Source organism: Pteropus medius, unplaced genomic scaffold (assembly GCF_902729225.1).
Source record: "Pteropus medius unplaced genomic scaffold, Ma_sr-lr_union100, whole genome shotgun sequence".
In the NCBI taxonomy this organism is placed as follows: Eukaryota; Metazoa; Chordata; class Mammalia; order Chiroptera; family Pteropodidae; genus Pteropus; species Pteropus medius.
The window spans coordinates 1,613,670-1,678,964 of NW_024347867.1; the positions used below are offsets into that span (position 1 = coordinate 1,613,670).

The window sequence follows — 65,295 nt, forward strand, 5'->3', positions numbered from 1 at the left end:
TCAAGTATTATTCTTTCTCTGCATACCTACAAAATTTGAAAATAGAACTTTCTGAACTATTTTTTTAAAGCTTTCAAAAAGATTCAATGTAGTTCTGACCCATTTGCTTAAAATATATAAAAATACAACACCTTGCAAGTACTTGCAAGAATAACTGATAATAGGGCATACGTTAATTTACTAGCTAATTGCATTAAAGGCTTTTGTCTAATTTGTGATGATTTAGTTATCTACTCTAATTCTTGCAGCAAAGAGGAGCGAATGGAGGTGTCTTTCCACTCCACTGTCTTTTCATTATTAGACACCTTTTGATAAAGCAGAGTTCGTCTCTCAATTGGAAGATAATTTTGCTTTTACATTGAATAATTTTTTTCTTTTTTTTTCTCCCAAACCATACATTTTTCTTTACTGTTCTCTGACACCAGACAGATATAAGCAATGTGGGATATGACCACAACTGATCATATTGTTTATTTCCAAATAGGAGGCTTTGGCCACAACTGTGTGAATACTTTTCTCTCTGGGACTCCATGTTGCTACAGAATTTGCCTTTAGAAACAAAGAACTAGCCAGCATTCAGTTAAAATTGAACACAGACCCAGGGACTCAGATTTTAGAATTTCTCGTGTGTTAAGCACTTAAAAGAAAAAATATTAAAACTGAAATTTCATTAAATCATCACAAGAAAATAAGAATTGTAACATACTCAAAACTACACACACACCCTTTTGGAATTAAGGAAAGAAATAAAAAATTACATTGACGTATTTTATTATGTCTTTTATTTATAATGGTAACAGGGGCCAACCCAGTAGATAATCCAGAAACTGCTTTGGTTTCTAGATAAATTGTTTCTTTATCACCTTTCTTCTGGAGAATCATGCCTTCAGGTTGCAGCTGTAATGAATGTTAAACCTTCTGACTTATAGGCTGTCCTGATTACTGCCCCACTTACCTACAACTTTCCTCCAAACCTGATATCACATTCCAGCTGAGTACTGGGAAGAAGAGAATAAAATATTTCAGGATTATGTTTATCTGAGAATAACAAGGACCACTCCTTTCTCTCCCTCCCACATATAAAAAAGTGCCTTAAAAAATAGAAGCATCATTCTTGTGTGTAAAATAAGTCCTGGAGTGATGTTAACTATAGAATCAGTCATCGGGGAACCAGTATTTCTGCAAGGTTCTGTTCCAACATATTTAGTGGGGTGGTCTTTATTCTTATGTTTCAGGATGGCTGCTGGAGCTCAACTATTACATCAACAGGATGGAGAGAGGGCAAAATATGGCTTTTTAATCTTTAAGGAGAACTCCTAGAATGTTGCACAATATTTCCACTTATGCCATGTGAGCCAAATTAATCACATAGTTAGCTGTAGCTGAAAGTGAGATTGAGCATATATAATTTTTGCTACACTCTAAGCAAATACATGGGTTTCTTATTACTGAAGGAGGGGAAAATAAATATTGAAAGAAAACTATCAGTCTCTGTCATATCTCTCATTTCTCCCTTTAATTATTTTATATTTTATAAAAATAGAAAAGACCATCTCAATTATGTAAAGGTGATGCTTTTGTACTATGGAATCTAATTCCTTTTGTTCTATTTCCTAAATGTTTAAGTTATTGGCCCAGAAATTAAACTCTAGAAGCTTAGACTTCCATGACAGTGAATTTTTAATGTGAGTCATATCTTTGCTCCAATCCAAAGGCCACTGATCCCTCCAATCATTTTGTTTATTGAGTCCACTCCTATCTTATTATTAGTAGCCAAAGAAACTGGATAATCCCATATATAGTTAGATTCTCAACATGCACTCAGAAGTCTGGAATTCTCAGTAGTGCTGTTCAAAGTGTAAATTATTATCCTTTAAAAAATGAATGAAGTAGTCAGAAACATGGTAGAGTGAGAGATGTCCCCAAATCTCTCCCCTTGAAACAATAAGCTAAACATCTAAAACTCAACAAAAAAAAACACCCAACCTGCACACAAGCATATCTGAACAAGGGATCTGCACATAAGAGCTACCACAGGTCAGAACCCCGGGAGTCAGGCAGAAGACTGAAAGAAACAAAGAAGCTGCCTCTTGCAGCTGGATCTCTCAGCAGGAGGAGTGGGAGAGAAGAAGATATGGTGGCTTCTCTGAACAGCCCTGCCTGGAGAGCTGTGACCTCCATGCAGCAGCAGTGCCCAGGGATCAGGGCAGAAAGTAGAAAAGTGCGGACAGCAGAGAAGTAGAGATGGTAGAGAAGCAACAGTTGATTATTACCAGCCGCAGCTGCAAAACTTGAAGCTGAGCCACAGTCCTCACCCTCCAACGCAGAGGGCCCCACCCCTCATATCTTCCAAGACCAAATACTGTGAGGCCCAAGGGAAATCTGAGCACCCGCTTCCAAAACTGTCACTAATCCTGACAGGGACTGAGACTGAGGGTAGTGAGCATGATTGAATATCTATAAGGAAAAAAAAAGGCATTATAAATACTTTATATAAAGCAGGGATTCAAGAGGCTTAGATGCCATCTACTGGAAACCAAGAGAAAAACACCATTTTAGCAACAAGCTAGAGAGAGACCTTTATATAATAAATCTTCTTTCTGGACAAAAGGCAGAATACACTTTCATTAATGCCCAGGTGGAGAAATTGTCTATTAAATAACATGTATAGCCAAAGTGACAAGGCAGCTCAAAAAGAAAGAGAAAAATCTCCAGAAAATAAGCTTTGTTTATGGCCATGCTACCCTGAACAAACCCAGTCTTGTCTGATCTCGGAAGCTAAGCAGAGTCGGGCCTGGTTAGTACTTGGATGGGAGACCACCTAGGAAGACCAGGTGCTGTAGGCATAAAAAAATAAAAAATAAATAATAAGGGATTGTAAGCAGACAAGGTCCTTGCAATCTGTGAGGTCAACCAAGGGTTGCCTCGCCTAAAAAAAAAAAAAAAGTAAAGAAAATAAGCTTAAAGACATAGAAATGTGTGACTTAAATGAAAGAGAATTCAGGATAGTACTTCTGAAAAACCTCAATGAGATTCCAAGTAATTCATATCAACAATTCCAGGAACTGAAAAAAACAACTAAACGAGCAGAATCAGTATTTTAGCAAGGATATTGAACCTTCAAAAAGAATAAAATAGAATTTCTGGAGATGAAGAACACACAGAAAGAGATGAAAAATGAAATAGCAAGCTTGGGAAATAGAATCGACCAAATGGAGGAAAGGATCAGTGATATCGAAGACAGAGATTTAGAAATAAATCAGAAGGAAGAAAGAACAAACTGAAGGATGTAAAACAGTGAAAGAGAAGTACAAGAACTAGCTGATACCATCAGGAAAGGAAACATAAGAATAATGGACATTCTTGAAGGGGAGGAAAAGGAACAGGGATTAAAAAGTATTTTCAGGCAAATAATTGAGGAGAATTTTCCAAATCTAAAGAATGAATTGGAATTTGGAATTCAAGAAGTCAACAGAATACCTAATTATCTCAACCCAAAAAGGCCTTTTCCAAGACACACTGTATTAAAATCATCAAAAATCAATGAAAAGAAAGAATTCTCAGAGCAGCCAGAGAAAAGAAGACAGTAACCTATGAAGGGAAACCCATCAGATTATCGTTGGACTTCTCAGCACAAACCTTACAAGCCAGAAAGGAGTGAAATCAACTATTCAAACTATTAAATGAAAGGAACTGCCAGCTAAGAATAATGTATCCAGCAAAGCTCTCCTTTAGATATGAAGGGGAAATAAAGACCTTTCCAGACATATAAAAATTGAGGGAATTCACCAATACAAGGCCTGCACTATAGGAAATACTGAAAGGGGTCAGCTCACCTAAACCAAAATGACAAAAAAATACATAACTATGAGTAAGGCGACTAGCAAGCAGATAAAAGTGGAGGAGTGCCACCCTTATTAAGAACAGGGTATTATAAGCTTAAACAATAAAAGGGGTTTGTTATTGCAAGATAGTAATGAATATTTAGCATACATAGGGACAAATCGAGAAAACAATAAAAAAGGGGAGGATTCAAAGATCCAAATTTGCAAAGGGAAATGGAAATGAAGTACATGCAGAAGAAAATAGACTAGTACATGTATATAACTATCTTCTACATATTCATAGTGGTAACCACATGCCAAAGATAAAGAACTGATGTATATAACATAAAACAAGGAGGACCAGAGGAAAATCCATGAAACCCAACCAAAATGGAAAACAAAAACAAAAACAAAAACAGACAAAGAAGCAATGGAAACACCAAGCTACCAGAAAGCAAAAGATAAAATGGCTATAGGAAAACTTCATATTACAATGATTACCCTAAATGTAAATGGACTGAACTCACCAATAAAAAAGGCACAGAGTTGCAGAATGGATCAAAAAACAAAACCCAACCACATGCTGCCTCCAGGAAACACATCTCAATTCCAAAGACAAATATAGACTCAAAGTGAAAGGGTGGAAAACGATATTTTAAGCAAATGACATTCAGAGAAAAGTGGGAGTAGTGGTACTAATATCAGAAGAAATAGACTTCAAAATAAAAAAAGGTAAAGAAAAATACTGAGGGACACTTCAGAATGATAAAGGGAATCATACACCAGAAAGACATAACACTTATTAATACCTATGCTCCCAATCAGGAAGCCCCCAAATTACTAATAGAACTAAAGGGAAAAACAGACCAAAACACTATTGTATTAGGGGACCTAAATATCCCGCTGTTGGATATGGACAGATCATCCAAACATAAAATCAATAAGGAAATAACATTCTTAAATGACACATTAGACCAGCTGGACATAACTGACATTTACAGAGCCTTCTATCCCAAAACAGCTGCTTATACATTCTTCTCTAGTGTACATGGAACATTCTCAAGGATTGACCACATGCTGAGACATGGAGATAGCCTCAACAAATATAAGAAGGTTGAAATCATACCAACCATATTCTTTGATCATAATGCTGTGAAGCTGGAGATCAAGTGCAAAAAGAAATCAGGAAGAATCACAAATACATGGAGACTAAACAACATGCTACTGAAGAATGACAGGGTCAGGGAATAAGTAAAAAGAGAGATCAAAAGATACATAGAAATGAATGATAATGATAGTATAACATATCAAAATTTTGGGGACACGGCAAAAGTGGTCATAAGAGGAAAGTTCATATCATTACAAGCCTATCTCAACAAAAGCAAGAATGAGCCCAAATAAACAACCTAACACTTCATCTTAATAAACTAGAAAATGAAGAACAAATGAAGCCTAAAGTCAGCAGAAGGAAAGAAATTATCAAAATTAGATCAGAAATAAATGAAATTGAAAACAAAACAAAACAAAAAGCAATAAAAACAATAAATGCAACAAGGAGCTGGTTCTTTGAGAAGATTAATAAAATTGACAAACCCCTGGCTAGACTCACTAAAGAAAAAAGAGAAAGGACACAAACAAAATCAGGGATGAAAGAGGAGAAATAACGACAGACACCATGGAAGTACAGAGAATCATACAAGAATACTATGAAAAAGTATATAACACCAAATTTAATTACTTAGAAAAAATGGACAAGGACTTAGAAAGATACAACTTCCTAGTTGGAATCAAGAACTGGAAAATTTAAATAGACCGATCAGCAGTATGGAAATTGAAACGATCATCAAAAATCTACCAAAAAGTAAAAGTCCCAGACCAGATGGCTTCACCAGTGAATTCTATCAAACATTCAAAGATTTAATACCTATTCTCCTCAAACTCTTCCAAAATATCAAAGAGGAGGCAATACTTCCCAACTCATTTTATGAGATCTATATTACCCTGATACCAAAACCTGGCAAAGATAACACAAAAAAAAGAAAACTACAGACCAATATCTCTCATGAACATAGATGCAAAAAGTCCTAAATAAGATACTAGTGACCTGAATACAACAACATATTAAAAATATACACCATGATCAAGTGAGCTTCATCCCAGGGGCACAGGGATGGTTTGACATATGCAAATCGATTATTTTGATACATCACATAAACAAATTAAAAAATAAGAATCACTATCGCCACTCTTATTCAATATAACATTGGAGGTCCTAGTGAGTGCAATCAGGCAAAAGAGAACGATGTAAAAGGCATCCATATAGGAAATGAAGAAGTCAAACTGTCACTATTTGCAAATGACATGATTTTATATATAGAAAATCTAAAGACACCACAAGAACACTACTAGAGCAAATACAGTAAAATTTCTGGATACAAAATCAATTTTCAAAAATTCATAGCATTCCTATACTCTAATAATAAATCGTCAGGAAAAGAAGTGGATAAAATAATTCCTTTTGCAATTGCAACAAAAAGAATGAAATACCTAGGAATAAATATAGCGAAACATGTAAAGAACCTACATAATGAAAACTATAAGACCTTATTAAAATAAATTGAAGAAGATACAAAGAAATGGAAAGATATTCTGTGTTCTTGGATTGGAAGAATCAACATAGTGAAAATGACCTTATTATCTAAAGCATTATACAGATTTAATGCAAACCCCATCAAAATCCCATCAGCATTTTTAAAAGAAATAGAACAAAAAATCATCAGATTTGTATGGAAGCACAAGAGACCCCAAAGCGCCAAAGCCATCCTGAGAAAAAAGAATGAGGCTGGAGGCATCACTCTGCCCCACTTCAAATTATACTACAAAGTGACAATAATTAAAACGGCATGGTATTTGCAGAAAAACAGACTCACAGACCAGTGGAGCAGAATCGAGAGTTCAGAACTAAATCTATGTATATATGGGCAAATAATTTTTGACAAAATAGCCTGGAACATACAGTGGAGAAAGGAAAGCCTCTTCAATAAATGGTGATGGGAAAACTGGAAAGCCACCTGCAAAAGGATGAAACTAGACTGTTGTCTATCACCACACACCATAATTAACTCAAAATGGATTAAGGACCTGACTACAAGACCTGAAACAATAAATCACATAGAAGAAAACATAGGAACTAAACTCATAGACCTTGGACTTAAAGAGGATTTTATGAATTTGACCTCAAAGGCAAGGGAAGTAAAAGCAAAAATAAATGAATGGGACTACATCAAACTAAAAAGCTTCTGCTCAGCAAAAGAAATCGTCAACATGGTAAAGAGACAACCATCCGAATGGGAGAATATATTTGCGAGCAATGCCTCTGATAACGGCCTAATATCCAAAATATACAAAGAACTCATACAACTCAATAACAACAACAAGAACAAAAACAATCCATCAAAAAATGGGCAGGGGACCTGAACAGACACTTCTCCCTAGAAGACATACAAATGGCCAACAAATATTTGAAAAGATGCTCAACATTGCTAGCTATTAAGGAAATGTAAATCAAAACCACAATGAGATATCATCTCACACCTGTTAGGATAGCTATAATCAACAGAACAAGTAATAACAAATGTTGGAGAGGATGTGGAGAAAAAGGGAACCCTAATACACTACTGGTGGGACTGCAAATTGGTATAGCAACTATCGAAAATGGTATGGAGTTTCCTCAGAAAACTAAGAATTGATCTACCATGTGATCTAGCAATCCCTCTACTGGATACTTATCCCCAAAACTTGAAAACATATATCCAAAAAGATATCTGCACACTGATGTTCACAGCAACATTATTTATGGTGGCCAGGACATGGAAGCAACCAAAGTGTCCTACAATAGATGATTAGCTAAAGAAGCTGTGCTACATATATACAATAGAATATTACTCAGCCATAAGAAGAGATGAAATACTGCCATTTGCGACAATATAGATGGAACTTGAGATAATCATGTTAAGCGAAATAAGCCAGACAGAAAAGTTGAAAATCACATGATAGCACTTCTATGCGGGATATAAACCTAAAAGCAACAAACGAACAAGACAAACGAACAGAGACTCATGGATATGGACAATAGACTAGTGATTAGCAGAGGGTAGGGGGTGGAGGGCCAAGGGGGTGGTAGATGGGCTAAAAAAGGTCAAATATATGGTGGCAGAAAGAAATCTAACTATGGACGGTGAACACACAATGCAATATATATATATACCTTACTACTAAAGAAGAAAAAAAGAAATGTAGTTATAGGGCCCACACCACCAAGTGTCCCAACATTTCCAAATTTATAGCTATTAAAACATTGTGAGATCTCAACTACTTGATAATTGACCAATTATCTCTTTATATGAATATTTAGCCTCATTTTAAAATATAATATTTTCTTCCAGTCAAATTCAAAATTTTGGAAAAATCATCTTGGTGTTTCAGGTTCTTCCATAAAATTTTTAAAGTTATTTAGACTGTCTGCCATTTCTCATTTGATACTTATTAAATCTACTTCTTTATTTTGGTTAATGTTCTAATTTATCTTCTTAGTATTTTTAGCATTACCTTAAAATCATTGGTCTTCTCAAAAGTTCTCAAGATTTCTAGAACAATTCTTGATAATAGAGGCCACCTATGCACGAATAAACATATCACTTCTGTTTCAATCCTCACGAAAAGATCTTTGTGCCAGGATGAGATAGAAAGAGCATGGTAATTTCTAGGAAATCCCAGTTCTAGGCTGTATTCAAGTTGTTTCCTTCACTTGTGGTTTGTTCACAGCATTCTGATGTGGCCACCTGATCAAACAAAGGTACAGTGCTCCATGCACAGTCTTTGCAAGATATTTTCTAAAATTCACATTGTAGTTTTTAAAATGGAGGAGTTAAAATTAATTTATGATGCTTCTATAAAATTTGTTGATACCTGTCGACTGGTCCTCATGGATTTTCTGATTTATTCCTCATCAATTAAAGGTGTCATTATTATTCCTTTGGTGTTACTCTTGTGCTTTTCTCTTTTCTGTTCCATTTATTTTAATACATATTCTCTTGTCAAAGGAAGAATAATACAGCAAGAAAGAGAGCTAAAGGCACACAGGGAATGAGACAAAAATGACAGAGGTTATAGGGCTGTTGTATGACATTAGTTAGGCAATTAAATTAGTCAAAATCATTATCTCCATTCATTATTTTACGAACTCACTGGGTATATCTTGCTGGAACCTGAAGGGTGAACTTCCTCTGGGTCAATCAGCTGGGTTATTGCTACTTAGAGCATGGAAAAGCATTAAATAGGTATTATGGTGGGAAATACCAGTGGGAGAAGGGGACTAGAGAGTTTACAGATGGGCAGTAAAGACTAGAAGTAGGCCAGAACTGTACCAGAACCAAACAACTGAAGTAGAGTGATGTTAAACCTCATGTCCAAGAAATGACAGCCAACACCAAGATGTGTGACAGTTGTAAATCTTGAGGGGTCAGGGCTAAAGACTATGGCAAAGAAAGGAAATTGTGCTCATCACATGCAGGCAGAGGGGTAGGTGGGATGGACAGAGCATTAGAGGCATTCATAAGGACCCCCTACTCTTGCCCTGTGGTTCTTCAAGGATGCTGATTTCTCTGAATCTGGGAGCTGTGCAGAACTGATCTGGAGCCCTGGAGTGTGTGTGGAATATAGGGGCCCATCAAAGAAAAGACTACTTCCCTATCTTTGGGGAAAACAAAACAAAACAAAACAAAACAAACAAACAAATGAAAAAAACCACCTTCTGTTTCTATTTAAATTGATGCAATTATTTAGAAAACTCTATTCAGAAGGTCCATTTTTATTTTTTTATGGTTGATATTTTAATATCCCAAACTCCTATTGCAGATGTCTCTTTCAAAGGGGCACTTGCTGTTATAGTGCCTGGCAACAAATTTGAAGTGAGACCATAAAGACAGCAGTAGAAGACATGAGATGATATCTTTTCAATAGTTATGTTTTTACAGCTTGGGTTTACATAAATATTATGCACTGCAACAGTAGCCACGGGAACAGAAATTTCTACAAAAGATTCTAAGTGATGTCAGTTTTGGATCACATTTTGAGAGTAATGGTTCCATCCAAGGATGATTAGATGTTGCTATTCTGCCATGTTTTTAAAAGCTTTAAATACATATCACAAGAAAGACAGATAGGAACATACTGTGGCTACCAAGCAAGGCTCATGGGAACGGTATTAAAGCACAAACTTTTGGCCTTAAGGTCTTTTGTCTTGATCTAATACACTGTGCGAATGACTAACTGCGTAGTTTAGTAATTGAAGTCTGCACAAAAACAAAGAAAGAAACATTGTGACTAAAGGCACGGGGAATATTTATGACGAAAATTAAATAATGGGTAATAATGGTAGCTTAATGGAGATTTGTAAAATATGAATAAACTAGACTTCCTCCTAAAAACCATGTTGAAACACACAACCTTTGAAAGGAAGTAGTTTCAGACTTAGCTTCTCAATGTATGTTGAGAAGGAGCAGTAAAGGAAGTATACTGATCTTATGACAAAAGGAAAACAAACACATTAAATATGAATAATAATATACAGACACTATTTAACTCTCATTTTTGCATGCTTATGTTAACCAAACATAAAATTTCAAGCCTAATGACTTGACCACAGTATGAAAACACTATGAAAAAAGACTCAGAAAAATAAAAATTTAAAAGATTTCCCTTCTGTTAAATCAGAAGAAAATCTTCCCCCAAATTTCAGAAAAAGAGAAAGCAGAAGATTTATACAATTTAATGATACATTAAATTTTTGTTGAATTTTAATAGATATAATAGATATCAAAATAAACCACTTTTAGAAATAAAACCTATAATATCTTCCCTTATTAAATAGAGGTGATAATAATACCTACATCATCAGGAGATACACCTAGTCCTGATATGAGGAAATCGCTCAATATTTTCAAAGACAATAATCAAAATGTAACTATAAATATTCCTCCTGATCACTTAGGACAAAATAAATTTCAATGGGAATATAATTATTTTTCACTTTTAGATCAAAAGTAGAGAACTGAAGTACAGATAGAGAAATCTTTAGAAAATTACTTCCTGCACTCCATCTATTCTCACACGATGATGCTATTGGACTTGGCAACAGTGACTAATATAATACCCTAGACACTATTTTGTTACTTTGATGTCTATAATTAACAATTAGATATTTAAGAGTTAAGGTAGCTCTTAAAAATTTCTTCCTTTTTACAGAATTACAAAATAATTAAGGGTAAAACAACAACAACAAAGGAAATATAACTTAAAGACATTTCATGGGAAACTAATCATGTAATATAAAACACCTGTCTATAATTATAGATTTCAATTCTAGCTACACACAAGCACTACGTGCCCCGGAGACATTTCTTTGCTGGCAAAATGGAGATGATACCTGCTGTAAGATTAAAATAGTGCATCTAGAACATTCAGCTCACTGCTCGTCTTGCAGTATGCATCCTTTATTCATTCCTTTAGCAAATATTTGATGAGTTTTTACACTATGCCTGGCAATATGTTAACAGTGAAAAAATAGACATCAGTGAAAAGATAGACATCATTCTGGATCTCCAGCTCAACAGTTTGACAGAAGAGGTAGATGTTAAAAATGACACAAATAATGGTAAAAGTTAATTCTGACTAAAAATTCCCTTTCTCTTCTCTTCATTTGTAATAAATATTCCTTCTTTCTCTTATGAGAATTAAATAAATTATCGGACGTGAATCCATTTTGGAAATTCTAAAGCTCTCTACAAAAATCCATTGCTATATTTGTAACACATTTAAGCATGTGTTAATTGCAAGGTTAAGGAAAGTATAAAATTTCTGCCTGCCCCTGCCGAGGGACAGTAGGACAAGTGGGTGCTATGAGCTGTAATTCCAAGCAGAAGGTACTTTTGAGAAGATGTTTTGAGAGAGGCAGTGAAAGTAATTGGATATTTAGGGCGGGGGGGCAGAGACAGGCTCAGGTGGGAGTGCCTAGGAAGACTTTATGGAGCAGGCTTATTAGAACTGGCCCTTTCAGATAGGAGGCATTTGGACTTAAGGAGATCAGGAATCAATAAGCAAAAGCACAGAAATGGGAGAACAAGGGGTGACAAAGAAACAGTATATGGTCATTTTGATTAAATTGAAGGAGGCATTAATGGCAGTATTTGGCAATAAGAGTTTGGACAAGTATTTTGAGGTCAGATCATAAAGAACTGTGAATGCAAAGCTAGAGAGTGTGACTTGTGTTTTTGACAGCTGCAAGCCATTTAAGGTATTTGAACAAGACAATACACAATTGGGGCTATGAGTCAGGAGGCGTACTCATCCTACAACAGTGTGTCAAGTAGATCATTATGACTATTGATATAATTTTAATGAAAGGTATTGAGAGAGCTTTTAAAGTTTTGTATTTTGGTCATCTTGAAATCCAGGGTCCTGAAGCTGTCAGAATTGGAGTGGTCTTGGGAATTTGAAGTATTTTTGTATTTGGTGATACTGAGACATGTAGAAAATAAACTTCTTTCTTTGAATAATGTGAAACTCATAATATAGATCCAAAGAACGTATTTCTTTGGTGAAAATAAAGCACTCTTTGCAACCACATCTCTCATGTGCTTTAGCATGGGCAAGAGATTACCTATAATCTCATATTATAGAAATAGGAAAGAGAGACACCAGGAGATAAAAACAATTTTTCAAAAAACTAAGCAGCTATGACTCATCGTTCTCAAAGGTACACACCAGACTCTCTCAGGGCTATAACCAGCATTCGGTAATAGCTGATCAGAGCAGCTTAACGAAGTATCTCTGCTTCTGGAACTCCCATGGGCTGTGTGCACAGAACAAGCTGACCCTGATCCCCTCCCTCCACACCCATGAGCCTCTCAGAGCCAAACCAGCTGTGGGAAGGGACGTGTGGCTGGTCAGCCAATCAACGAGCAGCTGAGAGATGACAGGCTCCATTCGTGACTCTACAGAGGAAGCCAAATTGCCCTGCACAGTTGGATTCAGAAACTCTCAACAGAAAGCAAATAACAGATGTCTATTAAAAAACCCAAGACATAATTTACCACACAAATACATGCCAGAGAATATTTGAAGAATAAGAACATTTTTTTTTTTTTTTTTTTTGCCAGCCCTCACAGGGCGTCTGGAAGACAGACAGAGAGAAAGGTCTACATACTTCTCATCTCTGTCACATTTCCATGATGAACTCCAGAGTATGAGACACCGTCCTGGTATGCTCCACAGAGGAGTTCTCAGGGCTTGTGCTGCGTTTGTTTAGAGCCAGGGACAAATACGAGACCGGGTTTCCTATTCCCAAGGCAAGGAGAACTAATTATGTAGGAGCAAGATAGGTAGCTGAAGATTTTGTCCTATTACTTCATGTAAAAGTCATCATATTAAATAAACACATTTGACATGAATTTACCAACGTAGAGGAAAATGACACTAAGCCATCCAGATAAGCTTTTAAAGAATGCAAAGTCCAGAATTTAAAGTTTTCTTCATTCAAATAAGCAACCAGTAACTAGGGTTGGGCCCTCAGCCATGAACAGATTATGTAATAAAGGGAGGCAGCCAGAGGTTAAGCCCTTCCTCCTAATGATGAGCAAGTAAGTGAAAAGCTCCCATGGACGAGAAAGCTACCTAAGGGCCTGTTCTTTAAATCCTTTACCTTGCTGCCTTGGCCCAAAGGTCAGAGTAATTGGGCCAAGGTGTGACATGAGCTCTGTAAAGGACAAGGAAGGTGCCAAAAAGGTCTTGAAAGGCTGTTGGGTTGGTCTTTGAGCTCCAGTCTACATTTGTGGCCGTCTTATCTGAAACTGCCTCCAAAGTCTTCCTAGCTCAATTCCGAGAAGACCTAAACCTTCACCTCAGTACCAGGATTTCCTGACCACCCAAATATCCCCTAGGGCATTACTCTATAATTAAGGAAGGACCAAACTGGCTTCCAGTATACAGACATTGTGCCTGCCAAGGACCATCTTCTCTTGGTCATTCACCGTCAAGGTGAAACCTTGGGGTAGAGATGAATTTACTTTAAGAATCTTAGGTGATACCTGTAAGGATTATGGGAGTAGAAATGGACTCTAATAGGCACTCAGGCTGATATACTGGATCCCAAAACACTAGAAGTAGATCAAAGGGCCAAGTCAGGTTTCATAAAGCAGAAATCACAGGCAGAGCTAGGACAGATCTAAGTGAGGAGTAAATACCCAAGTCTAGGTATGTTGAATCACTTAAAACTATGATCCACAGTCACCCATGATTGTTTTCAGTGACTGACATCCAAGGGGATGCTTCCCACCTTGCACAAACTGTTTTCAGTATGATTAATTAATGGAATTATCTTAGATTTATAAAGATGCTTCTTGACACAACAGGCTTAAACTTTTCCTTTTATGTTGACATACATCTGCTATTTCTGCTGTGAATTTGTGTAAGATAGGAAAATTTGAGTAATTTTTAAAAAATTATTAATATGACGTATCTTATTTTACACGTTTGTTTTCAGATTGTTTTCAGGAACTTTCTTTGACAATACAAGAAGTCTTTATTATTCAATAGAAATTTATCCTGAGAGAAGTCCACCAAAGTTAATCCATCTGAACAGGCACTAAATATCACAGCAAATAATTTAAAGCTTGTTTGCAACGTTATCTTGAAATTAGAGAAAAATGTGAAGTTTATTTAATTTTAGATTTAACAGATTGAGTTGTAATTGGAAATGTGCACTAAATTCATAGGATGACCAAAGAGAGACACAACTGTTGATTTGGGAGAGAGTAAAATTTTCCCAACAAAATTGCATAACATGACCTAGTACCCATCACTTCACAGTGGGACTATTACATCACAGTCCCAATAAAGATCACATTTTTAAGTTTATTCAATGGCTTTTCAATGGCTTTATTGATTTTCTGAAAGACTTATTTTAACCTGTTGATATGTAAATAATTTTTATTTGAAGTATCAATCATTTTTTCATTATTATTGATTTTCTCTTCTGCCAGTTTATTTTTTAATAAGGTGCTAATTGATGAGCAAAGTTGCTACGTTTGAGAACTAACTTTGTTAGGGTATAGTCCACTATTTTTGTGTTATGATGACACATGGTTCCTACTTTGTGCCTTTGGATGACATCTCTGATAGCAGGTATTTCATGTAAATTTTTCTTTTCTCAAAAGGAAGCCAGGGCAGTTATTGCATCAATTCATACATAGTAATTATAGAAACCATAGATTCCCAGAAACTTCAAGGCTAAACATTCACCTTGGTTAGCCACTTACCTGATGCTTAAATTCTCTACTAAAGAATCCCTATTTTAATGTCTTCTCCAACAGGGAGCTTACTGCCTCCCCAGGCATCTCTCTTTATTCTGAACAGTTCTGATACTTATAACATTTTCTTTATAGTAGTAAGCTCAAATGTTATCTGAGCATATGAAAACACAGCTGTGAGGATGCTAGAAAAAAAACAGTGAGGAAAAGGGAGGAGAAAAAATCAACTGGGTTGTTTTTTCCATTGAGGTAAATTGAGTTTGAATAGTTGGGTGAACATTTAACTGGCTGTATTACTATTAAAAATATGTGAAAGAAATTGGTTCTTTTAAACTTGTCAGATTGTCACACTCTGAATATCTGTAGAACAATTAGTTTCAAATCTTTAAGTGCTTGTGACATTTCAATAAACTGGGTGAATATTATTCATTTACGCATGATAAAATATTTGTTTTTCAAAAATCACTTTAAAAATTACTTCCGGCTTTCAAATACCGTTTTATGCTATATTTCTATTTAAAATCACTCACTCGTACAGAAATCTTGATAATTTAGACATAATAGCTCACCACGAATAGGCGTATGTGGGTCATGTTTTAACATCCATCTAGTTTGAGACAACATTAAATTAAAAATAAAATTAGAGGCACAACTTTTTAAAAATAAATTACTTGATTTCTAAATGTAATTAAAACCACAATCTTCTTCCTGCCGGCTTTTTTTTTTTTTTTTTTTTTTTTTTTTTTTAAGTTTTAAATATAGCCAAGTTAATTTAGGTCCAACCTGGTAAAAACAAATTCTTTCCATCTTATTCCAAGTTTATACTCAGGAAAAAATTTTATAACCAAGTTGTTAAAAGCCTTAATTAATGGAATCACTGCTTTTCAATTTATAAATTATGCAATTGTGCTGCTCTTTAATTGAAAGCAGAGCCTCTGGGGCTCTGCTTTCCCTTCATATATGGGCGTGTTCACTATTCGATATAGCCTGTGGGGTGTGTCTTGGGTGTTTCATAGTTCCAGTGCGTTTTATGTAGCTCACATTCAAACCATCAAGTAGTTTTCTCCTGAAGACCATGGCCTTGAGAAAGCACATTCCCCCTTGCTCCTCTAAGACTTCTACATCACACTCATCTCTGTTAGTTAGAGCTCAAAATCTTTTCAGAACTAAATCTTAGGGTGCCAAGCTCCACTCAGGAATTATATTGCAGGCATACATTCCCATTAGTCCTTTCAGTTTGATACAACTTTACACCATCACCAGATTTCCAGGTTTCCATGGTTATTGCTGGGATTGGTGTCTATTTACCAACTCACTTCTAGGCCAAGAGAGCCTTGGGTTTTCTCTTGGAAGTTATCTGCTCTCTGTTGAGGAATTTGCAGCAGGAATGAAACACTGGTTTTTTAGGAGAGTTAAGTGATGACCATTTGGGAGATGGGTTGGAGAGGATGAGTCTGGTGGTGAGAAGACTATTTAGAAGACTCTTCCAGCCACAGAGGTGAGAATCAAAAGGAGACACAAAATATAAACCCTGTTCTGGCTTCTGATTTCATGACAGATCAGCACGAAATACTTAATAGGTGAATCTCCTTTCAATGTTTAATCGTTATCTTTGTATTTGGTATTTAGCACATCTATCTGTCCCTTTAGCTCCTTCCCATGTTTTTTCATTAGCCTTAGGCTAAAAGTGAATTTATGACACTCTTGTGCAGACACCATTTCCCCCACCGTTAGCTGAGTGTCAGCTTTGTGGTAGGCACATTTCATATGTAAACAAAACAAAACAAAACAAAACAAAAAACCATTCGCAATTTAATTTATAGAAACACAAAATAGAATAATAATTACTATTCTGTTAATTACTCTGTTAAGAAAGGGAAGAATAGGGAGTTATTGTTTCATAGGTACAGAGTTTCAATTTGGGAAGGTGAAAAAGTTCTGATGATGGACTGTGGTGATGATTGCACAACAATGTGAATGCACTTGATGTTGCTGAAATACACTCAAAAGCCATTAAAATGCTTTATTATGTATATTTAACCACAATAAACAAACAAGCAAACAAAAAGATTGGAAACTTCTGGACAAAATCAGAAGCTTGCTCCTCTTTGGGACATTTTATTTGTGTGAGCTGACAAACTCCTCGTTGTTTGTAGTAGTTAGCTGTGGATTTTCTGTGATTTGAATCATGAAGCATGCTAATAAAATTATCATTAGAAAAAGAAATTAACCCTATTATTTACATAAAAAATAACCGTTCACATTTTTATAGATGAGGTTCAGGGAAGTTAACAGCTTGCCTAAGTCACACAACCGAGCAACAAATATAGGATTCCAATATAAGGTTTGTTTGACTGCAAATTTTGTGCTGCCTCTTCATAGGCAAAACAAATCCTATCCAACGAATAAATGAAATCTTCAAATATGGGACTGGATTTTTTTTTTCCAATTTAAGTTGTTCCTCTCAGTTTTGATGTAGTTACTTACTAACATTTATTTGTACTGCCCCTGAATTTTCCCAGTAGTTAATGCTAAGGCTTCTGCCAAAATCCACCATCACAAATTATTTGTAAAGGGTCCACATGCCTTTATTTTCCATACTTAACTTTTAAATAAAAATAATAATAAAAACTTTGGAATGCTACCTGTTAACATATTTAGAACGAATTCTGCTTTGAACTTTTTAACTCACTTTGAAGTCCACATTGTATTTGATCTTTATTCTGGAATTTTTGCAACAGACTTTGATTAAAAGTATTTAAGTTCTAACAACGTAGTTTTAAAACAGAGCTTTCTGAGATGTAATTACAAACTAACACTTTTTTTTTAAAAAAAAAAGAAAAAACAGCAGAGCTCAAATTAATATCAACTTCAAAGCAGACATCTTGGGAAACTAGACAGTGATGTTTCAGTTATTCGAACACATAGTAAGTACTTATTCTATACCAGACACTCAGAGAATTTTTGCAATTCCTTTTTTCATATTTCCTCCAAAGCCAGTTAATGAACCATGTGGGAAATATTACTATGCAGTCATCTATTATTTTGACCTTGGCCAGAATTCTCCAATTTGATCATCTACCTCATTCAACAGATTTGGCTCCTAGAGACTTTAGACTATGGTTAAAACTGAACTCTAATTTTAAAGGTTGAAGAATTGATAAAAGCTAAGGTATGCCAAAGTTTCTTTCCATGCAGCCTATAACTACAAAGACAAGGCCAGCCCTTGGTAATATCCGATTATCCCACCTTAGACAGTGCGTTTTTCCTTCATCTGCTATTAATTTTTCCTGCATTGTTTTTTCTTTAGGGTACTATCTCTCACTAATAGAATGTAAGTTAGATGAGAGCACAAGCTTTTATATGTTGCTGTATTCCCAACACTGGAGTAATGCCTAACACGTAACAGGTGCTCCATAAACAGTCAGAATAAATAAATGATTAAATGAAGATTTATCATTCTTTACACAAAATGCTTTGCCTCAATTTCATAATTCCATAATTCAGTGCAAGTATAAGTTTTAATTCTGATGATTTATCATGCTATGTCTTCTGTTGCTACTATTATTATCTAATAAATAGAGATTAAGTGACCTTTTAGTGCCAGTAAGAGTAGATTTTCTTTTCCTCTGTTTTTCCTTTTTTAAAGTGATAAGTCATATTTGGGCTTGCTTCTGTGGTTTTGCCATCTCTCCTTTTAACTGTATTTTATTGGTATAGACATAAGTTTTGTACCTTAACTATATGCAGGGCGCCAAGAAGGATGCAAAATAAATGTAAGGTTACCCCATACTTTCAGTGGCTTAAAGATCTCAGAATAACAAGAACCCATATTTGAAGTACCAAATGATCTGAAGAGTGATGCTCTACAGAATATCGTCTCAGAGAAAGGGGAGTAGTTCATGTTGGAGCTTCTGGGAAAACCCTGCAGAAGAGATAGTACAGGGCCCAGATGCTGATGAATGAACTGAATGCATATATGTGTGGTAAGGACCTATGAAGAAAGAGTCAGAGGTCACAGGTGATTCAAGTTGTGGGCAAGAGAAAACCACCATGTGTTCTTGCCTTTCTCCCACCATACCAGCTGCTACTCTTCCACATCCTTTACTCTTCTTTTCATCTTCTAAACGTTGTTTGCCAGGTCAGACTATCTTCACTCTTACTCAGTCCTTTAGTGATTTCTTCCAGTCTCATGTTTTAACTAGCCTTCCAAATTTATCATTCCAACCCCAGTTCTCCTTGAAGCCCAGACTCATGTACCAAGAGTCTGCTCAATCTCTGTATGAGAATGTCTAACAGGATTTTCAAACAACACATTTGTCTCTGCCCCGAACTACTCCTATCAGCTCTATCTTTAAGACGTATACCAAAGAAGTGATTTTCTACACTTAAACTGCTACTGGCACCCTGATTCAAGCTATCACACTATTCACTTGACTGGTACCTTATCTCTTTACTCATCTCCCTGCTGCTATTCTTGCCCCCATATTCTATTCTCCATGTAGCACCCATAGCGATTCCTTTAACTCATATTTCAGGTCTTGCCATATCCTTGCCTAAACTCTTTCAACATCTCTCTTCTGGGACACACTTGTGAAGCAATGCCTGCTTCGAGGCCTGTGTACATGCTGTTTCCACTACTTAGAGTGTTCTTCCCCTCTCCCAATACTTGAGTGACTTGCTTCATTAGCTTCACTGAGGACCATCATCCTTGACCCCTATCTAAAATGGCCTCCTTCCCTTCATCACCTTTTACTTCTTTCCCTTTTAAAAAAATCTCTCCCAAGCATGTATCTGGGTATACTTATACTTACTTATTTATATTCTTGTTTCTTGTTTTCTATCACTGGAATATAAACTTCGTGAGGTCAGGAGCTCATTCATTGCTATATCCCTAGTGACTAGAACAATGCCTGACATTGAATAAATATTTGCGGAATGAATGAATTGGCATCCTGCTGGTAAATGCCTCCTTATGTAAAGTGATATTCTGAGTGATGCAATCAAAACCTGGAATGAAGGGTCAATCCAGAGAAACAACAACTGAAAGAAAAGACAATTCTAGCAGGGCAGGTACAAAAGACAGAGCCAAGATAGAGACAGGTAAATGAGGATGAAAGGACAGTCGGTCATTCTCACTCATCTTGCCAGACAGAGTATTTTGGACTCCTGTAGACTCTAGTGGACTCTAGAGCCAAGGGAACATACCAAGCAAGACTTTTCAGGTGCCATATGTGGCTGCCATGGGAAGCCTCTTTCTGCATAAAGCCTGCTCCAACAAAGAGGCAACGTCTCCGATAGGAATGGACCCTGAGCATTTTTGGCTGCAGCCATAGTCAGCACTGACTTTTTACAGGAAAAGAAAGTTGGCTGTACTTTTGCAGAGAGCACAATTGACTAATGTTTGTTTATCCTTTTCAGTGGACTGTGAGCTTCTTAGGGGGAAGCTCTGGTTCTCTATCATTTCTGGGACAAAGTCTGCATTCTTGGAGAACTTTTGAGAGAAACAAAAAAGCAATTGGATCAGGACTCTTCTTGGCTATATTTAAGGGCACGAAGAGCAGCATAATCAGATTTTCCCCTTCGAATCTGATCGATGTAAATCTTTTGTATGTATTAAATGGCCAGTGGTTAAGACCTTGAACCCAGTACTGTCCACCTCTTCCCAGCCTAAAACTAACTTCTCAAACAGCAAATTGATATGCCCACAAACTTACACTACTTGCACACAATGGCAACCAATAAAAATCTGAACTTTAAATCACTGATGTCAAAAATTTTTAATGAGTCATTAGGTCATTTACATAGCTCTTTAATCTCTGCTAGGGTAGGATCCTTCGATTTGCTCTAATTAGGAGTTTGACGCTTTCTTAATTAAATAACTTTCCTCCTAGGGAAAAAAAAAGTGCTTCTAAGTTTCCTCAAGTTTATTACAATAAACTCTAAAGTAATTAAAAATAAATAAATAACCTGTTCTTTTCAATAGTTTTGGCCACTATCCTATCAGGTAACTTTGATTTTTAATTTATTTTTAAATTATACATATCTTTCAACTTTAGATTAAACATTTGACCTTGTTGACATTTCAGAGACAATTTCAGAGTGTTTCTTTTGGGGGATTCCCCTTTCTCAGAGTTTCTCCGGCTGCAGCAGCATCCGGAGTTGACAGTCACTGTGGGCTTTTCCCTTGACCTTACTGTTTATTTCTTTAGTTTGTCCTACTCTGTGAATACTGAGAAAGAGAATTCTTTTTTATTCTGAAGGACATAAGTGTGGCTTAAGACTGAACATTGATCAAAGTCTGCAAGTGGAAAGGAAAGATCTTTAGCATCATCCTCATTGTGAAAATTGTTTGTCTCTGCCACAAAGGTGTGATAAAATGGCTCTGCTATTTTTCCTGCTGGGGGTACAGGTTATCACAGAACGGGCAAGGCGTTTTCCCTCCAGGACCACCATAAAGACCTCTTTCTTTTTGTCCTTGTTTCTCTTAAGCAAGTGATTTTTTCTCCTCTTTCTTTTTGTCCTTGTTTCTCTTAAGCAAGTGATTTTTTCAGGCAATAGAAAAATGTTTTTAATCCAGTACAGTAACATCCACCAAGTGTTACTCTGTGCAAGGAAACCAACTACATGTGACACAAACCATGATTTTTCCAGGGTGCCTGGGACAACATATTTCCCTGAGTCTTGGTCCCAGGTTGCTGAAGCCTTAAATCAGTGTGGGTCTGATCAGTTAGCACACTCTCTTCTGGAGGCCTCCTTACATGTACTCTGATTTTCATCAAATAACTACCCCGTACCCCAGCGTCTCTAAAGCAATTCTGTTTTGCACATTCTGTCCTTTCTTCCCTCTAAATTACTACACGACAAATGCCAGGCTGTTTCTTGTCAGTGAATTCCTAAATTAGCATTTATAAAATGTACTTTTGGATTGCATTTCTTTACCTTTCTTTGACTCAACATTAAATCAGTATCCCTCCTCTCAATCTCTCTCTCTCTCTCTCTCTCTCCCCCTCCTCCCGCCGCTTCTTCCGCCCCCCCCCCCCCCGTCACATTTCTCACTCTTCTCATCTAATTAATGTTTCTTTTTTAGGTTACAGAAAATGGAAAGATTTCATTGGGGACTTCTTCATACAGGGCTCTTAAATCATGGACTAGAAATTGAGAATCATTACAGATCACATATCATAATGGGCTTCTCCAAAAAAGAGGTGGATGCTTACTTGCTAATTGCTTTTATCAGGAATGTGCTCCCTGGAATTCCCTGGGAGGATTTTCTGAAGTCCCAGGGAAGGCTTTAGGCATAGAGGTTAAAAAATCCTGCGCGGGCATGAGAAGCCCCATTTTGCCAGGGTGCTCATGTCGTGAGTGGGGAAGCATAGCGGAGACGTGGAAGGGGCAGCGGTAGGACTATTTCCATGTATGTGTTTAGCGCGCCATCTAGTGGCTGAAGCTCTCAGAAGGGAAGAAAGCCCGAGATCCCCCGGAGGGCAGACACAGCTCAGGGTTGGGCAGGCTTCCCAGCTGGGTCAAATCCTGATCGCTAAGATGGCTGTATTTCAACTTTACCAAAGCACAGGTGACAATTGTTGTGTACATTCTTGAGAGGTTGGTGGAAGCCATGTGATAGTCAAGGAAAGGGGTAAAAGACTTTAAAGACTTATTAAGAAAGGTAAAAAGTACTGCTACCAATGACTCCAGAAAGTAAGAATCTAAAGTGTAAGCGCTCTGGTTGAGCAAATAAATGAGACTCCTATGAATATGGGAAACACAAAAAGGAATTAAGGAGGAGAAAAAAGAGAAGATGTGGTAAGAAAATGAGAGGGGGAGGCAGGAGAACACAATGTTTGTAGACAGTTCTAAACCTGGGTTCAAATTTTAGTGCTACCACTTAATATTTGTATGACATTATGCAGTTGATTTAAACTCTCTGAGCCTCAATTTGTCCATCTGTAAAGTGAGAATAATCCCACCTATCTTCTAGGGATGCTGTGGGGGTTAGATAAAAGAATATATGAAAATGCCAAGCCCAGAGCCTTACCTTAAAACGCTCAATACATGGTAGCTGTTATTAGTAAGGAGACGTCAAAAGAAAATAAAAAGAAAGAAGGGAAAAGGCCTTGAAAGGTATAATGTGGAACACATCATGATTTGAGAAAGGAAATAACATCTAGGACTGTCCAATTTAGCACAGGCATTTGATCGACGTAAGAGGTAAAGTCAATGAAAGGAAAAATCTCCTCTGACTCTAGTGGATAGAGGGTGTCTGTCTGAAGCCCATTTTTGTTATTATGGTTACAGGTGTCTGTGAGGGCTCCACAGAAGGGCCTTCCCTCTTGGCACCCCTTGATCTTCAAGCTGTGGGCTGAGAACCTTACACTCAACCGCCTACAGATCTCCAATTCAGTGCTGGGAGCTTATATGAAGGAAAAGCAAATGATCCATTGGAGACAGGCTGATCAAGGGGTAGCAACTAGGGACCAGGATTTATCCGGTGAGTGTAGTCATTAGCATGGCCTAGTTTACAGGGAGACTTCTGAGGACCCTGACTCACCACTGCAATTAATACCAACGGAATTCTCTTGGAGAAGCTGGAAGAAATATCTGTATAATCTAAGGCACCTTTCCACACCATTAAAAGCTGAATCACCATGACAGATCCAGGAGGTAGACACATAGAACTATGTTGATCTCTTCTTTGGAACATGATATGGCTATTTCTAAGGATTGCCTAAAGCCCTCCAGATACCTGGAGCTTTTGGAGAGCAAAATACTGCACTACGCACACACTCATGACTCCAAGGAAGGTCTTTGCCTATCATCTCTAGCCAGAGCCCAGAGCTGGAGATCTTAATGCCCTTCTCCTGATGTAATGGCCAACTGTAGTCTCGGGGCAACAGCAGCCATTGCTTTCATTTCTAACCTTTTACCAGCTTCCTTCCACGCCAAGGAAAAAACCAGGAACAAGAGCACAGTAATATGATCTTCAACTAGGATAAAATAAAAACAACCCAGTCATGTTTTCCGTGGGCTTTTCCAACCTCAAACAAAATGCATGAAGCAGGGAGAAAGAGATAAAAATATATACATGGAGCTATAAGTATATATACTGTCTGTGTACATACAGCCAAGCACCCTGACCCAAATGTCTCTAGGAAAACCAAGCAGCCAGATACAGAAATCTGATCGTTTCCCCTTCCAGAGTACAGTGTGAGTACAGACAGGAAAAGAAAGTTTCCTGATTACTTGGCATAGAAAGGGTTAAGGCCTCAGCCATCCTATTCTAAAGTGATTTATGATGATGGGTAGTGTTTCAAAACTTTCCCCCACCCAAAGAACAGCCCTCTCCCTCCCCACTGAGTGTACTCTCAACGTGCTGCAATGAGAAGGAGGCGGTGTTTTGCTGATCTGTTGAATTCTTAGTGAAGTTTCCTTGATTTCCAGTGGCTGCTGTTGTTTGAGTTTGGTTTGGATCAAAACTGAGGTTGTCCTGGCATTCCTGGGACTGAATCCAGACAAGAGGAAGAAGAAAAAGAAGGAGAAGGAAAAGAAGAGGGAAAAAAAAGGTGGGGAGAAATAAAGGGAGGAGAGAGGAGTAGGAAACGAAAAAAAAAAAAAGCCCCTTTTCAACATCACATTCCTGTGTTTTCCCTCAGCCTGGAAAACATATTAATCCCAGTGCTTTTACTTGCAGAAACAAAGGGACTAAGCCAGACCGGAGAATAGGGTGATAAGTAGGATCCTGGAACTCTAAGGAGAGAAAAGAGTGAGATTCAGAAATAGCTGAGGCTCCGCTTTAAGGGGCGTCCTGTCTGTCGGCACAGGGGACCGGCACACACAGACACAAGACCGAGCAGAAACTACTGAAAAATGGAGATGCAAAAATTTAAAAGGACAGCTCCTGTCATCTCACCCTACTTGTCAAGAAGGTAAAAAGACGCAGCCAGAAAGAAAAGAAGAAATCAGCTCAGCCCTCAGGTCAGGATAGGCGACTTTGGGAGCTGGAGCTGCAGCACACACGAGCCTTGCAAAGGAGAAAGAAAGTTGGGAGGAAAAAGTATTTCATCTGGGAAATTGTCTTGGGACCATACTTCAGATTGCTTTTTAAACCCTCTGCGTTCCATCTCCATGAGCCACAATGTAAGTGTGTAATCTTTTTCTGTCTTTGGTGTGTTTATTTCTTTGTTGCTTGTTTGAAGAAATGAAATGGGAATGTTCTCGTAATTAGTATGCTCAGTGTGCATTTTCTCTGGAGCATCAGAGAGTCAGTGGAAAGGGTGCAAGCATGCTGAATGGGGCACTGGGCTGGGTTTCCTGCTTAATGTAACTGTCTCTGCTAGGTGCTGACAAATTACAGGGGTTTAAAATTTACAGGATCTCATCCTATTTTCCATTCCCTGACCTTCTTCCTTCTTCTCTAACCACCCTTTCCCCTAGCCTTTGGCCAAAATAGAGAAAGAGAAAATGCCCAGTTCTGTTTGTAATTAAACAATTTTCTTTCTTTTTTCTCCCGCTTCCCCTCCCCTTTTGTCTTTTGACCTTGCCGCCTCCCAAAGTGGATTACACAATGACATGGAGAATGGGACCCAGTTTGACCATGCTGTTGGCAATGTGGCTGGTGTGTGGATCAGAACCCCACTTCCATGCCACGAATCGAGGAAGCCAGGGAGGGCGGAAAGCGCCTCTGGTTTCCCCAGTCAACAGAAGGCCAGCTCGGTTTCTGAGGCACATGGGGAGGTCTAAAGGAATTGAGAGAACCACGCTGGAGGAACCAAACCTTCAGCCTCACCAAAGAAGGAGCAGTGTGCCGGTGTTGAGAATAGCTCACGAAAAGGACCTACCGGCCCCGCTGGGCATCAGTGGGGCTCCGGTGAGACCTGAGCGGAGACCAGCAGCCCGGAGCTCTCCCCGTGACATGGTCCGAGATGAGGGGTCCTCGGCTCGTTCAAGAACGTTGCGCTTCCCCTCTGGGTCCAGCTCTCCCAACATCCTTGCCAGCTTTGCAGGGAAGAATCGCGTGTGGGTCATCTCGGCCCCTCACGCCTCAGAAGGCTACTACCGCCTCATGATGAGCCTCCTGAAGGACGATGTGTACTGCGAGCTGGCAGAAAGGCACATCCAGCAGATAGTGCTGTTCCATCAGGCGGGCGAAGAAGGCGGCAAGGTGCGCAGAATCACCAGCGAGGGCCGGATCCTGGAGCAGCCCCTGGACCCCACCCTCATCCCAAAGCTGATGAGCTTCTTGAAGCTGGAGAAAGGGAAGTTTGGCATGGTCCTGTTAAAGAAGACGCTGCAGGTTGAGGAGCGCTACCCTTATCCGGTCAGGCTGGAGGCCATGTACGAGATCATCGACCAGGGCCCCATCCGCAGGATAGAGAAGATCAGGCAGAAGGGTTTTGTCCAAAAATGTAAGGCCTCTGGGGTAGAGGGCCAGGTGGTAGAGGAGGGGGACAACGGTGGAGGGGCGGGAAGGCCAGGCCTGAGCAGTGAGAAGAGGAAAGAAGACCCGAGGAGGGCGCAGGTCCTACCCACTAGAGAGAGTCGGGTGAAGATGCTGAGAAAGCCCGCCACCACTACAGCGGCTCCTCCGCCACCTCCTCCGACCCCAAGGGCCACCACTCTGCCTCCTGTTCCAGTCACAACAATGACTCGGGCTACCTCTCGGGTGGTGACTGTAGCTGCAAGACCTACAACCACCACGGCCTTTCCGAGCACCCAGAGGCCCTGGACCCTCAGGGTGCACCCCTCCTCGGATGCTCACAGACCCCTAGCAACAACCGCGGTGACCACGCCCAGGGGGGGCGTAGCCTTAGAGAATCTCTACCCTCCACCCAGGAAGGAGCTGCCCAGGGAGAGGCCACAGACCACCAGGAGGCCCAGCAAGGCCAGCAGCTTCGAGAGCTTCACGGCCGCCCCTTCCACACCTACTTCGGAGCATAGCACCAGGACTGTCACCGGCCGTTTCCGGGACAACCGCACAGACAGGCGGGAGCATGGCCACCGGGACGCAAATGTGGTACCAGGTCCCCACAAGCTAGCAAAAGGCAAACCTCCCAAAAGGAAGGCCCAGGACAAAATTCTTAGCAATGAGTATGAGGATAAGTATGACCCCAGCCGGCCTACTGCCTCTCACTTGGAGGAGGAGTTGCAGGTGGGGAATATTCCCCCCTCAAAAGCAAAGGAGTCTAAAAAGCTTGAAAAGCTTGAGAAACCTGAGAAGGAGAAGAAAAAAAAGGTGAAGAATGAGAAAGCAGACAAGTTACTCAAAAGCGAAAAGCCAGTGAAGAAGGACAAGACTGAGAAAAAGAACAGGCAGGAGAAAGAGAAAAGCAAGAAGAAAAAAGCAGGTAAAACAGAGCACGATGGCTACTTGAAACCCACCACAAAGCACTTCACCCAGAGTCCCAAGAAGTTGGTGACTGACCTGCTGGGTTCTTTCGAAGGCAAACGAAGACTCCTTGTAAGTAATCTTCTTCTTGGTATTGTTCTGTGGGTTGAGGTGGGGGCATGTTAACATTTGGTCATTATTATTTTAAAATCACATTGCTGATGGCAGACCATGGCTGAACCTGTGCCATGTCAAGGAGCTCAGGAGGTGTGTCAAGGAAGGGCAGCCAGGGCAGCAGCTCCTTTGGTTTGAATGTTAAATGAATCTTTTTTCATACAGACTCACAGAGTCAATGGCGGGAGGACCTTGGACATGTATGTACCCAGGAGAGCACCTGTATAGTCAGCTTCTTCCAAACCCATCAATACCCATCCCCCATCTTTACTCTGCTCTTCCAAGGGATAGTTCTGGATACAGCTCCCTTTTACCAAGTTCAAAGAATAAAAGAAGAATGAATGAGGTTTCTGAAATGGCATGCATTGACTCTGATCACAACTTAGGAAAAATGTTTCTCTCTTCAGGACCTTAGAAACTAGAAGCATGTATATGGGAAAAAAACAAAACTTCTACTTTCCTACCAATATCAATATCAATATCTATATCAATATCAATAATTGGAAACCTCCAAGGGGAAAGTGAGGTAGCCTGGGTGGAGAGTGAGTATGACTGGGAATGGGGAAGGGTCCTCATGAATGCTTTTAAAAACAGCTGGTTGAAATCGTCTCCCTTAAAGGCAGCCTCTTCCGTCACCATCCAGCTATTGGTAGGAGGGCAAAAAGATGGAGTGTGGGAACTGGGTTAATCGTTCCAATTTCCAGCACCCTAGAAACATCTGAACTTGGAGTCCAGATGTCAGTTTCTCTGAGACTCTTTAAAATGAACATGAGTGTGCGTGTGTGTGTATGTGTGTTTATGAAAAAAAAGACAAGCAGTCCTTTGCTTTTGTGTTTGAGTGCCACTAGTATTGAGAAAGTTACAGGTCTGTCTCTATAACTCTCTCTTTGTCCATTACTTGCTGCTATGATAACGTTATCTAGTCAAACCCCAGGAAGGCATTGGACAGGAATAAGTGCTACCCTAAATGTAAGGGCGATTCTCAACAGCAATGTAAGAATGGCTCCTCCTCTTATGTCTCCTTGCCCACACTTTTAGTGCCCTTCCAAAATTTTACCCGTTGCTTCTTATTTGCTATCATTTTACTGCAGGCTGATAAGGAAAAAGAGAGTGTGATAAAATTACTTCAGAGAAAAAGTTCAGTAAAATTTGGGGTAATATGAGTCAGGAATGATTCTCTCAGATACCTGAGTAGAAGGAAGCCATCTCATGCTCCGGAAGATAGCATCTATCCTACTGAAGGCGTAAGGTGTCTCCATGCCCTGCAATCCCCCTCACCAAAGCAGACAGGCACTCTTCTCTCAGGGCACCTCTCAGAGGGTTTTTTAGTTTTTTCAATCTGGTCTTAACTTGGAGTAATAATATGAGCCAGAGAAACTCTGATGTCCATTTATCTTTAGTGGTTTCAAAAAGTTGAAATGTGTATTTGAAATGTTATTCAGAGCAGAGTCCCTTGTAGTATTTATCATGGATGGGGTGTGTCCCCAAATCCTCTTAGCTCTTCCATCAACAGTGTAGTTATTGATCGAACAAAGCCTAAATTTTGATCTAGTCTAAAGGTTTGTGTATGCGTTATTTATTTTCATAGTTGTTACTCAGTTTAACCAGAACCTTAAAGTAACTATATAAACTTAGGTTAGCAGAGGATAGGCTGTTCAGTTTAGTGTAGTTTAACAGCTATTTGGTCATTCCCAGAATGCACAAATTTAAATGGAAATGTTCCAGTCAGAACTAAAAGAATCACTGATTTCAGAGTAGAACTCTACTTGGTGCCTGAATGTTTGCTAGAGAACTGGTAGGAAAGCTCCTCTTTGGGGGCTGTAGGAAAAGCCATTAGTAGTGTGCTCTGTTGCTCTCCTCCTGAGTACCTGGGACTTTGTCCAGCCTGCCAGAGCACGTCACCCAACCCTGGCCATTTAGCCAACAGGGTAGGCAAAGTATTCCTTATTGTCAGGTTTTAGCCAGGGGAAAAAAAAATAATCATGGGTAAAATATCAAGATTGTACTTGTGTGCCTATCTGGTAAGTACTTCCATTATCCCTAGTTTGTAAGTTAACAAAAAGGAGGTTTTCATACTGTATCCCTGAAATTAGTCATGCCCTTTATTTCTCTTTCTCTCCACTCCCTTAGTCAGGGATTTGAAAGCCCAGCTGGGTCTTTTCTACTTTTAAAAGTATCCCTGATCATAAATTTCTAGCAAATGAAACTCAAATGACAGCTTCTGCTGATGTCATGTGAGGCAAAACAGAAACCAGCTGGGATTGCTCAAGGCAATGTTGCTCTTGGGGGCTGGTGAGAGATTCAGGTTTGTTATTAAAAAAGAAAGTACCAACAAGAGACATTTCAGTCTTGCAGTCCCATGTGTCCCCAGCTAATGATATGTCAGAAATGTGTTTTTCTAAAGAGCTAATGATATCCAAAATAGGAATGGACTAGAAAAGACAAGATGAAATAAACATGAGTGTGCGTGATACAATATTTAAAAATGGAGAGAAAAGAATCTATTTGACCAGAGAGGAGACTTGTGTTTTTGGGTGAAAGAACTAGTTGCTGCCATTTATAGTTTTTTCCACTTATTTTCCCTGTCAAACATGGTTGGTGGTATTCAGGAAGTTCAGTAATTCAAGTAATATTCATTAATGCTTAGCACTCTCCAAGCTGTTCAAGTACGGCTGATAACATATACCTCCAACTGGCCTTAACCTAAGCCAGTGTGCTCAAACTGAAATGAGGTTTGCATTCCAAGAAATTGTACAGGTCCTATAGCTCATCTTTTCAGGTTTTCAGTAACCTGGTGCCCAACTACAATTTATCATAAACCGTGGTACTTTGCATTTATTCATATCATTCTTTAGATGTGGAAATATTACATAACCTCCACTTAACCAATTACTTAGAGAAACACAGGAAACAATGGTATGGGTTGTAGTTGAGTAAACAACAACCTAGAAGCCTTCAGAGAAGCTGTAGGAGGAGCCAAGTGTCCTATTCTTAGGCCAGAGGTCAAGCCTTCAAACCCCGTGCCTCTCAGTCTGTCAGAAGAAAAGAGCACACTCTGCTAGGGCTTTTTGCCAAGACTGCAGTTTAATTTTCATGACAATCCCATGAAGAAGGACTTATTAACTGTATTCTACAGATCAAAAAATAGAAGCTTAGAGAGGTTGAGAAGTTTCCCGAGGTGTATAGCTAATACTTGGCAAAGTGAGAGTTATAACTCAGGTCTGTTTGATTTTAAAGCTCATTCTCAAGCCACTCCCTTATTCCACCTTCCTGTGGGTATAAATGTGGGGCATATGCCGTAAATGAAGAGGACACTGAGAATGATCCTATTAGTTAATCAATACAGACATTTAAAAATTCATTTTCTACCTTGAATTATTCAGATAAATGGTGAGATATATCAGTTGTCAACATTCTGTGCTGAGTATCAAAGTAGAGTTTCTGCTTTTAGTACTCAGCTAGTTCTCTGCACTTCAGCAATCTGGCTTCCCTGGCAGCCTGTCAAGAGCAATAGATTGAATCCCAGTCTAATCCCTCAAACTGGTTGGTGTCAGCTTGGTGGTGACAATGATGAGAAAGAATATAGATAAGTTGTTTATCACTTAAACATTGGACTATGTGGAGTATAGCTGACAAGCTGTCATTTTGTACCCTGAGTTCTACCTATTTGTCATTTTACAAGAGGCCTCATAGTGCTGAATTGCAGAGATTCGGGTTCAAATTTAAGCATCCTTTGGGGACTGAATCCTTGTAATTCAAGTAATTAATACTTTCAACCTTACTTCAGAAATCTGAGTATTGGGACAACAATCTACTTATTTGATTTAATTTTGGAGAAGGATATAAAGCTCTGCTTTACTAAGGCAGACTACTAGTTTGAAAGTTATTTTTCAGAATCTGTAAAAATCTAGTGTTTCGAACCTAACACAGACTGTAGAATAATTTGAGACTTAAAATACTTACCCCCTAGCATTTTCCATTCCCATTTGCTCCCTTTATTTATGCAAACTGGTTTCATTAGACCCTGAGGCTCCTTATGCCATCACACTGTTGGAAAAGAAACATAAAAAAAGAACCACACACAATTCTAAATTCATGAGACATGCCATGATGTATTGCCACCAAACTAGAAAGAGGCCAAGTATGAGACAAAAATGTATACTGAGAAGTTCTAAGATGCTCTTTTTAGGAAGAGGGAATTGGAAATGGTTACCATTTTAAATACTGTTTGAAATACTGCCCAACTAGAAAATGAATGGGACACAGGGAAAGAGACCTTGAAATGCGTTCAGAGATCAGCCTCCTCTACTTTACCTGATGAGAACTTGAGGAACGAATTAAACCAACTGGTTTGTGGACTGCTGCTAGGCATTTATAGGCAAGGGTCTATTGTGTTTCCTACCTCTCCTCTGGCCAGTGTGACCTATGTAACCTGAGGAACATGGGCCAGTGTTTATTCTTTTAGTATGTGCACAGCAGTAGTAGGAGCTGGGACTTTGGTGCCTTGAAGAACTTAGAGTCTAGTAGAGGAGGTGTGACATAAACATAAAATATACTGGTAAATCAAGGATATACATAAATTCCAAGAGAGCAGTGCAGACTATAAGAACAGTAATTAAAAGGAAGAAGTGATCATTGAGAGCTAGAAAAGACTTTAAGGTGGATGCTGAATTTGAAGAATGACTTAGATGCGGATAAATTGGAGAGGAGGGGAGGAGAAAAGAGGAGAAGGGAGGGCTTCCTGAGTGGAAGGGGTGAGCCAAGCCAGAGGAAGGAATGTGGGTGAACTATTCAGCGGTGACATACATATATGGTACTTGGGTGCACACAGCCACACAGCCACACACACACACACTTTTACTAATTCTCACTACTTTAAGAGGTTGGCAGGGAACCTTTACAATGGTTTCTGTTGTAAAGTTGAGAAAGCTAAGGTTCATAAGATTAAATGGCTTTGTTAAAGCTAAATGAAAGCCAGGGGTTGAATAAGGATTAAAATGCAAGCCCTCCAATTTTGGCTATAATCACTCTTTCTCTGTGCCGCTCTGCCAAATTTTTTTTCATTTCGTAATTTAGAATGGTTTGGCTATAGGGTGAAGAGGTCATATAAGGTAAAGTAAGAAGAAAGTTTAGCAAGAGAGACTCAGTGCCAGAAGCTAGGAAATGAGTCATGCAAAATAAATGTCACCTCATGGTAGGTTAAGGCATCCTGGGGCAAAGGTCTCAAGGTGAAAATAAACATGAGAGGTCTTTATTTATTTAAGTGCGATTCCCACTGGGTATCCATGGCCTAAGACTACCGTGTTCAGAGATCCGTGGGACAAGGTTCCAGGCAGGGGAGAATGAGGTTCTGTATGATTATATATTGTCTGAAATTATCAGTTATATATAAGAGGGAGAAGAAGACCAAAGGGAGCTTTGAGGACTCTTGAAGTCCGGTCATATCACAGTCTGTCCATGGACTTTAAGAATCCATGGCAAAGTATGAGATGAATGAAATGGAGTCTATGTATGGATTTGAAGTTACAGAGACAGGTAATTATCAGTCATTTAGCATATGGGCAGCTGTGCCCTAGAGACACTTCTAAATATGGGCTTATCCTTCATTAGAATAGGGAGCCCAAAATCATTACCAGTAAATCTTAATTTTTATTTTTGACTATTTTGTGTCCTCACTGAAAATTCATTTTAGTAATTTAGTGTGTTTGTGAGCAAAGAACAGCCAGGAAGAAAAACATAAACATACCAATTGAAAATAAAACTCCAAGATTGGGGCTACCATAAAAATCTGAAGAAATATTTTCAGATGTCATATAGCTAATTGAAAACTAACAAGCAAACCAAAAATACCATTGCTATCTCTTTTTTTTTTTTAAAGCTAAATATGAATTAATGAATACATTTCAGGAAATTTAATTTTTATTCCTTTTGGGAAATTACATTTCTAAAACCAGCATTTCCTACCCACTTTGTCCATCTGAACAGGCATATAAACAAAAGGCAAAAATAAATGAAATCATGCTACTTAAAATAAATAACAATCTGAGGAAAAAACTTTATCCCCGAAAATCTTTGTTAATGTTCTACTCAAAAGCTATGGAACACATTTGATTTCCGTGAGGGATAGTATTTTGTCAAGCATAGAGAATTCTTATAAGGGAAAGCTTACAGGAAGCAATAAACACATATCTGACAGAGAAAAATAAACAGCAGGATGGAGCTGGGACCAGATTCATTAACCATTTTGAGAAAAAATTTGAAAGCAGTTACAACATGATGGTTTCCCCTCTGAAAAATGCTAAGCTAACAGGGAAGACTTCAGAATTATTGAGTAAAGTTAGGTCATAAGTAAAAAAGTAGCTGATAAATTTGAATGTAGTCAAATTCAAGAACATGTTTAGAGGCTAATCTGCAGGCCCAGTGATGAGTCAGCAGAGGATGAGTAAGTATTTACTGCAAACATCAGCCATCGAATGTTCCAGTGTGCCCAAGACCTGGCTATTAAATTCTCTGAACCCTGTGAGACATGTAACCACTCAATTCATGAATGTCTGAGCAGCCGATTAAGATAATGAAGATCAAAATGAGGAAAGAAAGATAGCATTTACTGAACAATTTTTACATGCCAATTATTTATGTAATGCTCATAACAGCTCTGCAAAATAAGTATTTCTGTACAGAGTTCACAAATGAGAAAACCAAGACACATGGAGACTAGTAAGGTAAATAGTGGAAATGAGTAGAAAACTCTAAGTTGTTTGGAGCCATATTTTTTTAAAAAGCCCTATCTGAATAGTCCCCTTATGGCTGTAATTCTGCTAAATGTCCAAAAAACCCATGTAGTTTAGTTAAGCTTAACTTAACTTAGTTTACTTTAATTTAGTTTAGATGTCAGTCACTGCCAGCCCTCTATTCCGAATTAGAAAACTTTGGGTTTTGTCTTATTGCGAAACCATCACCATTAACTAATATTTGCTTGCCTACGCTCACCTCCAGCTGATCACCGCTCCTAAGGTCGAGAACAACATGTATGTGCAACAGCGAGATGAATATCTGGAAAGCTTCTGCAAAATGGCCACCAGGAAAATCTCCGTGATCACCATCTTTGGCCCTGTCAACAACAGCACCATGAAAATCGACCACTTCCAGCTAGGTTCTCTTAAACGTTTTAATGATATTATTGTTTTTCTCATAGCTAAGGTGGGACAAATTTTATGGGAGAGGTCAGTGGGGAATCTAAAGAGAAATTTAAATATCCAGAGGATTCTTTCCCTGTGGTAAAAAAGGTCAGTTTGCCTAATTATTTACATAATCATTTCAGATGCTTCTGGTTTAAGTTTTTGGCACTTTAATATGAAAAATATGCAAACACTCTATGGTTTGAAATTCAGTAAGGTGAAGAAAAAAGAGAGAAGTAATACAGAAGTAATATAGGGGGAGAACCAGAGAGATATGTTTCAGATGCTTTCTTTCGGATTCTGAACCTTCTTGCCTGTGAGCAGCGCCATCTGATCTTCCGACACCCTTTAAGTGACAGGCACTGACAGATGGGGACCTGCCAGAACTTGACTCTGGCAAGGATGGGGAGGGAATTTACCAGGGCTGAAAGAAATTGTTAAGATAAATGAAAAGTCACTGAAAATATGGACTGAACTGTGCCCAAGTCCTTTTGGAGAGCAAAAGAATTTGGCTGAATTTAGAGTTTTCACAATTTTTCATATTAATGATGCATGTGAGACTCCTGAGGCATACAACTCAGCATTGGGCAGCTGAGATCTAACTCATTGTAATTCTCCTAAGAATGTTGCAAGACTTTCTGCGAGTAGTTAAGTCTCATAGTCAGAAGCCCCAAATCTGACCCACCCATTTCTTTTATAATTATTACATCTCTAGGGCTTTATTTAAAAAAAACCAAACTTTTTCTTACAAAAATTCTCTACCTATTAAATTTTCATTTTAACTATAATGAAAATCCTTCATATTCCACCATTTGCATATTCTGCATATTTTTCATAAAATATATCTCATCTGAAAACATCTGAAAAAATATAAAACATATTTCCCTCATTAGTTAACATATAACTTCAAAACATATAGCACATTATCTTGCAGATTTTTCTGTCATGTGATCTTGGTGTAATTGACTACATATCAGTTGTAATTATGCTCTAATAATGTCCATTTGATTTTTAATATGGCCTAGCTTTCTAAATAATATTTCTTATTGTGGTGAAAACACTTAACGAGATCTACCCTCTTAATTAATTTAACACAATACAATATTGTTAACTATAGCTACCTGTTGTACAGTAGATCTCTAGAATTTATTCAGGTATGAAGTTTTAGTTATTCATTCTCTTATTAGCTCATCTTCTGCTGACATAGCTCCAAATGAAAATAAATAGCATCCTTTCCAATGTCACAGCATGAATCATTGTGGATCAGTGATTGGCTTGTGGATGTGTATGTTTGGGAAGGGGAAAAACAACAACAAAAGAGTGTCTTTACTTTAACCAAGACAATAATCATACAAACAGAAGACACAAAAGAAGTTCTGGAGTCCAACAAACCACTTTAAATCCACAGTCACAACTCATTTGTTGTGTGACCTTGGGCAAGTTACTTCCTAAGTCTCAGCTTAGAACGTAGTTATATGTATTTCATAGGCTATAGTGAGGATTTAGTAAGATAATGTATGTAAATACTTGTCACATATAAGCACTATTGCTGTGGTCACCATTTGCTCTGGCAGGCATCTGGAGATCAGTGAGCTGTCACAGGGACTACAGCACCTATAACTGAAAAATACTTGATTGCTTTCTGTTAATTACAGAATGTTGACAGTGAACCCTCACAAGTGCTCTTCAAGGTCAGGATGCATTACTACTCCTGGTGACAATCCTACAAAGCCATATGTTCAGTGGTTAACTGGGATTCAGCCATTTGCTTCCTGGATTTTCAAATAGTAGCATGAGCCAGTGAGCTCAATTATAATTCAGATGTCTAGAGAGGAAGTAGGTATTCAATCCAGTGCAGAAACGGGTTCTGGCTGGTGATGAAAGCCCTCCTTCACCAGGTGTTCCCAGTGTCAAATGTGTTACCTACCAGCTCTTACACAAAGAATTCTCATTTCTTATTTCAAGGAAGGTTGGAAAAATCATTATATCTCTCACCTCAACTTCTATATGGTTCCAACTGTTATAAGCATCTGGTGCTGCCTTGGCAACATTTTAGCATTAATCTTGCTGATTTCTAGACATCTGGATTGAATATGAACTGCAGCAGGACTGAGGTTTCCTTTTTTGCTCTATTAGAAATCAGGTATTGTGATTTGGGTGTTTGCCTCTCACAGAATGGCAGCTTGGACATGGTTTGGGGGCCTTTTACCTTGTTCCTCCTCTAATTCCTGGAAGGCCTTTTTGTCCTTGTGTCATGTCCCAGGTTACCCTTATGGGAAAGGCCTTTGGCCAAGACTGGGAGTCAGCCATGGGAAAATAGGAATTGGCATGCTCCATGGTTTCAGTGAACCAAACTCAGCCTTGACTGATTTTCAGCTGGAAATCTATCAGATGGTTTTACTTTCTTTAAAAATAAATCAAGCACTCCGTACTGTTCCAGATTATATTGGGCCTTAAAAACAGAGTCCCACGTTCAACTACAGTATGGGGAGTTCTCCCAGCTGGTCCATTTTGTTAAATGTATTTAAACTATGGAAGGTGGACCTATAAATACTAGCAAACTTATCCAAAGACTTTGGACATTAGCTAACAAAAGTTATTCAGTCTTGAGCAAACGTTAATGCAGAATAAACCCATCTGGTTTTGCCAACCCAGAGTATATTATACGGGAAGGTTTAGAATGATCTAATAGTGAAAAGCATTCTTAGTTGTCAATGGTATTTAAAATGTCAATCTAGGATAGGAATATTGGTATATATGTCAAGAGGATGCATTGTAGACAAAGTTTGTCAGATAGGAAGAAGTTGCTGCTAAAGGCACTTTATTGCAGAATGAAAATAGAAACGAGGGCTAAACACAGCATGCATTTTTTGTTGTTGTTTTCTTTTTCTTAGCAAAATAGAAGAGTTCGAGCATAATCTATAAAAAGGGAGGTGGAAAAGTTGATGGTGGTGAAATGTGGCAACAAGGAGAGAAAGTGTTAATTCCTTAATCATATGAGTAATTCATGGGTGAATTTCTAAAAAAAAAAATTTTATAAGTGAGTATGACAGAAGACATTTCGGCCTAAAATACTCTGTCTTTGATTCTGTTGAAGAGAATTGTTCTTTATGGACACAAGCCTCACAAATATCAGGACCCATAACAAAGCAAAGATGCTGCTTTTCCTCAGGAGCACCTGAAAAATTGACCCTTTGCCCCAACTCCTCCTTCATCAGTGGTGGCAATGCCTGGCAGCTGCTTTCTCTAGACTCTGCCACTCTGTAATGCGAGATCAGATTTCCAGACTCTGACTGCAGTGTCCCTCTCTGTTTATTCAGTCTCTGATTATCAATCACTCTGCATGCTAGAGGCTACAGAGGTTGTAACCTAACTTGTTCAGTCATCCCATTCCATTGCCCTCGCTGCCTCTAGTATCAGTATATCAGTGTCAAGATCAGTCCCTAACAATCAAGAAGCATAAAGCACCTGATAGGTCAACTGTGCAAAACAAGTGTTTAAAGAATGTGGTGGGGGGGGATAAGCTCTTCCAGTTGCCATTGTCAGAGAAGGTATTGTAAATATCAGAGAATTTTGAAAAGTGGGTGGATTTAATGGAGGGGCATTGAAACTGAGTAGATTTTTTGATAAATGATTACTCTACCAAGGTACTTTTGTTTTTTATTTATTTTTTAAAAAGAAATAGTACATTTTTTTGGATTCCAAAGTCAGCTTTACATGAAAAGGTACACGCAGACAAGTCTTACACTCATTTCTGGCCGCTTTACCCCATTACTCTCTGCCCCCATAGATATTTTTATGATTTCTTATTGTTCATTTAGTGCTTCTTTATGCAAATACAAATAAATGTAAATACCTACATTCCCCTTCTTTTTATACAAAATATAGTATATTTTATATACTGTTGTACATTTTTCTTTTTTCACTTAAATATATTTCCTGAAGATCTTTCCTTATGACTATATAAAGTTCTTTCACATTCCTTATTAAGCCATTGCTTTAATAAACTACCATAGTTTATTTAACCAGTCCTCTTGTTGATAAACACTTGGATTGTTTTCAGTACTTTGTTATAAAGAGTTTTACAGTTAATAACCTTGTACATTTATCACTCTGTGTATATGAGCATATCTTTGCAGTAGATTCTTAGAAGTAGGATTGTTGGGTCAAATGGAAAATGTATCTAGTCTTGGTAGATATCAATAGATTTCTTTTCATACAAGCTGTATTATTTTGCAGTCTCACCAGCAATTTACAAGTGTCTGTTTCCCCAAAACTTTCCAACAGAGTATATGATCAAACTTGTGAATGTTTTTAACCAATGGGATATGTGAAAAATGGTATCCTAGGGTAGTATAGTGTTTGGTTGCATTTCTTTTTTTATGAGTATGATGGAACATCTTTTCATACGATTAAGTAACATTTATATTTTGTTTTTAATGTCCTTTGCTCATTTTCTCTTGTTGGTCTTTTAAATCTCAATTTATAGGTACTCTTTATTCATTAGGATAAAATTCAGATTCCTAGGTCCCCTCCCCAGGCCAAGATACTGACTCAGTCTGGAGATGGGTTTCAAAAATGTTGCTCAAGTAATTCTGATTTGCAGCTAGTTTTGGTCTAGAGAATAAGGCTGGGTATAGGATAGAAGAGAAGAGAGGCCTAGAAATGTAGGTTGGCATCACATTTTAGAGGATTTCAAATACCAAGGCAAAGAATTCAAACTTTATTGATAAGCCACATGAAATCACTAGAGATAGGAATGTATTTTTAAGTAAATTTTAAATAACTTTTAAGATTTAGTAGAGTCAGTGTGCAGGATAGAAAAGTACCTGGCAGGACACAGTCTTCATAGATAGGACAAGTTGCTCTTTCTAGGGACCAAGTGAGAGCAGCAGCTTTGTAATCAGGAATGGCCAGAGTAGTCCCTCCATATAGATGCAATCCGGTCACTCGTCCTACAGTGTTGTGGTAAGTAGGCAAACGACCTCTCAGAGAGCAAAATAGGAGCAAGCAAATCAAGTACAAAGTCATTTAACTTGATCTGTTTCCAATTAAAAGGAAGTAAATGCCATAGCCAGAGGCCAGTTATCCTAACTGAAATAACCTACTACAGACTGCTCAGGAATCCAGAAAATATTCTTGAGATAAAAGCAATTCAGCCTCAGCTGGAGTCTTTGGCTCCAGATTTATCCAAAGTGCAACAGATAAATTTTGGTTTGTATTGGCTTCTTGAACAGGATAGGTATATATTTTAAATGCCTTATAAATATGTTTTATTTATGTTGTCTGTTACCCAAGGACAGAGTTTGTTAAGGTATGGTGGCGAATGGTGTGGCATAGTGAATGACACTCAAGAGACCTGTATGTCAAAGGGAAATAGAGTTTATTACTCACAGGTCCCTGAGAGGAAACTGCAGCATGCCTTACAGGGTCACAGGAAGAACATCAGGTTTTGGTCAGGAAGCAGAAGCAAGAGTGATGACAGAGCCCAGACCACTGCCTTTACTGGGGTTTCTGTGGGAGAGGCAAGGCAGGGCAGGGCGAACAGCTTCAGGTTGGCTAGTTTGAATAATTCTGGCTGGCTTTGGGCTATAAGAATGGCCCCTAGCTCCCTGGTACCTGACCCTGGGATGATTAAGACAGAGGAATATTGTCTCCTGGGGTCCATGGGACAGAGAGAGGGGTTAGGGTTCTAGATCGGTTAGTCTGCATTTCAAAGATCTGCTCCTGGCTGGGCCCTTTGCTATCTCTAAGAACTGGCTAGCCCAGAGAGAAACAGTCTCTCCCCAACCAGAAAAGTCTTTTAAGATGTCAAAACATCGTAATATACAGAAAGTAAAAAATATGATTAATATGATTATTCTTACAATTGGGACCTCATATATGAAAACCCAAATTTAGAAAATAAATTTATATGATGTGTTTTATAAAATTACACTTAAATTTGCTGTTTGGGGCTCACAAGATAGAGGAAAGGATAAAGGTTTGACGGTGAGTTTTCTATGCAGCTCAGAATTGCTCACCTCTTTTACTCTATCCTTCACTACCCTCTTTATCATTTGATATCTTTCTTGGGAGATTTTTCATGACTACCAAATCTATACCGAGTACCTATGTGTGCTGGGCTATAAGGATTTAGAAGATGACCAAGACTCAGTCCCTATGGCTGAGTTGTTCCTATCTGGTGGGATGATAGAGATATAAACGATTGGTTACAATGCAAGGTGATGGTCATTATTACAGAAGAATATAAAAATGTTATGAGTGCACAGATGAGGTAAAGACATATTTCCCAGATAATTAGAAATTGCCATGTGAACAAGGGCAGGGATAGTATGCCAGAAAAGGAAGACATGTTTCTAGAAACTGGAAATAAAAGATTGGAATATAATGTATGGAAGAAGAGTTAAAAGATAAGCTAGTTAAGAAAGGCTGAGTCCAGGACCTAGACGAAATGTAGGCTATGCCAATTATATGAGTTTTATCTCTGTCTACAGCATGTATATCAATCATCCAGGAAACTTGTTAAAACACAGGTTCCTGAGGAGTACCCTTCTAGTTGCTAGATGGAATACTGCCCAATTCATGAATCACTTAATAAAGCCAATTAGATTAGGTAGAGTTTTGTTTGAGTAAACTATAGTTTAGGAAAGTTGAATAAATTTACCATGGTCATAAATGAATGAATGAATGGATGAATGAATGAATGCAGATTCCTGGGTTTCACCACTAGTGATTCTGGCCCAAAAGGTCTGGATCCAAGGATTATAATTTTAACATGAGCTCCAGGTGATTGTGATGAAGGTGGATGGTGGATTATACTTTGAAAAAGTGTTAGAGAGGATAGGAAACTTCTGAAGCAATGGGAGAAACTAAAGTGGTCCAGGGACATTGGTGATATGGCCTATAGGGGTGAGAAGAGGAGAAATCATGGATATCACAAAGCAGCAGCAGTCACAGATGGAAGCTTCAAATATAATGCCTGACGCACAGCTGATATTTAACAAGTTGTAATTGAAATGGAATTTTTTTTTGCAGGGTCATTGCCGTCAATAGTCAGGTATGGAAGAACAAAGACATGAAGAAATTTACTGCTACTTTTGCCTTTGACTTTTGTAGTTGGAGTTCTTATAGGATGGGAAATTAGGCAAATGTCTCATATGTAGAGCCAGTCCTTACCAGCACACAGCAGAGTTCACCCTCCCTCCTGGCCCTCCTCAATAATCTTAGGTCTGGGGCAGGCTGTGTGAAATGACCAAATCTCACCAAGTGGGTTTGCATCTGTGAGTCATTTTAGCTGGATCAGGACCAGGTAGACAATTTATATGATGCTTCCTGAAGTGTTTGCTTCTAACCCCCACGACCCATGACAAGGACTATAGAGCTTTGGCAAAACAAGATGCTGCTAAATTTATGTTGTTTTTTCAGGGAACCTCTTGCTCACCCAGCCCTGATTTAGACAGAATGTAGAGCATAACAGAGACATGTGGCAGAAGCAGGCAGCTGGGGAGAGGAGCTCGCCTCACATGTGCCCTCCTCAGAATTTGGCCAGAAGTAGACTGTGTCGTGCCATAAAGTCACCACCATTCTAGTTGGACCCAGTGTCAATCAGTGCTTTTATTGTTTTTCTTTGGCATATTCTCCTACTCAGCACTAACATTTGAGATGTAGATATTTCTGTAGTCTAGGAGTGCAAAACGTTTTATTTCTAATGTTCGGTCAAAACGTTTCAGAAAATATTTTAGTTGAGAGTAGAAAGCAGACCATGAATTTGATTTCTTACTATATACTGGTAGAACAAAATTTGGCTTAAATCTTGACACTGGGTCCTCTCTATCCTTGAGTATGACATTTTAGTAAAGTAGAGCACTGGAAAGGAGTGAGGTCATATTATTTAGATCCTAACCTTTACTCTATTATAAACTAGCAATGTGAACTTGAACAAGTTGCTCCCTTCCTGGGGTTTGTGACAGATTGGTTCCCTGAGAAATAGACTCTGAGACTCTTGAGATTTATTTGCAGGAGATTAATGGTGAATGTTCTTAGGAACAATTCCTATAAGGGATACAAGATGACAGAGGGAGAATTTGAATTGCAGTGCAGCTGACCCCTCAGAGTTGTGCACTTTGTGTCAAGGAGTACAGCTTTTATATCTACCCACCCCCACCCTCCGCGCTCTCCCCCCGCCCACCGCCCCACTTCATTAACCACTGAATATGGGTTGTCCCTTGGTAAGGATGTGACTTGGGGAAAGGCAGCTCTTTTTTAAGGACAACAATTTTTAGAGGGATTCAGCTGTTAACATTCATAGAAGCCTTAATATAAAGGTAGGGTCTGGACTGCACACCACAGCATGTACTACATACAGTTTCTTAGCTTCAACCTCAATAACACGACTGGGTTGAGCCAGATATTATCCATATCACTTGTCTATTGCCACAGTAAGGCTGTGCAATAGAGACCCACATATCTCAGTGGTATACAACATTACATATTCATTTAACCACAAGTCTGTAGGGCTGCTCTGGGCTGGGCTGGGTTTGGTTAGGCTTGCTCGTGTATTTGCAGTCAGGTTGGCCAAGTAGTTCTGCTGATCTTGGCTGAGCTTGCACACAGGCTAGGTATCAACTGACTGTTGGCTGATCTGGGTAACTTGCCTTGACTTATCCTCCAGAAGTCTAGTGTGAACATGTAGTCATGGCAGTGGCAGAGGCAAGAGCAATTCCAAATGTGTGGTCCCATTTCTAGCCTCTGTTTGTGTTAATTGTACTAACATTGGCTAACATTGGCCAAATCTAGTCATGTAGATGAGCTCAGAATCAAAAGGCTGGTCCGCTCAACCCATTCATCATTACAGGGAGCTGCAGTTACTGGACACAGTGTAGATGGTACAGGGAGGGGTGGAGAATTGGGATAATTCTTAAAATCTGCTACTATCTCCAACGTCCTTCTATCTCAGCCATTCAATAGTTTTTGTGATTCTTTTTCTTTGGTAGGTGCTAATAGTCTAATTTTGTTTCTAATCAGGAACTTGAACTGTGTCCAAGCATACTTATCTCTGAATTCAATACCCAGCACAGAATCAGCAGGACACTGGAGACGAAGATTTCGTTTAATAAACAAAAGCAAACATAAACATATCTTGGGAATTAAAAGTAGTAAATTCTAGGTTCAAGATAAAATGTGATTTGCAAAGTCTTAGGATCAGAACATTAATTATCAAGGACACTTTAAAAATCAATTTTTCAATGTTCTCCTCCTCCTCCTCCTTCTCCATCTTCGCATTAATAATTATTACTAACTAAAAGTAAAATATACTGTTAAAACTTAAATAATATAGACATACATAGGGTAAACAATGAAAGTTTCCACCTCACCTCTGCCCACTCTCCAGAGGCAACTGTAGGAGCAGAAAAATAATTTTCCTTCTACCCTTCTAAGTTCTGGCTAGCCTGATAATCAAATTAACAAGAGACTGATTAACAAGAGAAAATGACCAAATTTATTACTGAATTTATTACATACAGGGTTCTATAAGAATCTGGGACCAGGGACAAATTGAATAGTTAAGGTTTATATGCCATCTTGAGCTAAAGAGAAAAGGCGGGGGCGGGGGTGTGTGGTTTGAGATTTCAAAGTACAGGAAGTCAACTCACATGGAGATGTCAAACGTGTGGTAAACAAATATTTGTTGGGCCATCTTTACCAATGGCACAGAGAGAGGACTTTGATCAAACAGGTCTTTCTAGGTTCCTCCTTATCTGTTATACCTCGTTCATATTAAACTGTAGTTATCTATGATGATAGCTCTCTTTCTGGAGCAGGTTCTCTATCTAAATTCTTTTAGGCAGTAAGGGGGAAGACCAAGGTCTTTCATGAACCTAATTTCTTAAAAATAGCCAATTTAAAATAATATCCCCCAAAAAGGCATGTTTTGGGGTGGCAAATTCTGTTTTCCCTTACAACTGTCATTAATAGCCATATGTCGTCTGGACCTTTTCCTATGCATATTCACATGTGGATATATTTTTTCTTTTTGCATTGTTTCCTTTTAATGAAGAATAAAGTCATACTATGCATTTTATTCTACAACTAAGGTTTTTTTACTCTTTGATATATACTAGACAAAAACCAGGAACATGAATCTAGTAATTCTTTTAAATAATTTATATTTTATTAATGACAGAAAAAAATGTGCATTTAAAAACTAGTTTACATGTATAAGGCATATAATTTTTCATTTTGTAGGCAGTACTTGGTGCCTATATCGGCTTTCAGTTCCCATGCCTTCAGATGACCTTTGTGAGGAACTGTTACGACTTGAGGAAGGAAAATAGATTGTTTCTCTCTCATTTAGATCTGCTCAAGAGAAATTGAGTTCCTTGTTTATATACTTTCAATGAACCTAACCAAATAAACCAAAGCAATAGTTAAATTACAATTGTCCTTATTTTTAAAATCAATACAAGAGTAATGATACTCAAGCTAAATAACCTCTGTGTCAGCAAAATTATCGTCATTTCTACTGCAGTGCTATTTGTTGGGTAGCAATGTTGATAATAACTGATAATTTCTCTTCACTCATATATATCTGTTAACCACATGTTTGCTAACTTTATTTTTTTTTTACATTTAAAAAAATACAGAGGATTGCTTTGCAGATAAAAATTTTAGATTTGATGGAAACACTGTGACCCATGCGAGAAAGAGGAAGTAAATAAACCTGTCCTATTATTTCTTAAATGCTTTCCAGACAAAGGAGTTGCCATGTTCATACTTCGCATTAATGCAGTGGCACCTTCAGGAACCATTCTGAATTATAATAATTTATTTTTAGGGCCTGATGTTTGGAAAAATATATAATAGTTAAAATTTCCTTAAATTCAGTGACATTTTGCTTGAAATTGAATTCACTTACAAAATTTGGATTATAAATAGCTTGACTTTCTTTGAAGCCAAAAGGAACCTGTGACAAGGTTTGAAGATAGACTTTTTATTTTTCTCTATGGCAATGATATGGTTTCCTGAGTCCTAAAGTGATTCTATAACAAAAGGGAGGAACAGACATAAATTTTAGACTTAACCAAATGAATAACTAAAACTAAAATTAATTTTAAAATGAAATAAAACTTAAAAGTATCTTGTCTAGTTCCCTGATGAGAGCTAAGGTTATGACTCGTTCCTGGGTGAGGTGACAGTCTTCTTGCAGGGATGACTCAGCAGTCCTCACTCTTGCTTTGCTGCTTCTGATTCACTACAACCTGGGCCAGCAGAGATGGTCATCTTTAGAAGAGTGACTTTCAAAATGAATTTATTTATTGGTTTCTATATGTATGTATCCACTTTGTAAATTTTTGTTCAAACACACACAAAAAATGTTAGTCAAATATGTGCAACTATTGAAAGCTGTTCTAGTTAGCTCAGGATGGAGGCCCAGAGCCTCCGCCCATTTGCTTCCCACTGGTTTCTGTCTTGTCACAGCCATATTTATTCACATTTCATTTGCCTTAAGATAATGAGAAACCCATGAGAGTGGTGGATGATGAGGACCTGGTAGACCAGCAGCTCATCAGCGAGCTGAGGAAAGAGTATGGAATGACCTATGATGACTTCTTCATGGTGCTCACAGACGTGGACCTGAGAGTCAAGGTACAGGTTCTTGTTTTGGATGATGTGGTGCCATTCTTTAGAATAGCAATGAGTCTATTAGATGTACAAATAAGCACACATTATTTCATAAATGGGAAGGTTCTGGAATGGTTCAAATATTCCACGTTGGCTTATGGAATTCATGTCCAGAAATGTGGTCTCTGGAAAAGATTGGGTTGGATGACTTCCTATGGCCCAGCTTCTTGACTCATACTAAATTCTTCTGCAATATCAATGGCTTGCATTCATCAGACATTTGTTGAATCACCTAGAGCTCATGCTAAAATTATAATCCTTGGATCCAGACCAATTGGATCAGAGTCACTAGTGGTGAAACCCAAGTATATGCATTTTATTTTTTAAAAGTTTATTATCAGGCCCTGGGGATAAAAGTTTAAGAGTATTTGGCCTCTGCCTTCAGGAAAACCAGCTTTAACATATGCCCACTTTGGAAGGGCCTGGAAGTTTACTTCCTGATCCAACATGTACAAGACAGTTCAGACAAAGGTTCTGAACTATGAAAAATAAATAATAATAACAAAAATAGCTAACTCTATTGAGTGCTTTCCTTATGCCAGGCACTCACCTCAACTCTATAATCTCTATCTCAAACCTCTAAGATAAATAACAAATAATATCTTCATTTCACAGAGGAACAAATAGAGGCCCAGAGTGGCTAAGTCATTTGACTAAGTTCATCTAGTTAGCATTGGACTTCATGTCAAACAGGCTGGCCCCAGAGACCATTGTCTTAACCATTACAGTATACTGAGAGTATACCATGCTTGCGTGAAAATCATTAGGTAAAAGGCTTCCTGGGCTATCAGAATAGCTGATCCAACTTGCAGTGTTTTTTTTGAATCTGGAGAAAGATCCCTTCAGTAATTCATTTTGCATGTGTGCTGCCACACTTCTAATGTAAGAGTTTGGACTAGATGATCCCTAAGGTTACTGTCAGCTTTTACATCCTATGGTTTACTAAATTCCCACTGGGGCCATATCTCTAAGCTATGTCCAGACTTCTCTCTAGCTTATGCTGGTTATGCTCAGCCAGACCCCCACATCATCTCAGGTTGCTGTTCTAAGTCCAGACAGGTATGGTCCAGGAAATCTTATTTCATTAGGCTTAGGTTGGATCTCAACTCTTTTCTAAGAATATATAAGGAGACATGACTTTATTTTGGGTGATGCTGACTCAATAAAATAATCTCTGGGAATCACGAAGAGTTTATGTAGATTCCTGATGACTATAGCACAGGACTCCTTTTGGTGGAAAATTATCCTTAGGTCAGATACTCTGACATGTTATTCTATTCCTGTGTTAGATATAGCATTTCTCACTTTCTCTCCAGTTATGTAGTGAACAGAAACCAGCTTAGTTTCAGAGATAGGGGAGTGAACCTAGGATATGGTGGTGAGGAAGGCATGGACCCCTTTCACCCCTTTCAATAAAAGGAGTGCAGTTAAGAAGAAATCTTCATAAAGGGTAAGAGACATTTGTTTCATGGATTCTGAACCTCAAAACATCAGCAGAGGTACTATTACTGGAGAAAGTTTATAAATCACTGAGCCCTCCAGGCTCTGGTTTCCCCAGAGCTCCCTGAATTCTCCCAGGCTCTCTATCCTATGAGCAGAATGAAGAAACACCTTTATTCATTATATACTTTCTACTTTTTCTTAAACAGCAATACTATGAGGTGCCTATAGCGATAAAGTCCGTGTTCGATTTGATTGATACTTTCCAGTCCCGAATCAAAGACATGGAAAAGCAAAAGAAGGAGGGCATTGTCTGCAAGGAAGACAAGAAACAGTCATTGGAGAACTTCCTATCCAGGTACATCACCTTTGGAGTCTCTGAGGAGGCAAGAGGGAATGTGTTCTGGGTGAGTTGTTGAAAACACCAAGGAAACATGGAGAGGATGTGTGCAGAGAGTGACTTTCCCGGGTGAAAGGTCTGTCTATTTCATAGGTCTCTGGCCACTGGGCCGTAGTCTTGTCCTGTCGAAAGTGGCTTTTGTCACAAGCTGGCTGGAGTCAACTTCAAGCTTGAGTGTTGATTTGGTGGCTCTGGATAAATCTTTCATCCTTTTTCTGCTCCCTTTTTTGGCACAGAATATAGAATTCTGACCTATGAGGGTTAATTGAATTGAATTCGGAGGGCTTTGTATACAGCATTTATTAAGCCCCTTCTAGTTCCAAACAGTATTTGTTCGGAACACTGTGCTTGATTGTCTGTTTTCTTCCAACTCTACAGAGAACAACAAAAGCCCCACCAGGACCTCAAATGGAAAAATCCTTTGACCTAGCTTCCTGGTTCCCTGGGGAGTATGGTTTATTGTAAACCATTGTAGAGAAACCCTGGTACACTCACAGAGAAAATTAAAAAAAAAAAATCATTCCACTTCCTCCCTTCTCCTTCTCTACCTCTATGTTGGATGAAATTCTGTAGGGCCTTTGGGGCCCTAAGAGGTATAAAACTGCAATAATTCCACCTACAACAAATAAACTCATAGAGACCTCCATGTAACACTATCCAAACTGTCCTGTGTGGCCAAGGGTCTCCTGAAATGGAGCAAGCCTTTGCTTGGAGGCTCAGTGTTAACTGTCTACCACTCTAGGCAGAGCTTCCTTATTTGTATCTGTAAAGGACATTCTCCAAAAACAAGTCAGAGAATCAATAATTCTATGATGAGTAAGTGGGTAACCTGAATCCATCTAGATTCAGGAGGCTTGGGTCTCTTAGGAGATAACCTCATGATGTATAAAGAGCATAGGACTTATTATTTATCCAAGTTTTGGGTCTGCAATTTACTAGCTATGTTGACCCTACACTTCTTAATTAATGTGCCTTAAAAATCTCTTCCCCACAAATGAGAATAAAGACAGTAAGTAGCCCTACCTCCATCCCAGGGTTTCTGTGATCACTTTTTGTATGCTCACCTCTGTTCTGAGTATTTCATTTTCTTTCCTGGGTTTAATTTTTACAACAATCCCATGACCTAAATGCTGCAACTGTTGTATTACAGATGAGGCTAATGGAGATTAACTTTTTCTCATCACTGAGCTAGTATCAGCTCTAGGACTCAGTGGCTCCAGGATAATCTGGCTTGCAAAGTCTACATTCTTATCTAACACTCCTTTTGAAAATATAATGAGAATTATTTTTAGTCTTGGACCCACAGGCCCAGAGTTTGAAACAAAGGAAGATAATCCTAAAACCACAGGATTTCAGAGCTGAAAGGCATCTGAGGTTCTTCCTTCATCCAAATTTTCAGTGCAGTGCAAGTATACAGAATGGAGATAGAGGGTGCATGCCTCCATAAGGACTTAAAGCTCAGTCAGTCTTCACACCACTCTCTTGGCTGAGAAAGGGGTTTAGAAACCCACTGGGCAGATGGCTTCTTGTCTGTCTGGGGCTACTGAAGCATCAACGTTTGATCCTTAGAGGTCATTCCTCTAGATGGCAATGACTTAGAAGATTAATGATAAGAGCCTGTTTTAGCCTTTGAGGTGTTGTTTTTTATTTCCTTCCTTCCTTCCTTCCTTCCTTCCTTCCTTTCTTCCTTCTTTCCTTCCTTCCTTCCTTCCTTTCTTCCTAGCAGAAAAGATTCTTTAAAAGTTTACTTTTGATCTTAGTTCTCTCTTAAACTTTGACGTTAGACTTTTAAATCTTATTATTCTATTTATAACCTAGCAAATTTTAGCTATCATTTTTAAGGGGCTTTGAATAATGTTTGATCTTGCTTACATTTAAATATATATTATATTTTACATTTAATATATTTCTTTCCACTGCTTGAAATAAACAAAGAATTTTTGAGTACTTAAATGATCCATAAGTTTAATAAGTTAATCTTTTAAATACAGTGAATCTAAAGTCTGTCATATGTTCCAAAAACTGTATACACTCAGTAAGATTTCAACCTAAAGCCATACATTTACTCAATTACACATTCTAATTTAAGGTTTCAAGGTTGTCATTTATTAAGCCAAATTCTCTTAAGTGCAACAAGAATGTAAACTATAAAAAGAAAGACAGGATCTTTCTTAGAAATATAAATTATTACTATGATTTTAATTATTTGAAAACTTTCTCTTCTTAATTCTAAATCTTCTAGGACTAAAGGATGCATAACTACTAAACCATCCCAATAAACTCAGGTTGTCCATCCCCCTAAAACAGACAGTTACCACCCAGTTTAGTGATGTTATTTATAACCAAGGATTTGGGCCAGCTTTGACAGCCTCAGCCACAGACATCATGAGGGATTCTTCTTACCATCCCCAAGCAGAGTCTTTTTATAATCACTCTGTAATAGGTTTTAAATCTGAAAGAGAAAGCTGACATTATCTCATTTTTTTTTTACTCACAAAGCTTGTAATGTTTATGCATATTGATCACTGATTTAAATTTGTCATATCTTTGATTCTTGAGACTTGTACATACATTTTCCATCTAAAGTCTTTTGAACTGGATTAGGCCCTAGAATATGTAACTATATTTTCCTTTTGATGTAAGAGCCTTATGAACTCTTACATTCATTGCTATTTCAGGAACATACATCTCATGGATATTCAAAATGGTATATAATTATAATTTGGATGCCCTATACCCATACATGACTTGTGGTCCCAACTCATGAAAGCACTGTGCTGATAATTATCATTGATCTTAAAAATTAAAGTTCAGTAGTATATAACTTAAAAGCATGAGTAAGACAGCCCTGAGTTTAATTCCTGGTTTCTCCAACTTATTAGCAATGTGATCTCGGGCTGATTACTTAATCTTTCTAGGCTTTAGTTTTCTCATTTGCAAAATGGAGATAATAAGTGTATCTATTCTATAGATTGTTATAGAAGGTAGATTAAATACTAAAGGTAATGATGGCCTAGAACTCAGCACAAAGTTAGTAATCAATAAATGCTGGCTATTAGCAGTATTAGGGACAATTATTCAGCTGCTGGTTAGTGAACTTTGTCATCAAGGGAGAGGTAAGAGAAAGAAATTTAGTGAACACGATAGGATCGAAACGCAGGCTAAGATAATTGAAAAAAATATTTTTTTAAAAAAAAAGTTATATAAATAAACCAGTATCCAAATAGGAATTTTCCTTCAAATTTGCTGAGTTGTTGGTGGGTCTATACAGCCTGGTTTTAGCTGACCAGACTTTGAAGCCAGTCTGATCTATAGTGACACTCATCTTGTTCAGGCTATAATTACCTTTCTCTGACACAGAAGCCCCAAAGAGTGGGCAAGGGCACACTAATTTTGGAATGCCAGTTAAGAGAAGCAAACACACGCATAACTCATACAATTTTCGTTTACCAAGTAGCAAAAGAAAAACAAGTTGTCCAAAATAAGGATCTGGGTCACATTGACATCTCTTGTTACATCTTGTGGAAGTTATTTCCTTCAGTGTCATAAGCTAGGGGTTTTTATCTTGATGTGAAGATCTGTGGGAGAAAAAACGTCATTCCTTAGGGAAAATGACCTTCACTTGGTTGTGTCTGCGACAGGGAGTCTCAGATCCCATCCCTCTCCAATCAGGATGGCATTCAGTGGTGCACACAGGTAAACAAGCCAAAATATATCTCACCCAAAATAGCTGCCTCCAGGACACCCTACAGCTCTGTGTGAGGCCAGGAAGGCTGGCCTGGTTTGGATGCTGGCTGGGGCGGAGTGGGGCGGGGGCGGCGGGCAGGGCAGTGCTGGTCTGGCATGTCTCCTAAGGAAGCAGGGAAAGTACAGGAGACCATGTTTGCAATCCGACAGCAATCACTGTTCCCTTTCCCAGGAAACCTCGGACAGTCTCAGATGCTCCTGTCTCCTCCTCCGTGCCAAATACATTCATCTCCCTAACCTCAGTGGAGATTTTAGTTTTTCTTTCCCTTTGAAGAAAAACAAGCAGAGGAAGCAAATGTAATGTCACAGCAAGCAATTCTTGGCGAGCCTTGCTACAGGCATCCATTCAGAGGTTGTATTTCATCAGGCTATCATTTTCTCTCATTCACCCAAACCACTATTCCCCCAAGAGGCCATTTCTTTGGGTTGAAAACTCTCATATTCACTCTGAGGCTGGAAGGGGCACAGGGAGAGAAGCCATGAATAAAATCATCAGGCTTCCAGCTCACCGAGTGCACTAATACCCCACAGTTGCCTACACTGAAGGCGAAAGCAAAACCCCTTCTCGGATGAAGACGGAATTTGAGACAACTCGATACAGTTTCCTCTTGGCTTGCATAACCTCTCTCCCTCAGACCCTTTTAGGAACCCTGATAACACCAGCCAAGCATCAGGGTCACTGAGGTGGTAGACTAGGGAAACCACCGGCCCGGGAGTCAGAGAAATCTGTATTTTGTTACCAACTCAGATTTACTTGTTAGGCAAGTTACTTCACTCCTCTAAGCCTCATTTTTGGCATCTGTAAAATGGAGACAATAAGCCATTCACTCACTGAGTTCTAATGAGAAATGCACTGTATAGATAGATGAAAGTGAGCTATAAAATGATATACAAGCATAAGGATTCAATCAGTTATCATATGGCATCGTGATAGACAATGTTCAAGGTCTGTTAATGGACCAGGTTCTACATCTAGAAGTCTGCAGATTAAAACACGAGTTGTATCCATGTCCTCACATGGATTAAATTGATGAGCGTTTAGCTTAATATTTATAGTGCCACTTGATGTAAAAGCTATTTTTGATTCCAGAGATAAGGAAAAACAAACTTAGATGAATTGGAGGACATGCTCAAAGAACCCAAAGGGTAGCAGTGATGAAACATGAACTCAGGTTTCTCAGCTTCAAGACAGAAGCTCTTTCTACTACCCAACTCTGTTGGAGCTATAAAAGTAGAAACAAGTTTACTATATAGTCTAAAATCCTAGGCTCTAGGCTTAGCCCTGTCTACTTCATAGGGGTCCTCTATAAGTGTTGGTTCTTGCTAACGATAATAGGGTACATTTTAGAACTTGCATTTGCCTTTGGAAGAATCACTGACTACTGAGGAAGGTAAATAAGAGCTTTGTTTTTTCAGGAACACTCCTTGACCTTTTGAGCCATTTTCCCACTTTCCTTCACCCTACTTAAAATTTTGTTCCTTTTTCCTATTCTGTTTCCTATTCATATATTCATTTCTTAACCCCCCTCCAAATCCTAGGGAACTCTACTAGAACTTGAATTTTCTTTAGTTCCCTTTAGATTCCCTATTTCCATTGCTACAATATAATATACAATTTTGGCTAGTCTTCATTGCATCTGAGAGCTTTGTCTCTTCCTAAGTGACCTCATCCGGCATAGCGGCCAGACACATCATGCAAATGCCACAGTAAGCTGACTGTGGAGTTACAATAGAAAAAGTGCAATAAATGTGGAATTGTGGTTTAATGGCTTTGAAGAGCTATGAAACATTTCTAAGGGTCAGTGTTTTCTATTCTGGGCACAAGAAAAAACCAATAGCCAAAGTTACCCTGCTTTTTCACACTAGCCTCGGTTGTTTAAAGCAGTAATTGTGGCCGCCTTTCTTTTTTCAAGGTTCCGATGGAGGAGGCGGCTGCTGGTGATCTCTGCTCCGAGTGATGAAGATTGGGCCTATTCACAGCAGCTCTCGGCCCTCAGTGGGCAGGCATGCAATTTTGGTGAGTGGGAAGCCTCGTCATCACTGCTTTGCCTCACCACCCTCTTCCTGGTCGGTTCTAAAATGGAACACAGAAGCTTAGATCATCTGAATATTCCTCAGTCCAAACTGTAGACTCCCAGACACTTACTCAATTGTACTGAGCATAAAGTTGCTTCCAGACTGAAGCCTTAGTCAACTGCGTTCTTTTTTCCCCTCAATATTCTCTCCTCTCAGGTTCTCATTGAAGTGTTTGAAAATACTTGCTGCTTTGCTTTCGGTGATCTGCATTATTTGTCTTCTTGTTTTTTTTTCTTTTTTATACTTGTCTCAAGATCATAAAACTCAGATATCATGATTTAGTTAGGTAATTCTTAAGTACCAACATGGGGTACTTCTCCACAAATTAAATGTCTTCTGTATAACAGGAATGGCTTTGGGAATTAATATATTAATCGAAGTGCACTATACTATATTGTATTCCCTTAAAAAGAGTTTTGATCTATAACTGGGCACCAAGAACTGTTAAACAGAACCTTATTTTTAAGACAAGCAGATAAACAGTTTACTATGTTTTTTTTGGTAGTGAATTGCCTAATGTTTTGAAAACTAATGTATGCTTTCTTTACCAAACATTATTAGCCTAGCGGCCTGATAGAGCTAATGCTATTTTGAATAGGAATATATAGAAAGGAAAATACATAGTACATAGAACTTATTACTAAGTTTAATGATGACCACAAAAATAATGACAATTTCAAAACTGGAATTCACAACTGAAGTCTCATTTAAGATATACCTCTGCAGAGGAAGAATTTTCAAGAGTCATGGGTGGGTGGGGGGACAGAAGCAGGGGTCACAGATTTAAAAATTTATTATTGAACATAGATGAATCAGCATTATTTTGATACTTGTATTAGGAAGAAGAATCATTTGTTAGTTATAAAATTGTGCTTGATTTATAATGGGGGGAGAGGGAGTTGTTAACAGAACCTGGGTTCTTGCTATGTACCAATATCTATAAATTATAAACACATCTCAGTTTTAAGATGTGAAATAACTCAAAAGGAGGCAGAAAACAAGATCAGGCTTATAACAGCAAGAACAATTAAAAGATTTATGAATTTTTATTTATACTCATTATTAAGGTTAATAATTTAAGACTTTATATCAACATATATAAGATTTGACTGAGGCACTATTCTTAAACATTTTTTAAATTATTTATAGCCACCACTGGTGCTAGGTAAGACAGAAGTACTTAGAACAGTTACTGACTCTTCACAATAAAAATATAAATAAAATCATGACTTGTTAATTTTCTAAAGATGTTTTTGCAGCAGCTATTAGGTGGTGTTTTTAATCTCTGCACACAGAGCTTAAGTCATATTAGTGTAAGCTAACTCTTTTATTCACAGTATACAGGAAATGTGGACAAGTCATGTTTTCCAGGAATAATTAAACTCATGATGTTTCCTTTTGAAAACATGACTCAACACATGTAGAAAAGAATGTTTCACTTCTCTGAGAGAAGAGTAAAGAGCACAATTAAAAAAAAATTTTTTTGAATAGCATTTTTGCTTTAAGCTGTTCCTTAAGAGATCCCTCCCATGGTGGCTTTCAATTTTTCCCCTGGGCAATAAATACCATCAATATTCATGTCATTGGTTCCAAGTTAATACCTTATCTAGGCTGGGGTTTTGTCTAAAACATGAAAACTTGATAGGATGAATTGACAGCCCCCTTATCAGCCTGAATCCCTTCATGTGCCCTTCATCTTCAAAAGAATTCCAAGGAGCTACCAAGGCATGACCTCTCTCCTTTCCTGAAACTTTAGCTGACAGTGGGAAGGAAACTAACTGTGCTTGCCTAAGTGTTACTCCTCTGAATCCTCTAAGATTCAGAACCTGCCCTTTAAGCTGACAAACTTTGTTTGAGGAAGCCAGAATTACCAATTACAATGGACGGGGTCTGTAGTCTTTTCTCTGAAAGTTGTCTGTGTTAGCTTATGTGCCTTTTTTTCAAAACACTGATCAGTTTAGATGATCTGAGATATTTTAATATTTTGATGACTTCATTTTTTTGTCATTTGAGTGAGAATCACAGTTTAAGAGCAAATTTTTCTATTTCAGTCTACCAAAAAGAAAAAAAAAACCTCCCCCCAAATCTGCAATTGATCTTCTTCAGGGTTTGAAAAGTATTTAAGTATTTTCTTATGGAAAATTTTGAAAACGGATTATTCTGTCTAATTAGGTTATGTTCTATATTCTTTTTAAACTTAAGAGATTTTCCATTGTCAGACACTGGTCTTTGCAAGTAAAAGATGGCTTAGAATCCTCTCCCCTAATTCTATGGCTTTCTTTTTTCTCCCAGGTCTGCGCCACATAACAATTCTGAAGCTCTTAGGCGTTGGAGAGGAAGTTGGGGGAGTGTTAGAACTGTTCCCGATTAATGGTATAGTGTTATTTTATAACAGTATGAACTACTATTCTGTTAAATTATATTAGACTATATGAAACCAATGGGTGGACTTCTTAGGTGAAAAGTTCACTGAATCCTCCTTACCTCCTGCGCACACACAAATGTATGTGTGTGTGCGTACACACACAGTATGTGTTTAGAGGAAGTGGAAGTGGAGTACAAGCACTAAGATTGTTTTTAACATAAAATCATTCGTAAGTGACAGTAAAAATATCCACTTTCTTAACTAATACTTTTTGTTTGCATAAGGCTTTATGGTTTACAAAGCATTTTCATCTGTTATCTCATTTAATTCTCACAATGGTATTATAAGGCCCATAGATTATATCTTACTGATTCTCTGTCAACAGATGAGGACATATGCTAAAAGGCTCCAAGATGCTGAAAGAAAATGACTAGTGATTAAAGGTTTCAGAAGGCAAATTTAGTCCTTCCTTCCAAGATCAATCTCTTTACATTTATCTACATAACATGTATAAAATTTGGGCACAATGCCAGACAGTTTCGGCTCCTTTCCTCTTCCCCCTTTCTTCTTTTCACTAATCATAATAATTTAAATACATTTATCCAGAGCTTACATAATTGCTATTTTATCACTTATGATAATGAAAAAAGCTTTTTGTTGTTAAAATTAAAAAAAAAAAGCATCAAAAGGAAAACTGTATTGCAAAGAATTAGCTAAGCTAATTGGAAATAAATGTAGAAATATAAAAAATATATAATCTTTTTTAGTGAAAAATTTTAAATAAATTGATCTTGTCAGAATTAAATTAAAGGACTGGTTTTATATTTTGTAACATTCCTATAAAAGAGATATCATGTCCCTCAAATTTGACACTAATAATGTTGCAGAATAGCAGGGACATTTAATTTCTAGTAAAAAAAAACCCCAGCAAACTTTTAAAATTGGATTTTGAGCTAAAGATAATAGACTCATGAGTCCTCTCCTCATTCTCACAGTGATTTCTTCTCTCTTTGATGTCTTCCTGAGTGCTGACTTTTTAATCCACTAACATTTCTTTCTAAATCTATTCTAGGGAGCTCTGTTGTTGAGCGAGAAGACGTACCAGCTCATTTGGTGAAAGATATACGTAACTATTTTCAAGTGAGCCCAGAGTACTTCTCCATGCTTCTAGTTGGAAAAGATGGAAATGTAAAATCCTGGTATCCTTCCCCAATGTGGTCCATGGTGATTGTGTATGATTTAATTGACTCGATGCAACTTCGGAGACAGGAAATGGCCATTCAGCAGTCACTGGGGATGCGCTGCCCAGAGGATGAGTATGCAGGCTACGGTTACCATAGTTACCACCGAGGATACCCAGAGGGTTACCAGGATGACTACCATCATCACGAGGGTTACCACCATGGATACCCTTACTGAACAGAAATACGTAACCTTAACCCCGGCCGGTTTCCCCTGCAGCTGTTAAAGCCACATGTGGCCAGCTATGTAAAGGAGTTCTGCCTACATCCACACTGCTGACGTTCCCCTCCTTTCCCTTCAGTGTTCTTCTAAGATTAAATAAATAGCAAATTTTCGCCTACTCGTGAGTTGTTATTGAAGCCTTAAGTCATAAAGACGTTTGAAAAAATTGTTTGTTTCTCTAACTAGAAGGAACCTGGTCCTGAATAATGGTACTGAAAATGGATATTTTACTTTTTTTAATTTTAAATTTATTTATTTAAATTAGTTTCAAGTATACAGTACATTGGTTAGACATCTATGTAGTTCATAAATGATCCCCCCAATTGCTCCTTCCTTCCCCTGGCCCTCCACCTAGCCATCATATTAATGCTAACTGCATTCCCTCTGCCATATTCCTCATGGATATTTTACTTTTACTTTTCTTATACAATGGACATGATTTAGAATACAAAATTCTATAGGATAAGAATTTATACCTCTCTTACTTTTTTAATATTAATTGGTAAGTAAAAACTATGATTGTTAAAGAAAATTAAAGGTCAGAGTACATGTTTTCAGGAGACATCTGAATAGATGGAACAGACAGAATAGATAGCTTCTTAACCATTTTTGAAATGTTAGTCTAAAAATAATTAAGACTACTCTGCTTTGTAGTGTTAGTTTCTTTCATGAAGCTCGATACTACAGGAGTCCAGTGATATTGTCTATCAAAGCCAAGGAAAGTACCTAGCCCAGCTTTGCTATCATAACCACTTCCTGCCTATTTTTGTTGTCTTCATTATCTTTTCAGAGATAGAACAGGGAAAAGGAATCCTTAAATCGCCACCAGATTCTGGCACTGTAGCTAGAAGTGATACTGCCAGAGTTCTAGCAGGTACCATGGATTTCCTGGCATGGAAGACCTTGACCCCCTGTATTTACGTGTTAATAGGCCTATTCCCATACTGGACCTTATAAAATAAAACGATAAAGAAGAATAGTATATCCAGGAGATTTTTTGTGTTTACAAAGGCAAATGTTACTAAATCACAGTGGATAAAATTGTAGCGGAAGTACAAAATATAATCCTTGTCATTAAAAAAAGAGCATTTATTTTTTTGTATATGGCACGTAAATTAAATATCCTCCCTTCCTCCCTCCCTCTCTCACCTCTTTCCTTCTTTCTTATCCTTCTTTTTGCAGCAAACAACTACCAAGTAACATTACCAACTAATATCTACGAGGTTGCCCTGAGGCAGGCAGTCGGATTTCTAGGCAGTGGCATCCTGATAGTGCCAGCCTGTATCAGTAATGCAGATGCTTATTTTTTGCCACTGTTGTTAATAACGAATTCTTCAGATAATCTTTGTATTGGCTATTAACTCTAATGATCTACAGATATTAATAACTGCATTCAAACTACACGTGACTATTAGCTATTAACTGTGTTTATTTGCACAAATTTGTCTTTACATCGTTTGAACTTTGTAATAGAAAACTGGAATTTGTGACTCAATAAGCTTGAGAAATCTTGTTTTGCCCTTCATTCTTCATGATGACCATTCATTTTTACCTGTTTTAAAGGTAACTGAGGTCCAGAAAGTTCAAGTGACTTGAGAACACAGTTCTTTTATGGTGTAAATTATGTTTCCACTCCATCTTCTCCCATGGTGGAGAGCTTTCCTTCCCTCTACTTCTAGGACGGTCTGCATTAGTTGCTTGACAAGTGTAGTTGGGAAAGCCATATTGATGCATATTGCTCTTAAATTTATATCAAAATGAAGCACAGTTTAAAATTGCCAATAAAAATGGGTTTCTTTACCATTGCAGGAATTATGCAAGGACGATTTCTAAGTAAGGGGCCCAAATAGTCTCAAGTTTCAGGAACTATAATAATGAGGGAGTGTCATCTCCCAAGGAAATTAATTACATAGAAATAATAGGACATTTACTTATGGAATAATATCAATAAGGTTCCAGCTCTTGCAACTAAAGAAAGACAATACTTTATCATAACCTCAGATTCCTTTTCAATCATTCTTCCAGTTTCACTGTCACTGAGATAATAATTAGCAATGCCTCTGAATTTTCCTTCCCCTAATGAGAGGCCCGAGGTGTCATGCATCATTTGGAGCACTGTAGAATAAGCCATTGCTCAGCCAAAGAACCCAAGTACCTTCAGAGGAAGATGCTATGGGTAAATGTCCTCAAATCCTATAATCTGGTAAAATACAAAGTATATTCCAGCAAATGGGAGAATTAGAGAATTAGGTAACCCGAATCTCTCTTAAAGCAGTATAGATCAGAATGTTTGAAATCTGGTAATTGTTTTTTTATAAAGGCATTTACTTCAAAGCAAGAGCAACAACAACAAAAAAGGTGGTAAGGAACAAAGACAATATAGTTTGGAAGAAGATTGTGGAATTCTGGTATTTAAAAAGAAAAGTGCCCAGTTGAGTTAGAGAATTCTGGAAGACTCTGAAAAGGATACGGCCTTGCCAAAGTTCTGGTTGTCACAATCTCCTTCTGTGAATTTCCAAGAATTGTGTTTCACCAGAGAAATCCCAGGGCTCTGAAGTGAATATTAATTCAGCAGAGAGACCCTTCCCCTGCTACAGAGGCAGGCGGTTCAGATGCGGTGGAGTCGGTAGAGCCCAAACTGATCTCATATTCTGGAGTATAGTTAATAATGAAGTTCATACCTTCTCAACTTCTAGAGCCTAAAGAACAAAAACAGCTAAAGACCAGGGTGACTGATGTTCTCAGCTGGCCCTGACTGATGATGTCATGACTCAGTAATGTATGGAGATTACAGATAAAGGGAAGTCTCTTGAAAAAACCTCTATCTATTTCTCTGCCACTGCTACTCCCCTTTCCCTGCTGACTGCTTTCCTGTCCTCCTTTCTCCTTGGCTGCTCTGTACTTAATGGTTTGGGACATGTAGATAGTGATGTGTGGTTTGTGAGTACTCTTAATTTCATGACAAAAATGCTAACCAAATTCTTTTAGCTCTCTGAGTTGGTGCAAAGCTCTCAATGCTAGACTTTCTCTTAGTTTTGTACATGTTATTGAGTGCTCAAGAATATAGGTGATGGTGGTATTTCGTGTTGATCTCAGCCTATGCTAGCGATGCTATCTGCTAGGAATGCCTGAGGCACTCACCTGGGCCCACACTACTGTGGCAGCCCCCGTAGACATGTCCCTGACCAGAGCCAGTGTTGTAGCTGCATCAGCCCTTGTGGTTCTTATTATGATTGTAAGATGCACCTCGGCATCAACCGTCAGGGAGCTTTGAAGAAAACAAGGTTCATTATTCACAGGTGCTGGAGGGTACACAGAGAGTTCATAGGTACAGAGATTTCACGAACCAGAGGTTCTGACTTTACTGGGGTAGAGAGTAGGGTGTCTAGCATTTTGTGGGTTCACTGTTGGAGAATTTAAAACAGAAGAGCAAGAATTAAAGTGCAGGAAGGAGAAAGAGGGGTGGCTCAAGGGGTCAGTTATCTAGGTCACCCAGGGCTTTTTAAAAGGGGAACTTCATGGGTGGGCAGCTGGCTCTTAGCTGTATAATTTGCAATATGTTTATTCAAGATGAATGTCTTTGAAATGGATGCCTTGGCAAGCAAAAGTTATTATCAAGCATTTACATTACAATCAAAAAAGCTAATTGTTAGGCACTTATACCACAGGTAGTAAGGGGCAAAGGGCCAGTTGAAACATAATTCAATGGGTGTCTTAAAAAGGCCCCTGGACGTGGGGAAACTACTGGTTCTTGTCCTGCCATGTACTTACCTGTGTGACCCAAGATGAGTCACTTTACCTCTGGGGCTCAGTTTCTCATCTCTAATGAGAGAGTAGGACTAGATATCCAAGTTTCTGTCTAACTCAGTGACATTTATGAATCTTTCTTACCTTTTAGAGAGTAGAATGCTAAGTTCAGAGGTTTCCTGTGATCTAAGTAGTGTTAAATTCTCACAGAATCCAGACTTTACAGTTCAGAATTCAGTTCCAAATTGTTACGGGATGGTAAAAGTATTAAATAACTTCACTGAATTCTTCCCAGTGTAGTGCACTGCTGTGGCTGAGATCAATGAGGTCCTCACCTCTAACACGCAGAAACCTCATCATCTTCTTACAGCCAGACTGGAGCTTCCATGGACATTCGGGTTGGCAAAAATTGTGAGCATCAAGAACGTATGAGTCGCTCCAACAAAGAATATGCATGCTCTTAAACACAACTTTCTAATTTGGTAACTACAAGCATCACCTGATATCTTGGCGCTGGACACATTGGGCTGTCCCTGGCAGACTGCAGAAACCTTAAATATTAGTACTTTCTAGAAAGCAAAAGAATGGTCTTCCATCCATGGGTTGATACATGTGCCAAGGAGGCTGGGTGAAAGGATGGGTGATTTTTAAATAGATAAAACTGGTCCTGGGCAAAATTTTCTTTGGTTTTCCTCCTCCCCATAAGCATCCCTTTTCTTTCTTATGGCCCTTTCTCCCTTTCCCAGGCCCCTCATGATCCATTATGGCTCACAGGCGGCTATAACTGATTAGGTATAACTGATATGTTGAAGGTGCCACTCTTTCCAGGAATAGCTACAATACAAAAGGAAATCCTTGAAGGTGAGAGGTAGTGAACAGCTCAGCAAACCACTTCTGGAAGACTGCCAATCCCGGGAAGCAAGTCTCACTTTCTTTCCCCAAAATCGAAATTTCTATCTTTACTTCTGGATATATGAGGATGTCTAGTTTTTGACTCTTGGCTAAGATAAGGGCAGTTAGATTTATGATGTGCCATTTAAAGTCTGAAACTACCTTGATGATCCCCAGGGTCAGTTTCTTTAATGATGGTTCCCACCTGGCCTAATAGATTAAATAAACCTGATTGATTACATGACCACAGTGGCATAACTAGATCTTCATATCAAGATCTTCATAAAGATCTTGATAGTTCAGGCTGGAGACAGTGGAGACGGTGTGGGGCGTGGTCAAATAAGGAAGCTTAGGCATGGGATCTGTCTTGGTCCTCAGTATCTGCATGCTCCTTTTCTTGCTACACTGTATCCTTTGCATTTAAATACAAGTCTTATGTGCCTGTGCTCTGTGGAATCTGGTGAGTCTTTTCAAATATGTGAATCTGGGAAATCTTCGTAGGGTGGCGTGGGTAAATTTTACATATAAGTAACAAAATACGCAATAGTAAAATAGTTTATGTAAGTATACATAGCATACAATATTAAAATTCTAGTAGCCAATTTCACAGCTGTAGAGAAAGCTTGTGTGCTGCTCTCAAGATACTTCACTTAACCTTCTTACAAAAGCAGGGGATTCAATGTAAAATAGAGGAACAGACTAAAACTCAAGTTATACCTCTTCATAAACAGGAGACAGTATTACCCCTATCTTTGTGGAACTGGCCTTCAAAGCAGGAGTTTCAATCAATACACAGGAAAAATACACACCTAGAAAGTTTCCTTATTATAATTTTCTATGGTCCTGGCTTCTCTTCAACCTCCTTGAAGTGGCTTCTAGACCTTTAGCAGAACTTCAAAGATGGCATTCAGGGTTCAAGTTTAAAATAATTAATTAGGTAAGTGAGATCCTACCTACACTATTTTGTGGCAAATATCGGGCCCAAATAGAATATTAAACTTTGCTTAAAGATGAGTACATGGAAATCTTAAAAGGATATATATATAAAAAATTCATGTATCAAGGCTTAAAAAATAGCTCACCTACAAAGGGGGAAATAAATCTATCTATACAAAGATATAGATATACACACATATAAATACATACACACATACATACACACACATATAGCAAGAAAACATTTAAATTCTAGGCAACACTAAATTTAAAAAAAGAGGTGACTTAACTATTTTCCAGACAAGCTGTCATTTACATTAAATGGCTATAGAATGTAATAAAAAATGCAAAACTGTTTTGAACAATATGACTAGAAAAAATTGACAATTAGTAAATAGCTTTTAGAGGCTAAAAAATATACAAAACCTCGTAAAGTATATCAGCTAAAAGCCTTTCAGAAGAGAAAAATATTTTTTAAGACAGCTCTCAGCTGAGATGAATTAGAATTAAAAAGTTATGAATGAGGAAGTTACATCACAAACAAGTTTAATTAGTTGTGATAACTGGAATTACAAACTAAAAGGTAAAGTATGAATTCTTGAAAGGCACATTATAGACACATTTTAAAAATTAACTTCCAAATTTTGCCATATCTACCACTGCATCAAATCTAAGAGGTGCCACTATTTTATGTCCCACTAAGAAAGCACACTGTCAAGTAAATGTATTACTTTTTTATCAATTAGAATTTTTATTTTTATTTAAAGAGTTCTTAAAGATTATATATATATGTATATATATATATACACACACACACACTTATATACATACATACAAATATATAGCAAGCTCTGATTACATAAAAAGGGAAACTAAGTTAGTTAAGCTATTTCTAAAACATCCCCCATTTTGAGACAGAATCTTCTGAACCACTTTTTGATGTACTGTGTAGATGTCTGAGGTTTTCCACAGAACACTTCTCTGCTCTACTGAGAGAAATGATGATGATGCAGCATTTCTTAAGAGTTTCTCTGCTGTTTCCAGGGTTTTCTTCCGAACTATTGGCAATCATTTGTAAAATTTGATGCTGACACATTCTTGATCTTACCAGGAAGTACCAACGAAAGATTTTCAGACAACAACCAGGACTCTTATCCTTTTCTCAAATGGTTCTTAAGTGGTTTGTTGACTGAAATGTCAAGAAGTTGTAGTTATCCAGTCAAACCAAATGCCTACACATGCTAGCAAAGACAGCTTCACCATTACTGCCACAGGCAGCAACTATTGTAACATGTCATTTCTTAAAACATCCCTGTTTTGGAGATGGTAACATGCAAACTATGAGTCTTAAAATAGATGCAATACAGTGTAGCAGACCAAGATAAAATTCTCAGAACTTATTAAGAGCAACTGGGAGTTGGGAAGAAACATAATATCCTGAATTCCTCATCTTTCAGTGAACTGTGTCCAATGACTGTATTTTAATTTTTGAGGTTGATACATTTGTAAACAAAGTCCTAAGTTCGCTTTTAAAAGTATAAAAGTAACTACAAGTAATGAAACAAACTGGAAATGTAAGTGTAATAAATCTCAAAGACTAGAAAGAACTTTCAGACTGGTTCAAACTACTGAACCAATATTGAATTTCTCAAGTTATTGCAGACTAAAGGATGAACC

General features: G+C 38.2%; 1 protein-coding gene and 1 pseudogene across 1 annotated transcript; both read left to right on the forward strand.

Annotated features, from left to right (window-relative positions):
* The first annotated feature begins 2,727 nt into the window (after positions 1-2,727).
* LOC120615868 (uncharacterized) lies at positions 2,728-2,846 on the forward strand (annotated as a pseudogene).
* A 21,675-nt stretch (positions 2,847-24,521) lies between these two features.
* On the forward strand, positions 24,522-58,162 carry CCDC80 (coiled-coil domain containing 80). Its single transcript, XM_039878968.1, has 9 exons — positions 24,522-24,753; positions 24,882-25,327; positions 25,744-27,647; positions 34,686-34,842; positions 46,380-46,516; positions 48,202-48,350; positions 54,053-54,156; positions 56,508-56,588; positions 57,653-58,162. Exons 3-9 carry the CDS (start codon positions 25,755-25,757, stop codon positions 57,997-57,999), a joined length of 2,868 nt encoding a protein of 955 aa, XP_039734902.1. The 5' UTR covers positions 24,522-24,753; positions 24,882-25,327; positions 25,744-25,754; the 3' UTR covers positions 58,000-58,162.
* Positions 58,163-65,295: the final 7,133 nt, after the last annotated feature.

Bases quoted from the DNA above. Each gene is read 5' to 3' on its own strand.
- CCDC80 (XM_039878968.1), top strand. From the start codon at position 25,755: ATGACATGGAGAATGGGACCCAGTTTGACCATGCTGTTGGCAATGTGG. The intron at 34,843-46,379 runs GTTCTCTTAAAC...ATTTGCCTTAAG, and splicing joins AATCGACCACTTCCAGCTAG to ATAATGAGAAACCCATGAGA. The intron at 54,157-56,507 runs GTGAGTGGGAAG...TTTTTCTCCCAG, and splicing joins TGGGCAGGCATGCAATTTTG to GTCTGCGCCACATAACAATT.